The 63,025-nt window shown below is 35.5% G+C and overlaps 6 protein-coding genes across 6 annotated transcripts; 1 reads left to right on the forward strand and 5 right to left on the reverse strand.

Moving 5' to 3' along the window:
- Positions 1 to 2,420: 2,420 nt before the first annotated feature.
- Positions 2,421 to 6,945, reverse strand: LOC116011865 (ubiquitin carboxyl-terminal hydrolase 27). Its single transcript, XM_031251278.1, has 10 exons — positions 6,541 to 6,945; positions 6,289 to 6,406; positions 5,359 to 5,459; positions 5,047 to 5,280; positions 4,518 to 4,586; positions 4,302 to 4,430; positions 4,007 to 4,144; positions 3,797 to 3,859; positions 3,331 to 3,561; positions 2,421 to 2,780 (listed from the first exon to the last, which is right to left on the reverse strand). Exons 1-10 carry the CDS (start codon positions 6,799 to 6,801, stop codon positions 2,493 to 2,495), a joined length of 1,632 nt encoding a protein of 543 aa, XP_031107138.1. The 5' UTR covers positions 6,802 to 6,945; the 3' UTR covers positions 2,421 to 2,492.
- Positions 6,946 to 9,828: 2,883 nt separating this feature from the next.
- Positions 9,829 to 13,908, reverse strand: LOC116012894. The gene has a single exon (XM_031252565.1). It carries the CDS (start codon positions 13,906 to 13,908, stop codon positions 9,829 to 9,831), a length of 4,080 nt encoding a protein of 1,359 aa, XP_031108425.1.
- Positions 13,909 to 16,842: 2,934 nt separating this feature from the next.
- On the forward strand, positions 16,843 to 22,095 carry LOC116013575 (26S proteasome non-ATPase regulatory subunit 12 homolog A-like). The gene is made up of 12 exons (XM_031253406.1): positions 16,843 to 17,020; positions 17,122 to 17,316; positions 17,868 to 17,975; positions 18,081 to 18,185; positions 18,294 to 18,350; positions 18,447 to 18,643; positions 19,702 to 19,801; positions 19,949 to 20,061; positions 20,191 to 20,344; positions 20,513 to 20,590; positions 21,454 to 21,692; positions 21,781 to 22,095. The coding sequence occupies exons 1-11, from the start codon at positions 17,018 to 17,020 to the stop codon at positions 21,670 to 21,672; spliced, it is 1,329 nt and encodes a 442-aa protein (XP_031109266.1). The 5' UTR covers positions 16,843 to 17,017; the 3' UTR covers positions 21,673 to 21,692; positions 21,781 to 22,095.
- A 1,322-nt stretch (positions 22,096 to 23,417) lies between these two features.
- On the reverse strand, positions 23,418 to 25,237 carry LOC116012575 (ethylene-responsive transcription factor ABR1-like). The gene is made up of 2 exons (XM_031252147.1): positions 24,844 to 25,237; positions 23,418 to 24,279 (listed from the first exon to the last, which is right to left on the reverse strand). The coding sequence occupies exons 1-2, from the start codon at positions 25,163 to 25,165 to the stop codon at positions 23,732 to 23,734; spliced, it is 870 nt and encodes a 289-aa protein (XP_031108007.1). The 5' UTR covers positions 25,166 to 25,237; the 3' UTR covers positions 23,418 to 23,731.
- Positions 25,238 to 37,008: 11,771 nt separating this feature from the next.
- LOC116012895 lies at positions 37,009 to 53,812 on the reverse strand. The gene is made up of 4 exons (XM_031252566.1): positions 53,234 to 53,812; positions 51,116 to 53,080; positions 38,570 to 38,595; positions 37,009 to 37,423 (listed from the first exon to the last, which is right to left on the reverse strand). Exons 1-4 carry the CDS (start codon positions 53,810 to 53,812, stop codon positions 37,009 to 37,011), a joined length of 2,985 nt encoding a protein of 994 aa, XP_031108426.1.
- A 1,257-nt stretch (positions 53,813 to 55,069) lies between these two features.
- On the reverse strand, positions 55,070 to 60,600 carry LOC116011824 (ribonucleoside-diphosphate reductase large subunit-like). The gene is made up of 17 exons (XM_031251241.1): positions 60,072 to 60,600; positions 59,276 to 59,337; positions 59,094 to 59,181; positions 58,384 to 58,647; positions 57,980 to 58,220; positions 57,812 to 57,888; positions 57,478 to 57,648; positions 57,300 to 57,392; positions 57,067 to 57,216; positions 56,888 to 56,974; positions 56,631 to 56,795; positions 56,422 to 56,541; positions 56,139 to 56,341; positions 55,901 to 56,050; positions 55,674 to 55,821; positions 55,469 to 55,552; positions 55,070 to 55,376 (listed from the first exon to the last, which is right to left on the reverse strand). Exons 1-17 carry the CDS (start codon positions 60,297 to 60,299, stop codon positions 55,281 to 55,283), a joined length of 2,427 nt encoding a protein of 808 aa, XP_031107101.1. The 5' UTR covers positions 60,300 to 60,600; the 3' UTR covers positions 55,070 to 55,280.
- Positions 60,601 to 63,025: the final 2,425 nt, after the last annotated feature.

A 63,025-nucleotide genomic window follows, 5' to 3' on the forward strand; every position in this document is an offset into this window, starting at 1 on the left:
AAAATTTGTGTGTGCAGACTTCAGTTAACACATTTTATACCTGCAGTTAACAATCTCTGTATTTGTAAATAAATTGAAGGAACGTAACATGGTAATTACAGACACATAATATGATAACTACAGACACATAAATTGCTAACTACAGGTACAGAACATGTTAACTGCAGACACTCTGCAGTTAATATATTATGTACCTGCAGTTAACAATTTGTGTGTTAGTAGTTACCATGTTATGTGTAAGTAATTATCATGTTATGTTCCTTCAATTTGTTTACATGTACAAAAACAATTAACTGTAGGTACAGAATGTGTCAACTGTAAGTACATAATCTAAAAGTTAATTTTGGACTAAGGTTTACAATGCAAGGTAGACTCTGATTAATGGTATAATTTGTCCTTAAAAAGGCAAAGGTCAGGCCTAGCCTATTGTAGGCTTAGCCTTAAACCCAAAAATGACTCAATCTAATTTTTCAAAGTTCGGTCCGGCTTAGCCTATTTTAATCATTATTTTATGGACCATGCATGGTTCACACATTTTCGTGAACCATAAATATAAAGTACATTTTTAATATACTAAAAATACATTATTTGTATGCATAAAATACATTATTTGAAAGTACATGATTTTATATACTATCAAATAATGTACATTTAGTATACAAATAATATACTTTTAGTATATTAAAAATGTATATTACATTCATGGTCCACATAATTATGTGGATCATGATCTACACAATAATTTGCCAGCCTATTTCCATTCCTACTTCCATGAATAAATATCAAAATATGTATAAAACAAAAATTACATCGAGTAATGTTATATTCAGTTAAAATGTTAGATATTTCATAATGTTATTATGGTAAAATTATATGTCAAGAATTAAATTTGATAGTTGCATCAAAGTTGTAGAGTATATCTGGTATTAACTCTTTACAATAATGAATGATTCGATATTCTACAACATGGTACGTACCGTGCATGCAATGACTTTTCATGCACAGCTGGAGGGGAAAATTGATGGTGACTCTAAAACCAAGTGACCCCATTGTTTCCCCACAAGCTCCTATGAACATTACATTGCAGATCTCAACCCAAGACCATATGATTGAAGCTTCATTAAATATTCGTTTCTAATTCCTCTTCCTAGCCTATGAATATAGATGCTTAATCAGGTTTCTGTTATTTCCCCCTTGATAACTATGCTTATAAATACACATTTATGAACAACAAATACTAATTAAGAATGAAAATAACAGAAACCTGATTAAGCGTGTGTGTGTGTATATATATATATATATATATATATATATATATATATATATATATATATATATATGCATGGAAGGGTTCAGTTGCAGTTATATTTTCCCGTACGGTTGTGCGGTACTCACCTTAAGGCTTAAGCATTAAAACGGCGCACCTTAAGTACACAAACCACGCACCCTAAGCTAAAAGCATAAATTGCGCACCTAAAATTTTTAAATGGTACACCTTCAATTGAAAATACATTGCACACCTTACGTACACAAACCACACACCTTAAGTGCATAAGTCACGCATCTTAACCACACAAACCACGCACCTAAGATTTTAAAATGACACACTAAGTTTCAACAACCCACGCACGTTAAGCATACATATCACGCACCTTAAGAAGGAAAACAACAACGTATTACGTACCTTAAGATAATTAAGGTAAATCACGCATCTTAAGCTTTAGGTTGACGTACCTTAAGCTTTATGTTGACGTACCTTAAGCTTTAAGACTCACTCACCTTAAGCATACAAATCACACACCGATGGAAAATCACGTACCTTAAAAAAAAACTTACACACCTAAATCCACCGCACAACCACACGGGAAACATCCCACCGCACAATAACTTAATTCTATATATATATATATATATATAACAATTACGATATGAATAGGCATGATGTGTTAGAAATGTTGGAATAGGTAAGATAGCTATATTTACTCTACTCTAAAAAGTTGTAGTATTGAGAAGTAGATTTCAGCATTTATTCTGCCCTTTCAAAAGCTTTTCTTTATGCGCACGTATGTATGTATGTATATATATATATATATATATATATATATATATATATATAAATATATGCTCGGAACGGGAAGATGATGTCGCAACTCGAACCGCACCGTCGCATGAGGCATATTCTGGCAACTTTTCCGGCTGAATGTGTAGGTTGCACCCATATATGTTTTGTGAAATTTTGAGTTGTATTCTGCACTTAGGCGAAGCGTTGGATCTCGACATACAGGATGCCTAGGCGTCGCCTGGACATTGCCTTGATAACAATTTTTATAAGGGGAGCATGATATATTTGAGGGAGGGACGTCTTAAAAAGAATTGTTGCTATTAAGAAACAAACAAACAAACAAACAAACAAACAAAAAAAGTTAAAAAATACAATTCTCTTTCTATGATTGGTTGGGAATTAAAATATAATTCATGCAAGTTAATAAGTTTCAGAATTCAGACACTTTTTCATAGAACAACAAGCTTGCCTCAGCATCAAGAACATCATTCTCAGATACATTATGAACTTCAGAGTCAGAGATGCAATACCACTGCTCATGAGCAGATCCCTGCTGTCCAGAAGGATCATCATCACTATTAATGTTGGCAGCAACTCTTCTATAAACCATGTAATGCCCGCTTCCAACTCTCCCGAAGTGCTGCACCACTGAAACTAGGCGGTATGTATGTTTTTGTGTGTGTTCAGACGACAAATGAGAAGACGAGGAAGATACACCCTGCACCAGAGAGAAGGAATGAAGTTGTGTGAGATTCAAACCGCAGACAAAAATATGCTGACACAGATGGACTCATATATGCATCAGTCCTTCAAATCTTTTTGGTTTTACGAGAACCATTTTGGTCTCTAATTTTATTTTACAACTACTCATTTTATCACATCTATCTTAATATTACAACACCCGCCTATTGCCCATACTCCTGAAGCATGAATCAGTTTAAATAATCCATCTCAAATAACACAATATCTTCTTCTTCTTCTTCTTCTTCCTATTTTCTTTTTCATCCTTAATAGATACTCTTGCTTGTTTCTTGTATCCTATATCCACTCAAGTCACATTCCATATCTTCAATTTTACTTGTCAATTCAGCCCACATATAAAACTTCATCCCATTCTAGTTGGGCTATGCTATTACAATTTTACTCCTAAATATCTTCAAACTAGTTTAAACCCTAAGCGTAAATTAAACTCTTATAACAAGAAAATAATAGAGAAAACAGCATAATAGTTCCCTTTCAGATCAAGCGAGGGCAAGAGGTCAACCAACCTCATCATGAGGATGTGAAGGCATGTTAAATGATGTTGTGTCCAAAGAACTTTGAGTATCGAGCAGACAAGGATTTGGTACACGATTTAAGTAATTGGAATAAGGGAAAGGTTGCTGATCTTGTTGTTGTTTCATTAGCCCAATCTGCAGTTCTCTTTCCCATTTCTTTGTTCCCACTTGAGTCTTCGTAAATGGAGACATATCCAAGATCAATGGAAAAGATATATGGCCCTATAAGGAAAATACTCTCAATGTAAAAAACAAACAAGCTTAAAATGCAACTTCCAGCAAAGAAACATTCTTAGTTTAAAATAAATTCTCATTCATTGGATGTACACAAGACTTTGGTAATAATTGAAACTTAAACATTTAAAATCAAGTAAGCCATTAAGATTCTTTTTATCTCTCCCCCCACCCTGGCATATCATCATGCTAACTTTTGGCTTAAATGCCAGGCACAAAATACCTGAAGTTTGTCCAGTTCTCCAAAAACATTAACTGAAGCGCGTTGTAGATGGATGCATAAGATCTGCAACTTAGACACCATTCATATGAACCGAAGTAGAAAATCCATCAAGGTAATAATGAAATACATGTGATTGATTAAGTAATGAGCATGTGCCTTTAGCACCTTGCCACCTTGCTTACATAAAGCAATTTGCCATAGTGTTTATACCTGCGGACTATGTGCAATACTAAATTGCTTGAAAGTATGTGAGAATTGATTTGACCATGGCAATGCTCTGAGGCAAGACAGCTCTTTGCAATCGCATGAATCTTGCTCCGGGCAGAGCTTTAGTTTTTCAATAACAGTCTGCAAATGTGTAACCATGATAAATTGACCAATAAAATTTACTAAAACCAAAGCCTTCAAATCTTCAATCATCTTTTTATTTATTTAAAAACAGGCCAGTGCATTGACAATTTCAAAATTTTTTATTTTGATAGAGTAAACGCCATAGAAACATTACCTGATCTTGACACATTGCAGATACATACTTTATTGCAGCAATATGCCAACAGCGGTTACAGCAGTAATTTTCAACTTGTTCTGCAACAAAGAACTGCTTTAGACAATCCTCCACAGAGCATCTACCCACCTAAATTTGTTCACATAAGCCTCAAACAAGTAAGGAACTAAATAGTGAATCCATAAAATTTATGAAGAGGAGAGTTTTCTAACATACAATTCTCCCATCACCATTGACAACCGGCAAAAGGTGCAAGCTTTGAAACAACTGAAAATCCAAAGAGATCTGAGAAACAAACTGAACTTGAATTAGCTTTCACTGAAAAAAAGAAGTTACAAATCTAACAGTACTATTTTGGAGCCAAGTCATAAAGTACGTAGATTACAGCTTTTGCACAATGTAGAATCAAGGACTGAAAACTCTTATAACCCTCCCAGGAAAGCAAAAAGTAAGAACAATGAAATGAAAATGGTAGTCATAGAAACCCCATTAACTGAATAATCCCTTTTCTAGTATTTTTTAACATGTTTAATCCAATGCATCAGCCAGTGTCTTTCTAGACCTTTTACTTCCTTTCTTTCTTTATTTTATTTCTTTATTTTATAGTATCCTTCTAGACTACTTTTAAGCAAAATTATACTTCATGTTTCATTTTGTACATAGCAAACACTCTCTTACATAATGAGAAAGAACCAGTAGTGAAACATTCAGATAAGTACAAATATCATTTCAAGTACCATTCAACCTGAAAAGAGCAGCTTTGGCACATTAAACTGCTACAAAGAATTCCATCAAAAGGCCCTATAAAATATTCTCTCCATCTTTTGAATTCACTTTTTTCGGTCATTTTCTTTAAAGCCAGAACCCTACAATTAGGAAGCGCAGTCACGTCTGCTAAAGAGCTGCATTCGTGGACATAAGACTCTGACAACTCTTCCCTTAAAGATGATAGGAGATGCGATAATGCTTCTTCTGCATCCTATAAGCCAATTTATAAGTTAGAGAGAACATAATTTACTATGGTTGTTCAATGATAATGACAAAAAAAAAATTTTACCTGTTGGCTTGTCAAATTGAAATTTGGAATATAGTCATTCATAGCATGCATAAGTTTTCGTGGACTTAATACAGTTCTTCCATGTTGAAGAGTGCAGAGTTCTGAGAGATAGTAGTCAATTAATATAGATATGGAAATGAAATACTGATACACTATCACATTCAAGTAATCATTATGCTACAAAATAACCCAAGAAACATCATTGACATGATCTCATCCTGTAATCATTTTATTTTTGAAAGGCATCCCTGAAATCATTATGTCACAAAACCCACAGGAAATGGTGGGAATATATATATATATACACACACACACACACACACACACACACATATATATATATATAACTGGGATTAAATATAAGCATCCACAATGATAAAATAATACAGATTGAAGCAGTGCATTTGTGATGAAGACAAAGGAAATATGCAGGGTCCCTTTATCATTTCATTTCTCCATCCTTATGTTCCAAAATCAAATTTTCTCCCTCACTTGAGAACTGAAAGCACAAACTTCGTCTCAATCCAAAATAATACCGCATCCTTTAAAAAAATTATGATTTGAGACACAAACTTAAGATAACACTAACAATCATAATACATAAATCAATCTTTCATTAGCTTCTGTCTAATTTCTTAAATCAAAACATGTTATACATCTAATTAATAAAAGAACCCACATGTCGAATATCTTTTACTAAGCACAAAATAAATAGAAAATTGGATGAGAGATTCTTGGTGATCTACAGAGCATTAATATCATACTTCAACTCGATATTATAGAGTATTATTTTTAATTCCGTGTAATTATTATTAGTAACTGGGCTAATGTGTAAGCTGTTTTTCTATCTTTTTTATCAACCCTATTTTTATTACTGTACAATGGGCAAATGGCTAACACAATTCCAATATTTCCTATTTCCATACTTACCTTCCAACAACCAAAACAAAGCATCAGCAAAAGACAAGTTTCCAACACTGCCTTCCATCGGTGATTCCCCAACTGTTCTCTCGAGAAAAGTCCGAAAACTCTTGCAGCTAGCTAATGCCTAATTCATAAAATTTTGGGGAGGGAAAATAGAGCATTCACGGTTCATCAGAAGGCAGAAGTAGCATATTCAATAATTTAGAACAAATAAATAATTAAATAAAACCAAAGCAGTAGTAACAATTACACGTCTACCTGGAGAACTACGTTCAGAAAACAATTGTTTCCAAGGTTTTGCAACCCTGGTACTACCCAAGAATCCTCGGAAAGACTACTTGAGCTCGATGACCATTGCAAACTGAGGAAGTTGATGAATTTGCCATCTTTAACGGCATAGACCAATCCAAGGACACCCAGTACAGTGGCGGCAACCGAGACTTGAAGCCCGGAGGCTGAACGCGGTAGAAGCTTCAACCCATATCTGAATTTGTGAGCGACTACACCGTGAATTTTCATTTTGGTAAACCTTTAAGTCTACTTTCCTATCTTTTTTTTTCCTATCCTTTAAGTCTACTTTCCTCTCCAATGCAGAAATTGCGTAGCCGAAGGCAAGGCAAGCCTAGGGGACGAGTGGTTTAGTGAGGGTTGTTTGTTTATAGGTGCATCACCTTCTGTATAAGAATGGCAGAAATGCCACAAGGGTTGGTAGGAACTAGGAACATTTGTTTAATTTTTATTCTTTGTACTACAAGATAACATACAAACAAAGTGAATTAATACGTTCTCGATTATATAGTGATTTTACTTAATTTGGTATGAAATGACTTTTTGTATTCTATTTAGTCCTTAATTTTAATGGTTTTACAGGCTTTAGTACTCTGTTATGAATTTAGTTTGTTGGCCGTTAATAACAAGTTACCGTAATTTCATTTCTCTTTTATTTTTTTATCAGATTAATTATTAATTATCTTTCCTTTTTTTTCTATTTAAAGGAAGCTAATTCATTAAAACATCAAACGTTTACAACAAAGTTCCATTACAATGATAAGGCATATCTTAAAGTCAGGCATAGAAAAATTTTTTCTAGCAATGCTACAAGAAATTTGAATCTCTGATTGTGTAACAAACTGGAAGCTAAGGTCATTGAAAGAACTTAAAGCTTCTTTAATATCATATGTGGTCAGGCTAGCTATAGACAAGACTAAATCTAAGTGAAACGCACACTACCTGGGCATCTATCTCTCTATTGTTGTCCATTAACAATATTCCTATCCGATAACACACACCCAGCCTCAAATCCGTGTGAAATTTGACTGGTTTATCAAATGGCAGCCTACCAATAGTCCACTAACCATAGCCACAAACCACTTTCTCCAAAACAAAGATACAAATAATATACATATATATATATATATATATATATATATATATATATAGGATCGCGTTCAAATGCGTACTGGCCACCCAGGAGAGAAATGCGGACGAATCACAGCACGCCACGTGTCCGGAATGTAGTTGCACCTAACGTTATAACTAGGTGCACGTCATGTTATAACTAGGTGCATAAATGTTAACAAGGTAAATTACTTGCACCTGCAAGTGAAAATAGGTGCACACGTGCAAGTAAAATGTATTACAAGTGCAAGTAAATTGTACAATGAGCATCAATACTAAGTACACCTAATGTTATAACTAGGTGCACCTAATGTTATAACTAGGTGAACATAGGTTGCAACCAGGTGCATGAATGTTAACAAAGTAAATTACTTGCACAAGTGCAAGTAAAATGTATTGTAGATGCAAGTAAAATGTATTACAGGTGCAAGTGAATTGTACAGTGAGCATCAATACTAAGTGCACCTAATGTTATAACTAGGTGCAACCTATGTTATAACTAGGTGCACCTAGGTTGCACCCAGGTACATGAATATTAATAAGGTAAATTACTTGCATTTGTAAGTGAAAGTATTTGCGAAAATAGGTGCATGAATATTAATAAGGTAAATTATTTGCACTTGTAAATGAAAATAGGTGCACCAAAGTTCTAGTTATTTACGAAAATGCCACCGCGTCATTTTTTTAAAATTACATCTGATTCGTTGATCTGGACACATGGACGGTTGTGAAGCGTTCTCATTTCTTATCTGGGCGGCAGTTCGCATGGGAGTGCATCCCTCTATATATATATATATATATATATATATATATATATATGTATGTATGTATGTATGTATGTATAATAACTTTTTTTACTAGGGGATTCAAGCTTCTACAACTCTACCTGGATTTGATGGCAAACTCGGAAAAAAAAGGGGAAAAACAAGTGCAATGAAAATGAAAGAAACAAGATAAAAGGGGAAAAGAGAAGCAAGGGAAACCTGAGCACGCCTGGAGAGAGAGCAATCGGAGTATGAAACAGGGTGACCAAGTACACTGCCTGTAACACCCTCAAAAACGGCCTTTTTTTCACCAATTAATAAGTAATTCTTAAAACAAAATTTAGAACACTGAAACTTTTCAAAATCTTGTTGAGAGTATTACCGCTACACTTAGGCAACCACAATACCTAAGTGTTGAGGCTAACTTAAATAAAACTAAAACAAAAGAGAATTACAATCCTCAACGTAGCCTTTAACAACATAAAACATATTAAAGTCCTGAATATTCATAACATTTATTTCTAAATCTTCCAAAGCATCACATTCTATCGCTCTCATAGCAGCGTACTTCACCATATGTCTCCTAGTACTCAAACAAACAACAATAACAACAACAAGGAGAAAGGGGTTAGCATAACATGCTAAGTAAGGGACTGCTTGCCCCGAAAATAATAATTTTTAGAAAAATAAATTTACTTCACTTTACCCCTTTCTTTCAAAACTCAGTTGCATTGCACTTTTGATTCAGAAAAACAAGTTATAGATAATCATATCAAAAATCATATGGAACTTTTCACAATATCATCACTTATCAAATTTTCTTATAAACTTTGTTTTTGTGCCACACTTGCACATCACAAAATACATATGGAAGCACATCAATCACACATAAAAGGGACAGGGTCCTTTATTCTTAGGCCCTAGTGAACGGTGCTTCCCACACATCCAAACACTCCACACATTTTCCATTTCTAATAGAAACTGGACTCTAACCTTAAGTGTGCACACCCCCGAATGAAGATTCCAAGCCTCAACGGGAAGTTACCAGCCCTAGTAGCCAGGATAAGGTTTCTACTGACTACTTCTGAAATTAGGATACACAGACCCGCCTCAACAGAACACACCATAATGTCCTAGTACTCGAGGATTGTTCCTTACGGACACTCCTCAACATTAATTAAATTTCAACCACACATTCACAATTTTCACAAATTTCACCTAGCATCCATAACTTGAAAATCATTTTGATTGAAAAATTTTTCTTTTGCTCATAAATAAATTGCAAGGCAATATTTTTGTTAATCCTCAATTCTCAATCTCACAAAAATGAAATTTTTGAAAAGGTCCTTTTTTTTTTTTTTTGAAAACCAAAAGACCAAATGCATTAGAATAAGTGTTCAATACAAGTGGGAATAGAATCAAACCAACTAGAAAAACCAGCTTGGAAACGAGCCACCCGAGCTAATGCGTGGGCACACTTGTTCGCTGATCGAGAAAGAAACTGAAAAGACACCACTTCAAAGTGTCGTTGAAAGAGCCGGCATTCATTTGAAACACAACCCGCATAAGAACGATCCGGCAAAGTACCATTGATCAGATTACAGACATTCTGACAATCTGAGAAGACCTTTATTTTCAGCATACCCCTGTCCTTGACCCAAGAAAGAGCCTCCTTGATCGCAAGAGCCTCAGCTAAGTGTGGATCGTTTAAGCACCTAATGGGACCATTTTTAGCAGCCACAAAATTCCCATGTGTATTCTTGATCACCACACCAAAATAGCCTCGCTCAATGTCTGGGAACACTGCTGCATCCACAAACACATTTAGTACATCTTCATTATTTGTGATTGCATGTGCATGGGAGAGTGCATCAGTTACAAAAAAATTTTCTCTAATCAAATTGTCCCTCCATTCATTAAACATGCGAGTTTCTCTAATCAAATTGTCCCTCCATTCATTAAACATGCGAGTAGCATAATACCTTACATTGTTCGTGGACCACACACGCTGGTTCCAAACTACCTCATTCCTCTCTTTCCAAATACTCCAGCACAAAGCAGCCCAACGACAAACAATCTCTTCACTGTCGTAAGACAATCGGTTCAGCATCCAAGTATCAAATGGCTCGTCAGCAGCAGGAAGAAAATCAACCGGAAAGTCATTCCACAACCCAACAACCTGCGAACAATCACAAAACAAATGCTTAATCGATTCAGGCTGCTGATTACACAATGGGCAATGAAAATCAACCTCAACCCGTCGACTTACAAGCGCTGTCAATGTGGGTAGAACCAACTGAGTACATCGCCATAGGAAATTCTTAATATGTGGAGGAACCTTCAATCCCCATATAGCATTCCAGCCCCTAGAAACCACAGGGCCATTCCCAGTCTGATTCGAGAGGATCTTGTAGCCTCCTTTCACCGAGTATATCCCTCGCAGCTCCCCTCTCCAACACCACTGATCGGCAAAGTCTAACGCTAGAGGGATTTTCAAAATAAGTTCCACATCTCGGGCCACAAAGAATGCATTCAGACGTTCTAAATCCCAGTCTTTGGCGACTGGATTAATCAGCGAAGAAACCGTCATATCTGAACTCACAATCTGTCTCGGCGAAGTAATGTAAGGGTGCGTAATATCGGGAAGCCATGGATGATCCCAGACTCTGGTTGTTCGACCATCACCTATTCGCTTATAACATCCCTGACGAAGGATATCCTGACCATTCAATATTGATCTCCAACAATAACTTGGATTAGCGCCAATATTTGCTCCAAGGAAATCTCCGCGAGGATAGTATCTGGCTCTAAAAATCAGCGCTACCAGCGAGGAAGGATTTGACACTAAACGCCATCCCTGTTTAGCTAGAAGAGCCACGTTAAATCTGTTAAGATTGCGGAAACCCATTCCTCCAAATGTTTTGAGTTCACATAACCTATCCCAGGCCATCCACCTTATACCACCTCCATTGCCTCTACCTGACTCCCACCAGTACTGGTTCATAATCCGTTCCAAATGAGTACAGAAAGTAGCCGGCAAGTAGTATAGGCTCATCGTGTATGTTGGAAGCGCTTGAGCCACACTCTTAATTAAAATCTCCTTCCCCGCTCGTGAGAGAATTTTCTTTCTCCAACCACTCAATCTATGACGCAACTTAGCTTCAATATAAGAAAAAACTTCCTTCTTATTGCGTCCTACACCCATCGGCAGCCCCAGATAAGAACCAATAGAAGCAGCTTGAGCAACGGTAAAGACTCCTGCCACTGCTACTCTATTAACCTCAATCGTATTTCGACTAAAAATGATACATGACTTCCCGAAATTAACAGACTGGCCTGACATACGCTCATAGTCAATAAGACATTCCTTAATTGCTTCAGCTTCCTGGGTAGTAGCTTTAAAGAACAAGAGGCTGTCATCCGCGAAGAATAAATGAGAGATTCCCGGCGCTCCCCTTGCCACCACACAAGGTGACACCCGATTGCGACGTACAGCCGTGGAAATCAAGTGGGAGAGGCCTTCTGCACATAATATAAATAGATAGGGGGATATCGGGTCACCTTGTCGCAGACCTCGAGTTGGCATAATAAAATCAGTGAGACCACCATTCACACCCACTCTATATCGCACCGATGTAACACACATCATTATAATCTTAATCCATCGATCATCAAAGCCTAATCGAACCATCATTTCTTTCAAAAAGCCCCATTCCATCTTGTCATAGGCTTTCGCCATATCAAGCTTGAGTGCAGACCACCCGGTATTGCCTTCCCTCTTTCGATTCAAGTAGTGGATTACTTCCGAGGCAATAAGAACATTATCGGTGATTAACCGGCCTGGAATGAACGCACTTTGGTTTTCGGAGATAACACCTTCAAGCAAAACCTTTAAACGGTTGGCCAACAACTTTGATAGGATTTTATAAGAAACATTGCAAAGCGCAATTGGCCGTAAATCACCCATAGAAATCGGAATTGCCTTTTTAGGAACCAAAGTGATGAAAGCATCGTTCATACCCAAAGGGAGCTCACCAGCGTGAATACAATCAGTAATAAAATGAACCACATCCTCTCCAATCTCACCCCAAAAATGTTGATAAAAGGCTGGGCTGAAGCCATCAGGTCCGGGGGATTTGTCTGGTGCCATAGAGAACAACGCTTCTTTTACCTCTTCAGTAGTAAAAGGTTGAAGCAGCTTCAGATTATCCTCAGCAGTCACCTTCGATGTGAGATTATCTAAAGACCTCATCTCACCTGTACCTCTTGAAGTGAATATATCCGAAAAATACTCCACTGCCAAGGAGAGTAAACCATCTCCTTCGACCCACTGCCCATGCATGTTACGCAGTTTGGATATGGCATTCTTCCTTTTCCTCGTTGTAGCATATGAATGGAAAAATTTAGTATTCATATCTCCATGCAAGAGCCAATGCTGTTTTGCTCTTTGCCGCCAATAAATATTCTGCTGGTCATTAAGATGATGTAGCCTACTATCCAGCTCCCGAAATTCAGCCATATTAGCTTCACTTCGACAGCCCCGTAGCCTATTTAAACGGGCATGAATCATCTCAATCTCTTTAGACAGTTGGCTCCCATAGTTTCCTCCCCACTTCTTTAAGGATTCTCCACACAGCTCGAGCCGACTTGGAAAACATTCCCCAACCGACCCATTCCAAGCACCAAGTACCACATCCTTGCACCCTACTTCTTTTAACCACGCATTTTCGAACATAAACTTGCGTCTACTCCTCGCCACTTTCGGACCTTCTATTTCGACAAGGATGGCAGTATGATCAGAAGTAATCACATCCAAGTTACGCACAGAAGCTTGATTATGAAATGCACACCAGTCAGCTCCCGCCACTGCACGGTCTAGTCTTTCCTCTACCCAACTTCTCGTACCTCTACCTCTTTCCCACGTAAATTGTCTCCCCCTCATTCCCAAATCAAACAAACCACAATCCTCCAAAGCTCGATTAAATCCTTCAATCAGAGCGGTAGGATGAGCATGCAATCCTCGTTTCTCACCAGGAGATGAAATATCATTGAAATCGCCGGTTACTAACCAAGGAAGGTCAGACTTAGCATGAAGAGAACGAAGAAGATCCCATGACTGTTGTCGTCTATTCCTTTCCGGGAAACCATAAAAGCAGGTCAGCCGCCAAATATTACTACCCGGTAACCGAACTTTAACATCAATATGATTTGTGGAATAACTGATTAACTGCGTTGTATCTCTATCCCGCCACAACAATGCCAAACCTCCCCCAACACCCCCGCCATCCACATAAAACAGGCCATCAAAATTTAACTTAACCCTTAAACTTTCAGCATGATCACGACGAACTTTAGTTTCCATGAGAAAAATAAACATAGGCTTTGTCCTGGCTTCCAATGCCAAGATTTCACGAACTGTACGCGGATCGCCTAACCCACGACAGTTCCAACACAGGGTACTCATTGGGATGGGCGAGACTGGGCCAAACCAGCTCCCGCCAACAACAAGTTTTTTGGGCTGTCGTTTTCAACATCCATAGCAACCTCCAACCCCGACTTTTCACTCTCCCCCAATGCAGCTCATTTACGTTTTAGCTCAAAAATGGAAATAGGATCGTCGGAATCATTCACGCACGTGGTAGAGGACTTACCAATGCCTTCATCAAAATTGCCCATATTTGACGTAAACTTTCCATGCAAACCACCAGGATTATTTCCATAAATCTGAATGGTAGGGGAATCAGACGAAATATTTTGAGGATTCTTTCCTTTTAAGTCATTGGTAGCAGCCGCACCCGGAGCAACCCATAACCGCCGTTCAGCCGTGGTTTCTGGAGCTACCCACTTCTGCCCTACCACCGGAGTGTTCCTCCGACCACCAGCCCTCAACTCCGGTCCAAAGGGCTTATCAGCACTTACGTCCCAACCATGTACCCTCTTGGGACACAGACGATCACCGTGACCGATTATACCACAAATAAAGCAAAAGGTCGGCAACCTTTCATACCGGAACTCAATTTTCACCCACTCACCGGAATCCCGCCGCAGCTTCATACCTTTTTTTAGAGGTTTCTCCACTTCAACCTCCACTCTTATTCTAAAGAACACTCTCATGGAACCATCAAAATTACGCTCGTCCATATATATTACCTTTCCCAAGAAACCTCCCACCGCAGATAACACTGCTTCAGAACGGAGACCAACTGGTAAACCGTGGACTTGAACCCAAAAGTGAACATGATCCAACGGGGCTGATTCTGGATCCTCACCATGAGCCAATCTCTTAAGAATCAAAAGATTCTGCTCATACGTCCAAGGCCCTTCCTCAATGATTCGAGAGATATCACTCTCGTGAAAAAACCGGAACAGAAACCGTCGTGAGGGCAGTTCCTTCATATTCAATCCCATTCCTGGTTGCCAAACACTAGCCATAGTGTCTCTGAAGAACAAAGGTTTGACAGGTTTGTTAGACACGATACGGCCAACAGCATAAAACTCCTCCTCATGAAAAGGCTCGACGGAGACATTCCCGATCTGTCGGACCCCCTCCTCATCGTCCAGATCGGCCAGGGTCAGAGTTGCCAGGGCATTCATCGTACTCTTAGAAGCCATCTTACAGAAGAACAGCGAAACGCAAGGAGCTACTCTCAAAAGAGAAGAGGGAAAAACTCGCGAAGGTAGCGAGAGGAAAATATCACCCAATCAATGACAAAGGTCCTTTAATCACATTTGATCAAAAATCATTCATCAAAAATCTCACACTTGGGTTCAAATATTTAGGAGTTAATACTAGCCAAGGTCCCTCGAGTATAGTGGTTCCGCCATCTATGGTCCTAAACTTTCAAATCGACCCTCCGTCATCCTTATTCTTTCGAATTTGACCTGTCCTAGTCCTTCCGTTAATTTTCTCTGTATGAGCTGTGAAATGTGAGGACAAATAAGACATTTTACATTTTGCTCTCTAGATGGGGACACGTGTAATTAAAACCTCACGTCACCTGCAAAGAACTTCTGATATCACCTGCTCATTCTTCTGATGTCGCCGGCAAAAAGGTGATTTTCCCTCTTCCTCAGAAAGAGCCAACTAGGTTTGCTTCTCGAGATCAAGATTGTCTTCTATTAACACACCTTCCCATTCAAATATAGCAGCTAACCATCCGCAACCCATTCTCTCATGCCGAAGCAATGGATTATGAGGTGCTGGGTTATCGACCCTATTCTCTTGTGGCCATATCCCTAGCTTCCGATCCACATCTGTCTCAATCTATTAACCATTATCCAGAGGCGTTTGCTCTTTCTCCCGAAACGAATACGCCTTTTTTGCCACCCCCATCGCCTGACTTCTCACCGACAAACCACCATCCTATCAGTATGTAACCTCTCCCAGCAAACAAGGTTTTGACCAAGAAACTCCGAAGATGGCATGCAGCATACATCAAATGTCCTCCTTCTGTTTGGACCATCCTTGCATTTAAACCCTCTATAAACTGGAAGGTGCCTCAAAAGAGAAGTAGCAGCAATTGATTCCACAATCTTCATAGAATATTGCTCACAATACCCAAATCTTTGAGCTTTATAGACCTAATTTATGCTAGAAAACACTCTGATCTATTGGTTGAATCCCTTGCTTCAACTAAAATACAGATAGTTCAACAGGAAGATAAAAGCTAAACAGTAAAGAAAATAAACCCAACAAATTTCAAAAAATTTCTAACTAATTGAAGGAATTAGAATATGATATCTGTGGGCTTATAAATAAGAATCGTATTCTAGGAAATTATTATTCTGTGTTCTACTTCTGTATTTACCCAGAGAGAGATGGGAAACATGGGAGACCAGAAAGAAGCAGAGATCGGAAGGTTTATAGAGCAGAGGAGATGGCCGCAGGTGTCGTTTTAGGGGAAAACCGGTGGTGCCGGCGACATGAGATTTAAATACACGTGTCCCCATCTTGAGAGCAAAATGTAAAATGTCTTATTTGCCCTCACATTTCACGGCTCAAACGGAGAAAATTAACGGGAGGACTAGGGCAGGTCAAATTCGAAAGAATGAGGATGACGAAGGGTCGATTTGAAAGTTTAGGACCATATATGGCGGAACCACTATATTCGAGGGACCTTCGCTGATATTAACTCAATATTTAGTATACCTCAAATAATTCGTCGAAAACATTTGATCAGAAGCTATTCTGTGTATTCTAGACAAGGATTCTGTGTATTCTATACAATAAATTCCTTGAAGTCATTCGCGTGCGTCCGCAGCCAGTAACATCAAAACGAAGTCGTTTTGGACTAGGGTATGTGGACCCTGGTCCACAATATAACGATTGATTTCCATCCTACATATACATGTCCAATCTAGAATACATAGAGCCATTAACCAAAAGAATTTGAAAGAGAATAGGGAAAGGCAAGAAAAAAAAAACGAAAAAGAAAAAGGAAAGAGGTTTACCAGCTGCTCAAGTCATTCGATAAAACCCTCATAATCAAATCGCAGCTCTCTCTCTTCTATATAATTAGGGTTCCAGACCTCAATCAGATTTCCTGGAATTGAATTCAATATACAAATCTGCGATGGTTAGATTTGCCGTTCTTCGTCTTTAATTTGGATTTTTTTTATTATGAAATTTGTTTTTTTCAGATCTTGAATTTCGCGAATGGAATTCTCTCTGGTCCAGGAAGGAGACGGGAAATTGGAGGCACAGATAGAGGCGCTGCTGAATGTCGAGAAGCAGATGAGGCAAGCCGGCGATGTGGCCGGCACCCGGAAGGCCGTTAGCGAAATTCTGCAGCTCTGCTTCGAAGCGCGCGCCTGGAAGACCATCAATGATCAGATTGTTCTCTTGTCCAAGCGTCGTGGTCAACTCAAGCAGGTTAAAATGTTTTTCTGAATACATGTGGTCAGCTGTAGTATTTTTTGGTACATGATTCAGCCAGAAAATAGCTAGTTTTTAACTTATGTATGAGTTGTTGAATTCAAGAATTTTATCATTCAAGCATCAGTGTATTTGTGAATAAATTATGAGAGTGAATAGATCCTCTTCTTTTCCGAGTGGGTGTTCATCTTAATCCTCACATCCCTTCAAAATCCAGTTTGTATCTGCATTACCATTGGCACTAGGGCACCTCTCTTTCTAGTTTCATTTTTGTAAAATTAAAATGAATGGAATAGTTCTTCAAATATGGTACACTGTGCATGCTTTGTGTGTTTGCTTGAGACACAGAGAAACCCAGATAAGTGCCTTTTAATTATAAACCTTTCAATTCATGACTTCATGTGATTGTAACCGGAAAACTGTTTTGCTATGGTGAAATTTTCAGTTTTTCATTGTTAATATAGGTGTTTATGATCTTTCTTGCGAGCCTTTTCTTCTTGTTAGGCTAACTAGTCACCAAGTAATAGGAGTTTTTTGATCCTTTGCAGGCTGTACAAGCCATGGTTCGACAAGCAATGGAATACATTGACCAGACTCCTGATCTGGAAACTAAGATTGAACTTATCAAAACTCTTAACAGTGTGTCTGCTGGGAAGGTTAACATTTTTTCATGTCATTCTAGTTTGAAGGCATTATCTGTTCTTTCTTTTCACCCTTTTTGTATTGTTTCTAAGATTTTGAACCTTGGTATTACATGGCAGATATATGTTGAGATAGAGAGGGCTCGCTTGATTAAGAAACTTGCAAAAATAAAAGAAGAGCAGGGACTCATAGCTGAAGCTGCTGATTTGATGCAAGAAATTGCGGTAACTGATGCAATTTATTTATTTACAGAAATATTTTATTTTAACCAATGTAAGCACACTCTAGGTATTATTTGTCATAGAAACTGGTTAACCATGTTTGGGTTACAGGTTGAAACATTTGGAGCAATGGCGAAAACTGAAAAAATTGCTTTCATTCTTGAACAAGTAAGTGACCTCTTTCCTTATCTTATTGCCTGGGACCTGTTTTGTATAGAGACCTTGTATAAAAATATTTTAAATATATATATTTTTTATTTACAGGTGCGTCTATGTTTAGACCGCCAAGATTACGTACGGGCACAGATTCTCTCACGAAAGATCAATCCTAGAGTTTTTGAGGCTGATACTTCGAAAGAAAAGAAAAAACCGAAAGAAGGTGAAGCTGTAGTGGAAGAGCCTCCTGCAGATATTCCATCGCTGTTGGAGTTGAAGCGGATCTACTATGAACTAATGATTCGGTATGTGAGATTCTTTCTTACCCTTGTATCTCCTTATGGTTTTTCCTTATCTATTTGGTCATAACTCATAATTCTCTCTAAAAGTCTTGTCAAACATTTGCATGAGCTTTTTGTGTATTCCTTGCTTCATTTGCTAATCTTACACTAGGGAAGTCCTTGTGAATAACTTATCAATTTATGATTCATTATGCTTGTTATGGGCTTGGGATTTCAACCTTTTTTATGCTATCTATCTTTTCAACCGCCATGGATCAGATACATTTGATATACTTACAGAAGTAATTTCCATCTCTTCCCAGTATTTTCATTATTTTAATTACAAAATTTAAGAAGGAAGAGATTTTTTTAACAGTGTATGGTTACCTAGAGATATGCATGCTCATATGGATTTCATGAATTGAATGTAAACCTGACATGAAGGTTGTCTATATGAACTAAACATATAAGCTTGGCTTGGCTTTCTAGTTGCTAGAGTTATGAGATTGATGCTGATTAGGTGTCTGAAGTCTGATTGCTACTTAGTCCAAACACCCCACAACTCTTATTATTTCTTGAAGTTTAAAGGCACAATTATATGAATGACTTAGATACTTTTTCTAATTGATTTTTTTGGTATTGGATTTTTAGCACTTGCAAACATAATTGTTGTACTCGACACTAAAAGTTATATTTGGCCACTTCTTAGTTCAACACTTAATAGATCCACCTTCTCATGCTTCTGTAGTTCTGTGTTTAAATAAAATCAAAGGACAGTTCCTCTGGTCTCCCCTCTAGTTTGATGAAATTCAGTGGAGCCCCTCGAGTTTTCTAAATTTCATAAAATTTTCCTCGTATATCTCACTTTACTCTCATATTGAATTACTTTAAATGTGAAATTCATGATTAAATGTCCATTACTCTTTTGCAAAGTTTATTCTATTGAGGGTTTTTTTAATAAATAAATAAAATGAAACTGTCTACCGGAGGGAATGCCAACATCTGTAAAGCTTGGATCAATTTCCATCTGAGCATTTTTCTACTTATTTATCTGTATTAATCTATTTCTTGACCTAATGTAGGTATTACTCACATAGCAATGATTATCTTGAAATTTGCCGGTGTTACAAGGCAATATATGAGATACCTTCTGTAAAAGAAGACCCAGAAAAATGGATACCAGTAAGCTGTCTTCTAAATTAGCCTATATATTATTTCACTTGTTCTTTAAATGTGTTATTTTTATGTACATATACCTCTATGTGCAGTATTTCTTATGGTTCCTAATAATCAAAAAACATTTTCTTATATGATATCTGTTCAATGCAGGTGCTAAGGAAAATATGCTGGTACCTGGTTCTGTCTCCACATGATCCTATGCAATCAAGCCTTCATAACGCTACCTTGGAGGATAAGAACCTTTCAGAAATCCCTCATTTCAAGTTTGTTCTTTTCTCATATCCTCCATAAAAATTTGTGCTTTTCTTTCTCCATACACTTTAAAAGAGATACTTTTGGTCAACTAAAGTACATAAATATACTTATGAAACCCACTTGCCTTCTTGTTTTAGGGTGCTATTGAAAAGATTAATTACCATGGAGGTTATTCAGTGGACAGTTTTGTGGAAAACGTTCAAGGATGAGTTCGATAATGAAACAAATATGCTTGGTGGCTCCTTAGGTGACAAGGCAGCCGAAGATCTTCGATTGAGAGTGATTGAACATGTAATCATGATATCTTCATTTTCATTTTTAATTCTTGTCATGTAGTCGCCTTAGTGGCATTGATACCAAAGATCAGATGTGTCCATGACATGTTATTATATGTTATAGTTCCTTGTTTGCTTTTTAAATGAAGTTGTAGTAACTTGTTTCCTTGAGTTTACCTTGCAGAACATCCTTGTCGTGTCAAAGTATTATTCACGAATAACCTTGAACAGACTATCAAATTTGCTTTGTCTTACTATTCAGGTATGCTGTCTAAACTTATACTATATTACAGTCATGATTTCTCAATTTGTTGTCATTCTACAGTAATGAGTAAGAGATTTTTAGCTATAAAAGTTTGTGCTGGAGATCTGGACTAAGCTCAAGTCTTTGTTCTTACAAGGCTAGGAGCCTGAAAGAATAAAGTAAAGAATTGAGTCTATAGATAACTATTGAAGATCAGATGTGCTTCAGTTCATTACCAGATTAATATCAGTAAACTTCAAATTGGGATGCGTAAAATTTGCCCATAAATGCCTTGTATATGCTATCAGTAAATAAGGGATGATAGAGAACAAAATGATTTACTACTCAATACTTAGAATGGTCTTTACTTTACTGTATTAAGTTATTCATGAATATAATCTCCATTTTTATATTATATCAATAATAATAATAATAAATAAGTGTGGGAATTACCCTTTCCACAAAGTACAAGAATTACAATAGAGTTGAGGCATTGGATTGTCATCTTTGTGGGTGTCTCCTTTGAAGTTCTTTTAGCTTTATGTAACCATGTTTGATAAACTTCTGTGGTCATTAGGCTGTTTCTTTAATAATGTTCCTTACAAATGCCAGTGGCATATAATGGAGCCTTCTGGATTTGGCTTGATGCTGGGAAAGCTATGTTTTATGCGGTTGTAGTTGCCTTTTTAGTGAAGAATCCTGGTGTCCTTGCATGGGTGTCATCTCATCACTATGTGTGACAGATATTCTGAATGACTATTTTACTACATATATGCAATTCTGTATTATTCTCTATTTTCTGAACTTTCTTTGTCCTTGCTTTGTTTTGTGTCTGATGGGGTTTGTGGTTTATGTGGGCACTAATATTTATTTAACATCAGGAAGCAGAAAAGCATCTATCAGAAATGGTTGTATCCAAAGCACTGGTTGCAAAGATCGACAGGCCAATGGGTATTGTCTGCTTCCAACCAGCAAAAGACAGTAATGATATTTTAAATTCATGGGCGTCAAACTTGGAGAAACTACTTGACCTTGTAGAGAAGAGTTGTCACCAGATCCACAAAGAAATGATGGTCCATAAAGCTGCTCTAAAAGCTTGAGATAATACCAGTAACTTCAGGTGATTTGTGTATCCGATGCTTTCGTCATTCATTATTATATTATATTAGTTACACGAGGAAATTGAAATAAAGTTTTGGTGATTGCAGGACTGCTCTTATGACCCATTTTGAGGAGCATTGGCAGAACCTGGAAGCGGACATTACTGCTGTTATATTGCTGCTTGCATCTTAAGACTTGTGACATTTGCACGGTTTCTGCCAAGTGCTTTTTATGTACTTCTTGTATGCCTTTGGTGATTGAATTGATTGTGATCAACAAGATTTTAGATTTGGTGACATCACATACTTGCTTACATTACATGCCATGCCATCTACTTATTGATTAGGGCACAAACTCTCTTAGTTTATTTCAAAATGCGACACTACTTTTAATTGCTTACTTTGATTCCATTCCTCGCTCAATTGTGGATATTGCATTAAACCATTTCCTGTTAAACTGGTTTTCAGAGTGACTCGTCTTCTCCAATGGTTGATGCTAATTGAAAGCTTCAATACTAGTTTCCTATTTCACGGAGAAAGTAAAATTGTTTGTTTTAAAATTTAAGTCTTCCGATTATAGTGTTAATTTTTAGTTTCTGATTATAACTATGTGCTTATACTGCAATTAGTAGTCTTGCAAGATGACATAACACTTCAAATATTGTTTTTTTTTTATTTTTTAATAAAACTTCACAATTTTAAAAATAAACTGTCAGGTGAATTGCACGTCTAAACAGAATATAGGGTTCACTCTCAGAGATGATTTAAGTACACTAGGTAGTTAAATGATGATTTAAGTATGTATTTTTGTAGTATGAACATGAGTAGTCTTCAAATTCCTAATCATGGTGTGAATTTGGTGATTTCATACTCTACCTTAAAGTGTGGGATGAGCTACATCATATTACGTCAGTGTTACTTGGTTGCACTATTGCTTTTTCTGCTTCTGATTCCCATCACTCTCGCCCGTGCTGTTGCTATTTCTCTTGCTTTAATCCGGCAAAATGTTCCTATGTTTGGATCTGTCGCCACGCTACTAATTTAGTTTCCATAATTGGATGTAAGATCATAGTATTTAAGAAGTGTATGGTCTTGTAATAGTTAGTAGACAATTTTGGCTTATTTGATCGCTATTAGTTGTTTGACGTGGTTAAACAATCAATATAAGTGTTTGTTTAATTAGTTTTTTGTAATAGTTTATTGTTTCAAAACACTAGAATTTTAAAAGCTTCTCAAAGCAATTTTTTGATTAGTTTTTAAAAAGAAAATTATTTTGCATGTAATCAGTTATCAAATATTTAGCAAGCAACCCGTATGTCTTGTTATATCTTATTAAGGGGTACTTAGCAAATGACTGATAGTTGATTGGATTAGTTGGTTTAACTAGCTAATAGTATTAACTGAATAGCTGGTTGTAAATTTTTGTTGTTAAATTAAGTGTTTACTTTTAGTTGATTGTATCTAAAATGACTTATAAGGACATAAACATATTATGCTAATTTATTAACTCTTAAAATTATTTTTACACTAATAATAATATAATAATAATTATTATTATTATTACAAATATGAGTAAAATAAAAAAGAAAGAAAAACATTATTATTTTTGTTACGGAAACAAAAAGAAAAAAAAGAGCAAGACAGATGGGTAATAACAGATGACAAAGAGTAAAATGATAATTTCATTATTGAGACCAAAACTCTAATATTCTTAGCTTTTCAAATAAAAATCAAAGACAAAGATATTTTCGAATTGGTGACCTTCCATTTAGGAGAACCACAATTATGTCGCTTGATTACAAGTTTTTTTTTTTACTATACTTTATGTTTTTTTAAATAGCCAAATAGTGAGAAGAAAATAGCCAAACACTGAAAAATTGAAATGAATGTATAATAAATTCAATCATAAATGTATAATTAGCTTAACAACGTAACCATTTGTGTAGAAGCAAAATAGAGTCTGTCCTTCCAGACGTGGCTGCATCTCATTTTCTTCCAAAAATACAATCACGGATTATATTGCAATATCTATCGAAAAAAAAAAAGGATTGGAGAATCCTTATCCAGATGAAGAAGGGTGGTGATAAGCAGAATCTGAGCAAGAAGTACTCTGAGTGCCAACCGGAGGCTGAGGCTGATAATGAGCATAAGGCATGGAAGATGAAGACGACGACGAAGATGAAGATGATAACATTAATTGTTGTAGAAAACTTTGAGGGTGGTTGATGAAATGGTTGTGAGTTTGAAGGGGCTGGGAAGATGAAGAAGGAATAGTAGGATTTTGTAGGGGGTTGGGAATGGGGGGCAAGAGGAGCCTCACGTTTTCTGGGAAATTAAGTTTGGCTTTGCTGCCGCGGAATCTGAGGGCGGCTTCGTCGTAGGCTCTGGCTGCGGCCTCGGCGGTGTCGAAGGTGCCCAACCACACTCTCGTCGCTCTGAATGGATCTCTGATTTCCGCCGCCCATTTCCCCCACGGCCTCTGCCTCACTCCTCTGTATCTTCTTCTTTCCCCCGCATTATTATCTCCTCTCCCTGTGCTATTAGCAGGTGGAGTATATACAAAGGATGCAGCTTCACTTGATCTTATTATTGCACTAGACTCCCCACCTGTTAATAAAGAAATATATATGAGTTTAATTATAATTATATTGGTGCTGGGCTGAGCGGGAGAAATAGTTAGAAAGTTATTGAATAAAAACTGAATATTAAAAAAAATATGTGACAGTATAAAGAAATAAAATACAAATACATTGATTAATAATTTATTATCGAAATGGTCCCTCGACTATTACGAAATTATCAATTTAGTACTCGATAATTTTTCGTGTCCAATTAAGTCTCTCGACTTTGAAAAATTTAATCAATTTGGTCCTTCATTTATTTTGCCGTTAAATCGGGACCAAATTGATAATTTTGCTATAGTCAAGGGACCATTTCAGTGAAAAATTAATTACCAATTTGCTCCCTTAACTATAGCAAAATTATCAATTTGGTCCCAATTTAACGGTAAAATAAACGGAGGACCAAATTGGTTAAATTTTTCAAAGTCGAGGGACTTAATAAGGCACGAAAAATTGTCGATGACCAAATTAGTAATTTTGCAATAGTCGAGGGACTATTTCGGTAATAAACTCCATTGATTAATTATTTGGATAATGAAGAATAGCGTACCTGAATATCCTCCTGCAGCGCTAGCAGTATTAGCAATGGAAAAATTGTGATATGAGCTGCAAACTGTATCAACTGATGATGATTCCAAAAACTGGCGATGCTCCTCCGGTTCCCAATTCTCTCCGGCGGTCGGGTGAGGACGGCGGCCGGCCACCACGTCCGTCAAAGCTGAAACCATTACAGACATCTCGTGTTCCCTGTCAAGCCCGGAAAACATGGGCGAAACTAACGATTCCAACCTCATAACATCATCATGATCTTCACTACCTCTACTACCCCCCCTCGTTCTCTCTCTTGGATTCGCCACTTTTCCGATACACATGTAATACCATTAACGATCAGAGATAGGCGTTGAATGAATACACCTTCAATTCCATCATATATATATATATTCAACTAACGGAGTTGACAATTAAGGTAGTGATAGTAATAATGTTTCTTGGATGGGTAAATTAATATGAAATGGGAAAACAAAAGTAGTTAAAAATGAAAAGAATAGCATAAAGAAACGAGCGCCGCCAAATAAAGAGGCGGTCGTATCTGCCGTTTATGCTTCAATTCGTCCACTTCCTCATCCTCAAGAAATGAATATTCCAAAAATGAATAAAATAATAATACACCCTTCAACTATAAGTCAGAGTGCAATTGAACAAAAGAGTTAAACACTTTTTTGGTTCAGTCTAACAGGAAAGCTACCTAATTATTCTTTTTAATATTTACTCTATCTAAATTAAAAATATACTATAAAAAAATTAGAATATATTTTTTAGATTTAATTAATTTTTTAAATTTCTTTTAAAAACTTACCTATTACATAGAGATAACTTGTTAACTAACTTAATTACATAAAAATGAAAAATTAAAGTGTAATTAAAATTTATTTTTTGTTTATAAAATTAATTGCACTTTGACTTATAATTAAAGTGCTCCTTAACCCTAAAATAATTAGTTTGCCAATGTTTCAAGAAAAAAAAAAAAATTAGTTTGCCGAATCCGCCACTAGACAAGCTGGACCCAGCTTAAAAAATGAAATTACAAAAATGGGCGTTAGTTTGAGGTCAACATTAAGTAATGTGAATTCACATTACCGGAATCATTTGAACCGCCTTTTTGTTTGTCGGCGGTGAGATCGATGCCGACGTCCAGAATTGGCATATTCATATAATTAACGCGCTTACTTGCAAATTTTTATGAAGTTATTATTGTCCATGTCTTTAATAATCTTAAGTCTTAAGGCTACTTTAGGGCGGTTAAGGAACCGAACATAAACGAATGGAGGTTGTTCGTGTTTGTTTGTTAAGGTTTTGGAAATTTTGTTCGTGTTTGTTTGTTAAGGTTTTTGAAATCTTATTCGTGTTCGTTTGTTAAGTGTCTATTAGTGTTTATTAACGTTCGTGAACGTGTTCGTGTACATTCATGAAGAGGTTCTTGAACACTTAATTATCAAACACTTACAAATGTTCATGAACACAATTCGTTCGTGAACAAGACATAATCTACATTCACGAACAATATAATAACCAAACAAGCAACGCAACTATATATGTTTGTGAACATGTTCGCAAACATTATTAAACAAACACTTAACGAGCTTGTTCGCGAACATTACTAAACGAACATAAATGAGCTTGTTCGCGAACATTACTAAGCAAACACAAACGAGCTTGCTCACGATCTCTTAGCAAACGAGCTTATCACTGTTTAGACTCTGTTCGTTTATTAACCGAGCTCTAAATTTTGTTTGTTAATATTCGTTTACCTTAATAAACGAACATAAACCAACACTTACAGAATATGAACATGGGTAGTTTGTCGAAAGCTCTGTTCGCTAACACCCCTAGTTATAATAAGATCCTCCAAAAAACTAGAATGTATTGACTTAATGATGTTGTAAATTTCTACAAAAATGTAGTAATTATTTACTATTATTAAATAAAATTATATAATTTTTTAAATTATAATTTTATAATTTTATTTACATTTGGACATTGCAATTTCATTATTAATTTTAACTAGTATTTTTACCCGTGCAATGCATGGAATGAATTTGTTATAATATATTAAGAATATTTAGATCGATATATAATTATATAAATTATAATTATAACATCAAATATTATATAGTGCAATTGAAGATATGTTTTGGATCAATTATGTTTTTTGATGTTATTCTTGTTTGAATTCGAGCAAATAATTGCTAAATTAATAGCTAATATGTAGCTGTACGCATGCAGTGTTGGAACTTTAGTGATTTTATATATCATTGTTTAGGATTTTTATAAATTGGGCAAATATGCTCGTTCTCTAGTAACTCAATTATAGGAATCAATTGCTATTCTAATTCATATGTATGGAAGATATACCTTTGTGTAGATATATAGCAATTTTGTCATCTTGGAAAAAGAAATATAATATCACCAGTTGTATTTGCACATTATTGAAAACCTCTTTGTAGACGACATTGATTGGTAGTAGCAATACAATCTTGTCCATCATCGTCTAGAACTAACACTTTCAGGCCATAAGGATAGGTGACTCGAGAGAAATCCACATACAATTGACTATGATTAAAGATTGATTTTTTCAGCAATAACCCAACGTGAGTTAGTGTTCGGCCCTAGCTTTTGTTGATATTCATGGCATATGCAAGCATCAACGGGAATTGTTTATGTTGAAACTTGAATGGCAATCTCGTATCATAAGAAGTGAGAGACATTCGGGGGATAAGAACTTTGGTTCCTTCATGTGTCTCATTAACTATTCTTGCTTCAACAATGTGATTTGCCAATCTTGTGATGATGAGTCGCGTATTGTTATAAAGACCAAGAGAATGGTGTATTTTCCACAATAACATAACGGTGCACCAACCTTTAATGTCAATGAATGATTAAGAGAATCCTACAATCTCAAACTATTTAAGAATTTAGGAGTGTGTACTTTTGATAGATTTTCATCGTCTGATTCTGCCTTACACAAAGAGTTACAACTTACATATGTTCGTCCTTTTGCAATATTCATGTCGCACATGTACTGATTAATTTGATCAACAACATCTAAAGTCAGCGAGCGGATCACTCAACCTTCTAGCTGCGACTCGTCAATCGTGCCATATCTTGAGCTTGAAATTTTTAAAAACCACTTTCAAAGTAATCAAAATATTGAGTCATAACAGTATTGACATTGAAATTTTAATTTTATGATCTACATGTATATATTCTGTGATTTTTTCAATAAAATTAGTTTTGATAGTCAAACTGCAAAATATATTGATCTTACCAATTACTAAATTTCAAAATTCTTCAGATTCACAAGTATATATAAGTAAAACTCACATCTAAAGCCTAATTTTTTTTGTCAATATTTCATACATATAAAGCAAGTCTCTGACTATTTTGAGAAGTTAGTAACCTTGAGTCTAACATACCATATATCTAAACTGTTAATCCAAACTTCACTCCAGATTACAAAATTGAGTGTATGGCTTTTTGTGATCATGCACATCCAAACTGTTGAAATGCGATGTCCATAACCATTGATTGGACAGACCACTAATGGTTCGTAATTCATCAAAGTATCTATTTCTTATGATATTATGATTTATAACATATAAGAATCAACAAATAAACTATAGTATGAGTCTTCCTTACACGCAACAAATATCACAAAAATTCAATGTTTAAAATAAGTGTATAAATGCAATATGTATATAATTTGTATTGCATTATATATCATTAATTTAATTACTTGTTGGTCAGTTATTGCAAGATCTTGAGGTACACTTATATTTTGATATTCAGTAAGTATAACTATATTAGGGAAAAATTCACCTAGGGGTAGTAATGGAATAAGCACATGAATTTTTGTTGGTTAACCGTAGAGCGTTGATATTCTCTGGACAAATAACAACGCATCAACCAGAGCCTTAAAGAGTTTTTCCTTGTCCTGGGGATATGTCGAATGCAGAGACGAAAATAGACTCCATTACTAACCAATAAGGAGAAATATGAGAAATAGTAGAGAAGAATAGAAAATATTCAATGGTAGAATTGTTATTTGCTTTTGAGAGTATTTATAGTGCAATTTTAATAGTCAAATAATAGTCTGTATTTTATTCAAAATTATGAATTACCAATTCTTTGCCCCTCCCCCCCCCTCCCTCCTTTCACAATCTTATTTATATTCATATCCATTATCCATTACATTAATTAGTAATTTTTCTGAACATTATGGCTGCTTGAATTCTGGATCCTTGTTATTACTATTACTATTACTATTATTATAGTTATTATTATTGTTGTTGTTGTTATTGTTATTGTTATTGTTATTGTTATATATTGTTATAATTTCAATGTCTTAACAAACTAACCACCTGAGTTGGTTCCACGGAGTTCGGGCACGTCTAGTTGCCTAGTAAGGTGGGTAATGAAGCTAAGACAATTTGACATCTATTTCAAGTGAAGTTAAACGATCAAAGGACAAGTATGGGCATACTTCATTGTAGAGTGCACATCCAAGGAGGCAACAAAATAGGCTCGAACTAAGGAAGAGAAGTGGTGGACCCTCTCAACCCATGGATCCTCTAATGCAAAAGGATGTGGACGTGGGGTCATCTAGATAATCCCAAAAGGCTTTCAAGTGTACTGCATCTTTTGATTCCACTTCAAGCTCTACAACAACGGGTTGAATAAGAAACTTTCATTAGGAGGAAAAAATAGAGCCAGACAAGTTATCGTACTATCGATGTACTCAAGCAGATTTTAGCCTTGAAGAAATAGGATAAGTTGAATCCTCCATAATAAATAATTATTAGATGTAAGCTTTGGTGATACAAAGTGGTGGGCAGACTGCAACGTGTTTAGAGTAACTGTCCAAGCGGGCGTTAAATCGCTTACTATACAGCTGGAATAAGCGAGTCTTGCCATAAGGGGGTGTTGCATAAAATCTATGGATAACTAGACGTTTGATACCATATGAGAACACCAAGTCTGTATATTATTATATTCACACCCATATGTACATGACTACATAACAATATATATAAACCTATAAATACAGTACTAGTAGAGGTATAACACTAATACAATAGTTAGAATGTAGAGTCCTAATAGAAGTTAGTCATAAATTTGTTTGCCAAAGTTTAGAAAGAATCAATCGATCTCCTTGGTAACCTTGTGATTCCGCACTTGGCTTGTCCTTCAAGGGTAAAAAAAAAAAAAAAAGCGCTCTGCACATCAACACATCATTGGCCTCCATTAACATCATCACATCTTGATAATACAAGATATGTCCTTGCAAATCCCCTACCCCGTCAAACCTATTTACACTAGGAGTTTTGAAATTGGCTGGTAAGGGTTCCTACATAATCCTCCTTGTGAAAGGGGGTTTGATTGTGGTTTTGAGTAGCATGGATAACTTACAGATAAGTAATATTTTGGCATAGTTTTACACATTAATTAAATCTTCAATTGATTGAAAATTTTAATGAGCTTAGGGTAGATTGTGCTCCTAATTGATCGATTTTGGCTTGTAGATAAAAAGGAAGGGGCAAGTGTAGGAATGAGCACGAAAGTAGCATTTTCAAGGTAAAAAGTAGCTATTTGCAACAAATAACAAAGTCACAAGGACATGACATAGTTGGAAGACCAAAAGAACAAGTTTAAAAGAAGCTAGAAAGAAGTGTCACAATGGAACTTACGACCGTGTGTCTAGGCGTGATGATGCTAGGTAGTTTTCTAAACGTTGGTCCTCAATCATAGGAGGCTAGAAGAGTTGGTGCGTTAGAAGAAGAAGTGTGGCAGTGAAACTAACATGATACCCCAGGACACAATAATTAGATATGAATAATATAATTTTAAAAATAAGGTGGTGGTAATAATAATTGTATGTAAAAATAAAATAATAATATTATAATACAAGACAATTAAATTAGAACCCTAGTTAATAGCAACAAATTATAAATTAATTAACTTCTCTTGATCTATTGTTTTATATACTCTAGTAGTAAAGTTAGATTTTAAAAGGCTTATATGTCAAGTTTCATTTGGACAATAATATATTTTATTTAAATTCTAAAACTAAAATAATTAGTTATTTTTGAGTGACAAGAGAAACATGCAGCCACTCCCCGATTATGTGCATTGGGTAAACCCTGTCTTATATGACCCTAGTCAACAAAGCATCACAAAGAGGTAAACCAATTTAGGTTATCCATAACTGACCGTCTCAAACTAAGAAAGTCAATATGCCACTCTCACTAGGAGTCGGACTTAAACCTTTTGATTACTAAGCGAATAGCCTAACCAACTTGTGGGGAACATTGGGATAAATATTTAATTATTTTATTTTTTAAACATATGACTTAAAATCTTATCACTGTTTTTTTTTTTTTTTTGAGGACTACTGACTATGTTACAATGTAGTATCTGTCCATAGCTACTTTCTCAACCTAATGAAGCACAAAGAGTCAATCTTATCACTGTTATTATAAATAAGTTTTAAAATATTTATGCGCCAATATTTTATTGGTAAATACTAAGTCTTTTAATTTTTAAAAGTAAAATATTTAGTTATTTTATTTTGTAAACATATGACTTAAAATCTTAGCATCAGTATCATAAATCATATATATTTTAATAATTCTCCAAAAAGTTAATTATAAATAGATAAAACCACACCATTATAATGAAAATAATTTACATTTATAAATAATTAATATTATTCAACATAATTTATATATATATTTTTTTGAGAATAAAAGATTACTGCATTAAATCACGACTAAGAATGTCAACAAGAAAAGATGGAGGAATGTCTAGCCATTCCCCGCAACCTGACTCGGAAAAGGCCTCCCTAGCAACAGCGTGGGTGGCACAATTCGTAGATCGCTTTACAAAAAAGAACTCAACATCATCAATCTCATGTGCTAAAGCTCTAATATCATCAAGTAATACACCAAACGCAGAATAAAATGATGGGGCTTTTAAAGCATGGAAAACAATCTGGGAATCCATTTCAACATCCACACTTCCCATGCCCGTATTCTTGAGCCAGCTGAAAGCTTCCTGAAGGCTTAGAGCCTCAGCTCCTTAACCATATAAGACCCCGGCTTACACACGCTCTTCGCAGCAAGTATTAGAGTGTAATGCACACAAGGAGGAACCGCAGTGAACATAGCTAAAAGATATACAAAGGGTATTCTTGTACTTACTCATTCCTGGAGTTAGTTGTAACCACCGAGTGTATATATGTTCACCATCTTTGTATCTGTTACTTTGTAACTTCCAGCTCAATAGCTCATCAATGAGAAATCCGTTTCCCTTTTCCCTTTCGCACTGCATGTAGAACTGCTCATCATGATATCAGAGCACAGGTGCACATCCTACGCCGTCGCTGTCCCCGGTGTTGGAGACACCAATCCTGGAACGCGCACCGCCACACCGATTACGCCGATCAACCGATCTCCGATCCGCAGCAATCTAGAGTTGATTCCGCAGAGGAATCCTTCTAGCCATAGAGGAATTTCAATACTGATGAACTGGAGAATCCTCTCTTCCTCAGTTCAAGTGACAATCCACAAATGATTCTAGTAAGTCCGCCATTAACAGGAAGCTCGAACTACGGCACTTGGGCGATCTCTATGCGAATTGCCTTAGAGGTCAAGAACTAGTGGTCCTTGATCGATGGAACCACGGCATCACCTGAACAAGATCAACCGCAATTCGCCGCATAGAGGCGATGTAACTTGACAGTTTGTGCCTGGATTTTCAAATCGCTTCATCCGTCTATTGTCCAGAGTGTAATACATTTCACCAAGGCGAAAGATATATGGGAAGACCTGCGGAGGAGGTTCTCTCAGCAAGATGCTCAGCGTATCTCAATATTACAAAATGAGATATACAACCTGAGACAGAACGCGATGTCTGTCAATGAGTACTACACTAGAAGCCGAACTATGTGGGAGGAAATGAACATTCTGAGGCCGCCTCCCACCTGCAAGTGCAATCCGAGATGTTCTTGTGATCTCATCGATCAAATCTTGAAGGAGAGAGACACAGATCAGGTAATTAGATTTCTGCAAGGTCTGAATGATAATTACAATAACCTGAAGTCGAATGTGTTAGTTATGGATCCGATACCGGAAGTCTACAAGGTTTTCGTAATGGGAGAAAAGCTTGAGAGACAGATTAGTCTAACTAACTTGAATTTGAGCAACCTGGACATTAATCACTCCAATGCTGCTATCCAAGATTCTATGAATGATGATAGTGTATCTGCTACAATAAACAACTACACTGTAAGACGCTCTAATCCTGGGAGAGCTAAGTGTACTTACTGCGGATTGTCTGGTCACACGGTGGATAAGTGCTATAAGAAGCACGGTTATCCCCCCGGATGGGTGTCGGGATATAAATCGAGAGGAAAGCAGCAAGTCACAGCAGCTACAGGCTTGAACAATGATCTGGGAATCACAACTGATCAATTACAGAAGCTGTTATCTCTTGTTCAGACTCAATCTGCTCGGAGTCAATCCCCTGCATCCTCCACTTCTGGAACATTAGCAGCAGTAGCATTGATTCCTAAATTTGATGAACAACATGTTAATGATGAAGGCAAGTCTCCCTTAACTATTGTCAATTCCCTTTCATTATGCTTTTCAACATGGATCCTCGATTCGGGAGCTACGAATCACATTATATGTTCTATGGATTTCTTTTCTAATTGCCATGAGTTTGATGAAATTAAAGTGAACTTACCTACTGGCCAATGTGTTGATGTCAAGCATGTAGGAGATGTTGAACTGAACAGCAAATTGTGTTTGAAAGAAGCTTTACACACCCCTTCTTTTAAGTTCAATATTATTTCTGTAAGTAAGTTGCTTCAAGATACAGATTACAAATTGATATTCACATCTGGACAATGCTTGATTCAGGGGGATCTTGGGCAGACAGCTGGTATAGCTAAGGAAGAAAGAGGATTGTACCTCATCACAGAATCACCGAAACTACCTCACACACTTTATGCTATGCCCTGCACTTCTGTGGAGACTTAGCATCAAAGATTAGGGCATTTCCCCACTAATAAGTTGCACTTGTTCAAAGATATTAGTGTTTCTAATTCAAAAAGTTTGATTTGTGATGTATGCCATTTAGCAAGACATAAACGCTCTCCTTTTCCTCTAAGTGTTACTTGTTCAAAAGCTATTTTCGATCTTGTTCATATTGATATATGTGGGCCGTTTCCAGTGTGTTCATTAAAGGGAGAATACTATTTCTTAACTCTTGTTGACGATTACTCAAGATTTACATGAGTACATTTGATGAAAAATAAAAGTGAAACAAGGCAGTTTATATAGTGTTTTCATGCTCATGTGCTTACTCAGTTTGGGATCTTGATCAAAACTTTTCGCAGTGATAATGGGGCTGAATTCAATATGAGTAATTTCTTCTCAGAAAATGGTATAATCCATCAACGGTCATGCGTTAACACGCCTCAGCAGAACGCCATAGTCGAAAGAAAGCACCAACATATCTTAAATGTTGCTCGTGCTCTCAGATTCCAAGCCCATCTCTCATTGGAATTTTGGGGACACTGTGTAATGCACTCAGTATATATCATAAACAGGCTACCCTCTCCGGTAATCGAGTGTTCTAGCCCTTATCAACGGTTATATGGAGAAGTACTTTATATTACTAACCTCAAGGTTTTCGGTTGTCTGTGCTACGCAGCCACTCTCTCTAGCAACAGGCATAAAATGGCTCCCCGTGGTCGAAAGTGTCTGTTTATTGGCATTCCTGCTGGTATGAAAGGTTACATGATGTATGACTTACATGACGGCTCTATATTTGTGTCCAGGGACGTCACATTCCATGAAGAACAGTTTCCTATGGCAGTAGAAAATTCTCAATCCCAAACACAGCAGGCTCCTCCTCTCCCAAATATTCCTATACACCCTGAGTCGGAAACCTATGAACAACAACACCAAACACTGGAACAGCCACGGCATGATGAACAGACAATAAATGAGCAGCAATGGTCTGATCATGAGCAATCACATTATAATGGCACTCCCATAGCAGACTTGGCTGTACCACATCAAGTTCAGATCAGTGAGCCCACATCTATATCACAACATAGTGATAATGACCAAGAAGTCACTTTAGAGCAACCAAGCAGCACCTCCCCTGCTCAGCCCAGACGATCTAACAGACCCCGGCGCATTCCTTCCAAACTACAAGATTACTACTGTTATTCAGCTATAATCAAAGGTTCTTCTCCTCACTTCCTATCAAAAGTAATCTCCTATGATAGCCTCTCTCAACCTCACATGTTATTTTCTATGGCTGTTACTGCTGCTGATGAGCCAAAGTCATACAATCAAGCTATGAAACATGATTGTTGGAAGGAGGCAATGTCTGTTGAGATCCGGGCTCTACAAGATAACAGAACTTGGATGATTACTGATCTGCCACCCAGGAAGATACCGATAGGGTGCAAATGGGTATACAAGGTGAAACTTAAAGTCGATGGTTCCGTGGAACGTTACAAAGCAAGGCTGGTGGCTAAGGGGTACACGCAGCAGCTTGGAGTTGATTATATAGAAACATTCTCACCAGTTGCGAGAATAAACACCATACGAACCTTCCTTGCTACAGCCACTTCCCGGGCATGGCACATTCATCAACTAGACATCAACAACGCATTCCTACACGGTGATTTAAACGAAGAAGTGTATATGGTCCTACCGCCTGGTTTTCAGGGAGAAAAGCCGGGGTAGGTATACAAACTTCTAAGATCCCTATATGGCCTCAAGCAAGCCAGTCGCCAATGGAACGCGAAATTGAGTTCAACCCTCATTGATAAAGGTTTTGAACAGTCCAAATCGGACCCTTCTCTATTTACAAAAGGTTGTGATACATCATTTATTGCTGTTCTTGTATACATCGATGATATTCTTGTCACAAGCCCCAATCTACAACTTATACAAGACTTGAAAACATTTCTTGATACCACTTTTAAAATCAAGGATCTGGGCACCTTGGGATATTTCTTAGGGATTGAGGCTCATATGACTGAAACTGGTTTGAATCTCTACCAGCGCAAGTATGCTCTGGATATTCTGAATGAGGCTGGGTTTATTACCTGCAAACCCGTGAACACACCTATGGTCTCAGGTCATTAGTTGAGCAAAGGAGGTGGAACCATCCTCCCAGATGTTTGCAGCTACAGACGCTTGATAGAGAGACTTCTGTATCTAACGGCAACAAGGCCTGATATCTCGTTTGCTGTTTAGCAATTGAGCCAATACATCGATGCCCCGACGGATGAGCATCTCACTGCGGCACACAGGGTGCTCCGGTATATAAAGAAAGCCCCTGGCCAGGGTCTATTTTATCCAAAGAATACTAACATACAACTCAATGTATTCTTCGATTCGGACTGGGCAGCATGTATAGAAACACGTAGATCAGTCACTGGATTTTGTGTTTTTCTTGGCTCATCCCTCATTTCGTGGAGGTCGAAGAAGTAGGTGACAGTATCTCGGTCGTCATCCGAAGCGGAATATCAAGCTCTTGCCGCAACTGTTTGTGAAGTCCAATGGATCACATCTCTGCTGAAAGACTTGCAGATACATCTACACAAACCAGCGGCCTTGTTCTGTGACAATAAATCCGCTATTGCTATAGCCGAAAATCATGTTTTCCACGAGAGAACGAAGCATATTGACATCGATTGCCATATTGTTCGTGAGAAGGTCACGCAAGGTCTCATCAAGCTATTAGCAGTTTCCTCATCCACACAGGTCGCGGACGGCTTCACCAAAGCTCTCCCAACTTCAATGTTTCAGACGTTCATCTCTAAATTGGGCATCCAAGACATGCATGCTCCAATTTACGGGGGGGGGGGGGGGGTATTAGAGTGTAATGCACACAAGGAGGAACCGCAGTGAACATAGCTAAAAGATATACAAAGGGTATTCTTGTACTTACTCATTCCTGGAGTTAGTTGTAACCACCGAGTGTATATATGTTCACTATCTTTTTATCTGTTACTTTGTAACTTCCAGCTCAATAGCTCATCAATGAGAAATCAGTTTCCCTTTTCCCTTTCGCACTGCATGTAGAACTGCTCATCAGCAAGAAACCTCCCTTCATCATCACGTAAAACCTACCCAAGACCCATCACGTTTGTCTCCGCCCTAACAGCCACGTCAGTGTTCAATTTGATACGACCTACCGCTGGCTTAGTCCATTGTGTTCGGTGTGAAGCTGCAGCAGCCTCACAGTGGTTTGCATTTGCCGAACTCCAATTCTCCAACAGCGCAAGTCCTCTCCGGATGGCTACATGTACATTGAAAGTAATCCCCTTCCACACCCTTTCGTTCCTACTGCTCCATAGCGACCAACACACCATAACAAACTTTGTGAGCATATCATCATTCAAAGCAGTAAGGACATTAAAGAACCACTCACTAATATTTTGAACTGCAGTACCCGTAGGAATCGGCAGTTCTACCAGAGACCACACACGCTGTGCTTCACTGCAATGAGCAAACATATGTATGGCAGATTCATTCTCCTCCCTGCACATGTGACATATTAATGAGCATGAAACGTGCTTCACTAACAAAGCATCCCTGGTTGGAAGATACGAAGATGCTAATTGCCAACAGAAAATCTTCACCTTCGGGGGAATATGTAGACTCCAAATTCTGCGCCAAGGCCGACTGTCCGCCACCACCATTGATAAATATTTATAGCAACTTTTAACATAATTTATATATTTATTAGTGAAATTTGTCATTCACTTTATAAATTAATATAGTATTAAATCACACCATTATAATGAAAATAGTTTACATTTATAAATTAATACTATTCAACATGTTAGGAATGTATAATTTGTAAAGATTTTGATGAGCAAAAATTGTATTTTGAAAATTATTAGAATTCCCAATTTTATCCTGTGTCTAGAATCTTATTTAGCTTATATAGCAAGGAAGTGAAGGCCAAAGCATTCAAGCAAAAATAAACTTGGAACATTTACCAAGTGTTGGTAAACATTTTTGGAAGGAAGTGATACACGGAAAACTACCTTATTAAGTATATTTGAAGCAAGGAATGTATCAAAGGTTCAAGTAGGGAAGGTGACAGGATACTTGCTTGGAAAAGGAGTCAAGATACACAGTTTGAATCCTATTGACAACAATTTTTACAAGGCATCTCGAAGGAACTATAATTTGGCTAAGAGCTTAAGTGTAGAATGAGCTCTAACACTAGCTCTGGTATGGAATGAGCTCTAACGCCATCTCTAGTGTGCAATGGATAACAAGAGGCTCTAACACCATCTCTAGAGTGGATAACAAGAGAGGCTCTAACACCATCTCTAGAGTGGATAACAAGAGCGCTCTATAAGAGTCTAGGTAGTCTAAAAAAGATAAAATGATTGGTTCACAAAAAATTGTTTATACTCAGGCAAGAACCAATAAATTGAAGAAATTATTTATGCTCAAGAATAGGTAGTCTAAAATGGATAAAATGATTGGTTCACGAAAATTGTTTATGCTCAAGCAAGAACCAATTGGTTCACTAAAAATTGTTTATACTCAAGCAAGAACCAACAAATTGAAGAAATTATTTATGCTCAAGAAAGAATCGACAGATTAAAGGTTTTTGGAAGATCAACTTGATTCATCAGATCAAGAATGCAGCAAAAGTCAAGCTTTCACATTGGCAGATATTTCAAATTTGGAGGCTGCAAATAACAAAGAAAATCAAGTCAGATAATGGAAAGCTTTTAGGACAAAAGTATGTTTCAAAACGAGGAGTAACAGAATAAATTTTCAAATTTATTTGACAAAATGCAAAAGGCCATCAATTGTTGCAGATCAAGTTGGCAAATCTTATCAGATCAATCTCAAGGAAAAAATGGACGATCAAGATCTAGAGATGATCAATGGGCAAATAGCTTAAACAACTATAAATACCCATGAAGACTTGAAGAACAATGTAAACGTGAAAAAGAAAAGTGATAAGCAAGTATTGAGCTATAAATCTTCAAGTCTGAGAGAGAATTAATTTATCTTTTTGTAACACTATATCTCTACTTAGTCTAGAAAGAGAACAAAGTAACAAGGGAGCTTGTGAAAACCCTAGGGAGTGTAGCTTTGTGCGAGACACTCATTGGTGTAGGAGTATAGCTTTGTGCGAAATACTCGATCATGCAGGAGTGTCGCTTTGTGCAGGACACTTGAGAAGTGCTGAGTTTGTCAACTAGCACTTGTTGTTCACTATTATATCTGGGTGATTGAAGATAATGAATTCACTCCTTGGAGTGAAAGGAGAAGTGTGAATTAGGAGAATTATTCACTTATATCTCTAAACTGACGCTATCTGGGTTTGCTATCCCTCACGTCTGCATGCAAGCAAATTTTTGTGCACATCATACTTGAGCTATTCCAAGCATATCTTACATATTCCATGTGTTAAACTCTTCACAAAGCACTTCATCTTTAAGCATAACAATTTACGTACTTAAATTCTGTTGTGCACCCTAAGTCTGATTGTTTTTAATCTTGTTACTTAGAGTTTTGAAATTACGAAATGTTATTAATTTGAAATTGTTTGAAAAGTTTATTCATCCTTCTAGACTTTTTACCACCCAATCAGGACCAACACAACAAATTTATATATTTATTAGTTGGATTTATCATTCATTTTATAAATTAATATAGTTTATGAACAATCTTATATTTTATTTGAACCACTATTATATGATCTAATATTTTATTTCACCAAAATATAAACTTTAAAGTTTATAAATTTTAAATTAAATATTTAACACTTCTCCCAAAAAAAAAAGCATAATCAAATTAAATTAATTATGTTCGTTGGTAATGTCACTTTTGAGTTTTGAAGCACGTACTGTGGACACAACTATGTTAATAATTAATGTATTATTATTATTTAATTTATATTATTTTTATTTTTTATTTAAAAAAAATAGAAGTACTTCAGCATAACCTGAGAACGAAACTAATTTTAGTTTATTAGTGTGAAAGTAGATTATTATATTGATTAACCTTAATATCTTGTGTAGTTAGTAAGTGATTTGTACCTCATCAATTTGGTGGGGCAGTTTTAATTAGTTATTCACCAATTATCAATTGGTAGTATTGTATTTATCATATATAGCAAATTTTGACAATAGTAGTGTTTATCGATCATAACTCCGAGCTAGCGCGCTGTGTTGGAATTTGAACAAATAAAACATCCATCAATAATGAATTTCATATTCATTTCCATTAAATTAAATGTTCTTTTAATTTAATTATTGATTAAATGAGTGTCACAACTAACAAATTAAAATGAATATTAATATTAAATAATCTATTTGTAAATACATTAATAAAAAGCATAATTGAGCGGGCAGCTGGGAACATTTGAAAAATGCATGTAGGATTCTAGACCATAATTGAACGAGGATTATCATCATAGGATAAAATGTCGTATACTAAAGCTGATTAGCTTTGTTAATTAAATAATTAGCAGAGGGTCAAAGAAATTAAGATTCTTAATTAATTACCCAATTAAGTTGACGTAAACTCCATTTGCGCAACCAACCAACCACCAAGGATTGTACGAGGTGGACTCTGACTCTCTGCAATATAATACTCCGTATATACAATTTAGATTCTGTCGTTAAACGGCAGTAGTTAGGCCAGGGAAATAAGAAGTCCATCTCTGAAATAACCAATTAATTAATTAATTAATTGTAATGATGGAATTTAATCCGTGGTCCAAAGTCGACTTGCTTGTATTGTTGAACTTTTGATTTTGCATGCATTGATCAAATGTGTTTACCAACCCACAAAAAAAAAAAAAAAAAAAAAGAGAGAAAAGAAAAGAAAAAGAATCTGGTGGAAGACCATATAGAGATAGGGAAGGATAAAGAAGGATGATCTTAATATGAAACCAAGAGAGTTTAAATAGCTCTGCATGCAACAGCAAAATCAATCTCTACGCTAACAACTTGTAGACTAATTAAAAACAATACAACTACAACAAAAATAGTCTACACACTAAATAGGTACAATAATCTGCCGTACACTACTCCTTTACATGCCCCGCAAGATGGTGGTTTTGTCGGAGACATCCAACTTGGAGCGAAAACTTTCAAAAGACCGACGAGGCAACGATTTGGTAAACACATCGGCAATTTCATCTTGCATGCGAATATAGCGAATTGACAAAGCCCCATTACTAACAAGATCACGTAAAAAAAAAAAAGTTTACCTTCTTGTGGCCCTTTAACAGTTAGGGTCATGAGGATTATAAGGGATTGATTTCATTATGGTCCTTTATCGATTAGGGTTATGATACAAGTTTCACTGAAAACACACATTTGAGTAGCGGCTACGAGATTCTAGCAAATCAAAATACACCTTAAGAAAATGAATATTCTAATTAAAGAATCGAAATTTTTTTACCACTTTTGCTAAATTTCTTGAAGAGTTAAAAGATATGATGCATGTTTTATTCAAAATATATCTTTTGTATAGTTATTGTGGATTTTCTGTAAATTAAAGTATAACCTTAAAAGAAAATGAATATTCTAAAGAATTGAAAATGTCTTTGCCACTTTCGCTAAATTTCTTGAAGAGTTAAGATACGTTCTTAGGAGAGTGTATTCAATCATGACTTTTATAGACTTTTAAATACTTCTAAAATGATACCAAATAGATTTTAATGAGAGAAAATATTATTTTTAGTCCTTCTACCATAATAAATGTATCAATAATTTTGGTCCTTAACTATTAAAATTTTTAAGTTAGGTGCATAAATATTCAATTTATATCACATTTGGTACTTGACTATTAACATTTTAAAATTAGGTTCATTACTATTCAATTTATATCACATTTGGTCCTGCTGTTAAATTGTTTTTGGTCAAATTTCCGACCAAGTCACCGATAACCAGATAATTTATTTAATTTTTATTTTAAAATAATAATTTTTAAATTTAAAAAACATAAAATAAAAGAAAAAATAAATATAAAAAAGACAGTCACCCCCACCCTCCTCCTTCGTCCCCGGAGACGAAGGATGAGGGGGGTGGCCAGCGTTCTCTTCCACCGTTCCTGTAGAGACAAAGGAGGACGGGGAGGGGGGGGGGCAATGAAAAGGGGGTGGCCGGCGTTCTTTTATTTTTTATTTTTAAGTTTTTTAATTTAAAAATTATTAAACAATTTTTAAAATAAAAATTAAATAAATTAGCCGGTCACCGATGACTTGGCCAAAAATTTAACGGCAGAACCAAATGTTATACAAATTGAATAGTCATGCACCTAATTTGAAAATGCTAATAGTCAAGGACTAAATGTGATACAAATTGAATAGTCATGCACCTAATTTGAAAATTTTAATAGTCAATGACCAAAATTGATACATGTATTATAGTCGAGGGACTAAAAATGATATTTTTTTCTTTTAATAAACTTTTATTGACTTTCACAGAGTCGTTCACAACTTTTTAAAACTTTGTAAGACTCTATAAAACTCTATATAAAAAGCTTTTATAAACTTTTATCTATTTTTTTTATTTTAAAAAGTCTACAAAGTCATTGAAATTCTAAATTAAATACATCCTTACAAAAGTCATTAAAATTTTTTGAATACTACATGACTTCTAAACACTCTTTAAAAGTCTTAATCGAATATCACCCTACTTTAAATTCTTTAAAAATCTTGATTCAATACCTCCTGCCTTTTAAAGACTCCCTAAAAGTTTGAATTGAATACCACCAAACTTTTAAAGTTTCTGTTAGGAACCCTCTGTATTGAGATTTTGATGATACCAAAGTTAAGAGTTTAGACACTCAAATTCACTCAGTCATGTATAGAACGAGCACATGGACGAATCATTGTAACATTTTAGGATTCGTGCTCTCTAGCTTGTTGTACTTACACTATGACTGTCCAAATGACTAAGGACGAGAAGTGAAGTCTAAAAATAACCTGAAGACATAAGACTTTGAAGGAAATTTGAAGGCCGAAGACATGAAGATTGGTAAACAAGACCAAGAAGTATGAAGTGGCCGAATCATGGAAGGGTTCATCTCTTGATGACTATCAAGGTCGAATGATAAAGAAAGATCATTCGAGGAGTTATTGGGCGAATGATAAAGTTAATCATTTGTTATTGAGCATTAAGGCACGAATTATATTCATGACTCGTGAGGGCAAGCCAGAAAACATTCTCTGTGCGAAAAACAGTCCAAAACCTTAATTAACATTGTGGGCGATAAACCTTAAGACAAATAAAGTCCTAGGAACATATCCCAAGATCAATGCATTCATTTAAAACTATGTCCTTTTGTGTAAGACTAAACAACAAACTGTCTGCACAAAGTATGGCTCAAACGGCTATAAATACTAACACCCACATAGGCTCAATAACCAGCGGTTATTACACAATGGACAAAAGGTGTTTGGATTTTTGTCTTCTTCCCTTCAACGGGACAAACCTTCACACCTATAAATACCCCCTCTCAATCAGAAGGTGGTGTTGGTCCATATTTTGAGATATTTGCAAGCTATCAAGTTCTAAAGCTTCAAGTGATCCAAGTGTGATAAAGAGAGAAAAAGCTTCAAAGTTTTATCTAGTATTAAACAAAAATCTTGTGCTGCTTCACTGCCGATTCAAGCAAATTCAAGCCAAGATTTCAAGTTGGAGGAAAGAAGAATCAAATATTCATCAACCAACTCTACTTGGAGAAAGTAGAACGAGGCGGAGTAGACTTGTGAAGTTGAAAACGTGTGTTGTCCGGCTTTGTGAGCTGAGCAAGGAAGCATACAGGAAGGATCTTTGTACTAAAGGAGATATTAGTGCAACCCTTCACAAGTTGTGATGAATAGTGGAGTGGACTTCATTAATAGCCAAACCATTATAAAAATCTCTCACTCTCTCTCTTTCTATTATCCTCTTTATTTACGCTCTTTAAATATCGCATTGCATCTCATTGACCATGCCTAAACAATTCTAAACTACTTTCAAATCGTGCAAAGTTATTATAAAGTTTAAATCTCATTTTTCCGCTGCAAAATCACTCTAACCAATTAAGTAATATCTTTAAAGATAACTACTAGGGTCGAAACTTTTTGAAAAATCCTAGTGAGTCTATTCTTCCCTCTAGACTCACTTAGCTACTCATCGGGACTAACAGTTTCAAAAAACCTTTAAAAGTCTATGAATGTCATGATTGAATACATTCCTTATTTATGTATAATTAACAATATGTTTGGGTGTGGAGAATAAAGTAATATATTTTACAATAAACTTATACAATTATTTGTTTTAACTTTTTATTCTTAGGAATACTATTTCTAGAAATTAGATATTTCTTTTACACGTGAATAGTCATTTTCAAAGTCCACTATATTAGCTCTACTTTCTAATTCTCACAAATAATAATAATAATAATAATATTATTATTATTATTATAATTATTGTTATTGTTATTGTTATTGTTATTGTTATTATTATTATTACTACTACTTATTATTACTACTACTACTATGCATGCATGCATGAATAAGCTAAACTATTATTTTTTGTCTATTAGTCAACCTAATTATTTATTCTTCAATTCATTTAATTTTAAATATTTTTAAAGTATGCCTTCTCGTTTGATATCATTTTTCGATATATGAAAGGAGAGAGACAATGTAAGGTGAAGTAGGCATATAGCATTGATGGATGAGAATACAATCGACTGAAATGACGTACTCCAGTCCATGATTAGATGTCGCTTTATATGGGCGGAGAAGGGGTTTTACCAAGTCTTCCTCACTTGGTATTTTTGTTGTGGTGTGACGGATTGGATTGTGATGCACGTAATTGGTGGGATTCAAAGTCAACACTTTGACCACAAAACTGATATTTATATAGTGTTTGGGTGCCAAAAGATCGAAATAAAAAAGCACATGTGTGTATTTCCGCAAATTATATGGTGGACCATGGTCCACAATGCATTGTGGACCGTGGTCATAGCTGATACTGTAATTGTGTTGAACGGATATTACAGTTGTGTTGAAAAGATACTACAGTTGTGTTGAAAGGAAACTGCAGTTGCGCGGAACAGAGGTCACTTCATCCGTCTGTAAATGCAGTTGTGTTGAACTGATACTGCAGTTGTGTTTCGCGGATGAAGTGGCCTCTGTTCCGCGCAACTGCAGTTTCCTTTCAACACAATTGCAGTATCCGTTCAACACAATTGCAGTATCAATTCAACACAACTGCAGTATCAGCCATGACTCATGGTCCACAATGCATTGTGGACCATGATCCACAGTATAACAACGACTCATGGTCCACAGTATAACAACTGGTGTATGTCGCCCTACTCAGCATATAATAAAGTCTTTTATGGGTTAACTGTATAGAGAAATGACTATATGTTAATAATGCTTTTTATAAACAAAATGGATTAATCAAATTTTTTTTTTGGTAAGGGATTAATCAAATTTAGTCAATGATTTTTATAAACAATATGAATTAATCACATTTATTCATCTGAATTTATTTTGTTGAGAGATAACGAAAAACGAAAGATAAAATATAGTGATAATTTTATAAATATTATAAACTTTTTAAAGTTGAGTATATTTTTTCTTTAATTTCCAGCCACTGATTAACTTAGATGAATTGATGGGATTAATTTTATTTTTTCGAAAGAAGCATTCTTCTCACTTTAAACTTTACAATATATATATATATATATATATATATATATATATATATATATATAAAATAATCACAGCGTACATAAATCACAAGAAAAACATGAATTGACTGTAACCTAACTAAACAGACAAAACAAAACAAAATAAAAAGAAAAACCCAAAAACAAAACAAAACAAAAAAAAAAAAATCTCCATAATAACCGCCTTTGACTTTTATGGATGTTAACGTTTAGCCACTAATTTTTCTTTGGAATACTCTAAGGGTGTGTTTGGTTGGAGGGTTTAGGCATAAGGTATGGGTATCAAAGTGATTGTTAGTGTTTGGTTTATAGGTTTTGTGAATGCTACTATGGGTTTGGAATACCCCATTAATGGCAAAACCCATACCCTTATTAGATAAGGGTTTCATCTCCCTTCATCATTTCTTCCCCAACTATTAATAATCATTCCCATTCCACCCAACTACCAAACATGCTAAATAATTTCACCAAAACCCATTACCTTTACCAAGTATTTGATATTCATTCCGATTCCGATTCCCATGTGCGAACCAAACGCACCCTAAATCCTTTAAAAAAGTGAAGCTAAGGGTGTGTTTGGTAACGCGTAAAATGGTTTTCGAAAAATATTTTTCGAGTTTTTAGTGTTTGGCAACGTCCGGAAAATGTAGCCAACGGAAAATATTTTTCATTGACCAAGGAAAATCAATTCATTTTTCTGGAAAATGACTTACGAAAAAAATCTCCGCAAGTCATTTTTTGGAATCAGCAAAATGACTGTTTCGCATGTTCTCGGCCAAATTCAAGTCATATCACCCATGACCATAGACCTCCTAGGGAAACCGTCAGAAAACTCGCCGGCGGAAACAATACAGGTTTCCGCCGGAAACCTGGGTTAGGCACTTACTTTTTTTTTTTTTAATTCTATTTTTTAATCAATAACATTATTTTAATATTATTATAATTTTTTATATTTTAAATAAAGTAATTATAATATTTAATTATACAATTCTACCCAAGACAGTTCTTCATAATACATCCAAACACTAGAAATTAAACTATTTTCCAGAAGTCATTTTACTGCTCTCTAAACGGACCCTAAATATTGGCTTTGAGTATATTATAAAATTTCAAATATAATTAATAATGATCAAATATTATTTTTTTGTATTATTATTAGAACTTTAATAGGTATTTTCCTAAGAAATATAAATATATAATGTTGTACCCAAGTAATTTTTGTTTTTTTTTTGAAAATTAATAACATTAAAATTAAATCTTCTTAATTAAACTCCATGCTGGAAGCTCATTCTTGTAAGCATTATTTTCATAAAACTGTACTCTCAAGCTAAGCTATCACAAGTAAAATAAAAGCATGTTTATTTAAGATAGATCGCATAAATTAAATAGAGATAAAGTACAAATAATCCATTGAACTATTTGAGAAATAACAATTAAGTCATCGAACTCAAATAAACTCCAAATAAGTCGTTGAACTCCAAAAAAAAAAAAAAGAAAAAAAAAAAAGAAAGAAAGAAAGAAGAACAAATAAGCCATTGAACTCGAAGCAAAAGAGCACTTAACACTTTTAACATGTTAACTCCAGGTTTTTGCTTACTGGATTGCCAAAATTGTTGTTATTATTATTATTATTATTATTATTATTATTATTATTATTATCCACTTGGATAGTATTATATTTTAAACTAATTATAATCAAAATAGTTTTGTCTTGCCAATATTTGACTTATTTATTTTACTATTATTTTTTCACTGAATTTCTATTTAAATAATAATAAATAAATAAATAAATTATATTTAGAAAAGACAACTACTTTGATTATAATTAATAAAAAAATGTAAATAAAATAAATATTTGGCAATCCAATCAATAAAAACATGGAGTTAACCGCTTAAAAATGTTAATTGCTCTTTTTGTCGAGTTCAATGACTTATTTGAGATTATTTGAGTTTGATAGCTTAATTATTGTTTCTCAAATAGTTCAATGGCTTATTTGTACTTTATCACAATTAAATATATCGTTTAGCTCAAACTTTAGTATCAAGTCATATATAATTTTGATTATTAAATCCAACATTATATTTTTGTTAATTTCATGGAACTTTTTGTTTTCCCTTTAATGGAAAAATTTCTTATTTATAAATAATGGAAACCCCTGAGCAGGGTACCCAGTCGGGAGAGTCTTTCAGTATCTGGAGCCCGTAGACTGATTTTCTTTTTTCAGTACACGAACTCCCGGGTAGCTCACATGACTTGCCTAAGTCCAAGTTTGTTAATTTAATTTTTTCCCTCTTTCATTTCCAAGGCTTATTAATTTTGTATAAATACAAGTATGTATAATTACTCTGTCCGATTATTCTTATATTTTTACTTCACTATTTCTTTAATTTTATGATTGTATTGGCCCGTCAAACTATTTTGCGACCGTAAAACCAATCATAATAAATGCGTTGTTTTTATGAAGAGGTGTTATGGAGTGTATCACATATATGCAGTAGACTTTTGGGTCTTACAAGGAATGGTTCAAATCGTCTAGACAGCAGTCGGCGGGGCGGGGCGGCGGGCAAGTGTCAAGTCTGCTACATTCTTACAACCGACTGCGTATAGTAGTGGTCATGAAATGAATAAATAAATAAGAAAATTATGAGCCAGCCAAATTACTGTACAATCCATATTTTTTATAAAAAAAAAAAAGAAGTCAAGTTCATTAGAATGTTGATGATGTTTGACCATTTTAAATAATAAATTAATTGTAAAAGTTGTCACCGGCAACTAACCATAATCTCGTCAACGCTAAACAAATCCAAACCATACCAAAAGGATTATTAAAATTCTCCGTAACAAATAAACTCAGGCTTACTACATCTCCTCAAAAATCAAAATCATTAAATTATGGAATCTGCACGTGGCTTTGCTGTATTACGTTGAACATTTTACATTTACTGTTTTTTGGGTTCATGTGGCCCGTTGAAATCCTATGCAATTGTAAATTGTTATACCATCACCAATGTCCACTTTATCTAAAATTTAATATATTATATATTTTTAATTAATAAATAATTTATTTTCAGTTGATAAATTATATACATATTATAATTAACATATTATATATTTGTATTTAACATATTATATACTTGTAGTTAATAAATTATATATATATATATATATATATATATATATATATATATATATATATATATATAATATTAATTGTAATAGGTACATAATTTATTAACTGGAGGTACATAATATATTAACAGCAAGAATATAATACATTAATTGTAATATATATATATATATATATATATATATATATATATATATATATATATATATATATTTTGAATGAATACATATTCTGTTATTTACATGTACATAATCTATTAACTGAATGTATATAATATATTAATAGAATATATAAAATCTGAATGTCATTTTAGACTAAGGGTCTGTTTGGAAAGCAGGAAAATGACTTCTGGAAAATGAGTCATTTTTTGGAAAATAGTTTCATTTCCAGTGTTTGAAAGTATTATGGAAAACTGTCTTTGTGTGTTTGGTTTATTTTCTGGAAAATGGATAGAATCGTATAATTAAACATTGTAATTGTTTTATTTAAAATACAAAAAATTATAATAGTTATTAAAATAATGGTATTTAATAAAAAAAATAGAATTTATTAAAAAAAAATGTAACAAAGGTTTCCGGCGGTTTCCTCACCTCCTTGGTCCATGGTCATGGGTGATATGGCTTGGTTTTGGTCGAAAACATGCGAAACAGCTATTCTGGCGATTCCGTAAAATGACTTACGGAAAAAAATTCCGTAAGTCATTTTCCGAAAAAATGAACTGATTTTTCTTGGTCAACGGAAAACATTTTCCGGACGTTGCCAAACACAGAAAACTCGGAAAACATTTTCCGGAAGCCATTTTACGGGTTACCAAACACACCCTAAGATTCACATACCACAATACAAGATAAATACATTGCATAATTTGCCAATCATGTGTCGCTACAGGCTAAGGCAAATTATTGTGTGGACCATGAATGCAATATACATTTTTAATATACTAAAAGTACATTATTTGATAATATATAAAAATCATGTAATTTTAAATAATGTACTTTGTGTATACAAACACAAAGTAACATACTTTTAATATATTAAAAATGTACTTTTATTTATGGTGCACACAAATGTATGGATCATAGTCCATGCAATAATGATTTACATGCTAAGCTCTGGGCTTATCCGATTCAATCCAGGTCCAGTTAATTTGAGTCTTCAAAGAAGTATTTTCTTCTCTTTTCTCAATGGTTTGTAGGAGGCCCACAGAGGCATGCCAGGGCAAATTTTAGCGTGAGTTCTACTATGTATATTTTAAAATTCTATTTTTGATGTGGTAAATAAAGATAAGCACATAATATGTTAACTGTAGGTACATATTATGTTGTTAACATATTATGTATTTTCAATTTATTTACATACACAACTGAAAGCACATAATATGTTAATGACAAACACATAATTTTTAGACCAGGATTCATAAATGACGGTATACAATTGGCATGGCAGTCCTCATTAACATTACAGCTGCCAAGGAATTAAAGTTATATGCAAAAATATAATTGAGTCATTTAATTTGAAAGATTGTAATTGACTCATTACAATCAAATCAAATTGATTAGTTTTACCGGTTACTTGACTAGGTGATTTTTTTTAATTCTATATTATTTTTTATATTAATTTTTACTATTTTCTTCATTTTCGGTACTAGAGATGAATAAAAGTATACCTCTGGCTATAAGCATTAAAAATTTAAATGACGTTGTTCAGTTGTTATGCCATGAATCCGGGTCCATCTTGGTCTATGTTCACAATTTTAAAACTCTATGTTCACAATTTTAAAACTCTATGTTTATAATTTTTAAGCTCTATGTTCACAATTCCAGAAATCTATATTTAATGGTATAACGCAATTTTTGAATTTATATCACAAAATTGTGAATATAGAATTCAAAAATTATGAATATTGAGTAATGTAATTTTGTATATTAAGATGGACTCGGGTCCATAGCATAATTTGTCGATGTTGTTGGGTTGTGGTGGATATTTAATTATTAAATTAATTACTTTAATTGAGTTAATTGGACTAATATTTATTTAATTGGTAATCAAATGACCCAATAAATCATTAATTGGTCTAATTACTTAATTAAATGTAATTAGATGTTGGATTGTTCAACCCAAGATGGTGAAATATTTAATTGAGTTGGATCAGGCCGGTTGCATTAATTAGGCTGCATAATTAGCGGGTTTAACTTGATCCCGACCCATCAAAATTATATGTGGATTATATATTTTTTTTTGAAAACCAAATAGTGGTAGATTAAAATAATGCCGAAATGGAGTCTGGCGGGATAGAATCCCAATACAAAGAGTCAGCCTGTAAATAGGCCGAAGCAGCAAGCGTGTGTGCACCTAGATTAGAAGACCTAGGTACATAACTAACTGAGCAATGAGTAAAAGACGACATTAAAGCCCTAGTGGCATTAATTGAAAAAGCAACATAAGAATAAAGGGCAACGTTGTTCGAACATAACAGTTGTTTGAGATTATAGCAATCAGTGTAGACATCCACGGAAGCCAGACCACGATCTTTGAGCCAAGATAAAACCTCCTTGCATGCGAGTGACTCGGTCATGAGTGGTGAGAAACAAGCGGGGAGATGACCATTGAAGGTTGCTAGGAAACCCCCATCTGACGAGACAAGGATTGCTCCTACCGTGGCTTTCCTTGCGGCTGAGTTGAAGCTGGCGTCGAAGTAGCACTTGGGCGGTAATCCGTTTGCATGTGGCAGCGTATGTGCAGCAGCAACAGGCAAAGGAGCAACGTTGAGATGAACTGGAGTCGATGGTGAATGAGGAGCCGCCAGGTGCGTTTGTCGCCAAGTCGTCACCGACCGCCAGACAGCCTTCGGCCGCGGCAAACACCCCTCCCAAACGGCCGAGTTGCGAGCCCTCCAAACATAATATAAAACTGCCGCTGCCACCAAGATTTGTTCGTCCGTTAGCACACACAAAGCATTAGAAAACCACATTGGAAAATCATTCCCATTCACACTATTAGCATGCAAAGAAGATTCATGCCATACTAGTCTTGAAAAGTCACATAAAATCAATGAATGCATAATACTTTCATGCTCAAGACCACACATTGGACATGCCGGGTCCACCTCAACTCTCTTTAAAATCAGATTGGTGGTGGTAGGGAGAACATTTGAGAGGGCCTTCCAAAGAAACGTTTTCCACTTTGCAGGGGATTTGATTTTCCAGAGATGTGACCATTTATCAAAGTCTCCTGGCGAGCTCTCAAAGTTTCCAATAGTATTTCTATAGCCCTGTTTGACCGTATAGGTACCTCCTGGGTCCCCAACCCAAAACCATGAGTCCTCATAATCCAGGCTAACCGGAACTTTCAAAATGCGTTCGACATCAGTGGGGCTAAAAATATCACAGAGGATGGAGTGATCCCAAGTTCCAGTATCTGGGTCAACCAGACCTGAAACCAGAGAGCCATCTAATTCGTGGGGCATGTTAGTCTGAATCATAGGGTTAGGACCATCAGGTAACCAGGGATGACCCCATATTAAAGTAGATCTTCCATCTCCAATTCTCTTTCTTACTCCACTGCAAATTAACTCATGGGCTCCCATAATACTTCTCCAGCAATAACTTGGGCAACTACCCAACTTTGCATCAATAAACGAGGTCTTAGGGAAGTACCTAGCTTTATAAATTCTTGTCACCAGAGAGTCTGGCCTTGTAAGGAAGCGCCAGGCCTGCTTACACAGCATTGCTAGATTAAAAGCCCTTAGATCCTTAAAACCCAAACCTCTGTAATTCTTTGGAATGCATAGACGGTCCCAGGCTTTCCAATGAATACCCCGTTCACTGCCCGAACTCCACCAGTACCGATTCATGGCCCGCTCAATAGACTGACAGACCCCATCTGGGAGCAAGAAGACACTCATGGAGAAAGTAGGCATTGATTGGGCCACACTTTTGAGTAGAATTTCTTTACCAGCTTGTGAGATTAACCTCTTGTTCCACGAACCAAGCCTCTGCTTGATTTTATCCTCAATGTAGGAGAAAACAGCCCTCCTATTTCTCCCTATAAAAGATGGCAAGCCCAAATATTTGCCAAAGTTGGGCGCCTGAGTAACCCCCAACACTGATGCCACATCTTCCCTGCAAACTTCAGAGGTATTCCTACTAAAGCATACACTTGATTTATGGTAGTTCACCGCTTGACCAGACATACTCTCATAGATATTAAGAGAATTTCTAATGACTTCCGCCTCATGGATAGTAGCTTTGAAAAACGGAAGACTATCATCTGCAAAAAACAGATGTGAAACCGGCGGTGCACCTCTGGCAACCCTGCACCCATGAAAATCTCTTCGGGATTGGGCCTGCTGCAGCAAGAAAGAAAGTCCTTCTGCACAAATGATAAACAAATATGGCGAGAGGGGGTCACCCTATCTAATCCCACGAGTGGGAATGACTTGACCAATGTTTTCCCCATTCACTAGAAAATTGTAGGATACAGTGGTGACACATAACATTACCAACTGAACCCACCTTTCAGAAAAACCCAATGCTACCAGCATTTTGCGGAGAAACGTCCACTCCATACGATCATAAGCTTTCGCCATGTCAAGCTTGAGGGCAGCCCACCCAACCATACCAGTCTGCTTCCTGTTGAGATAGTGACCCAACTTCGCAGCAATCAGAATATTATCACTAATCAAACGATTAGGGATAAAAGCGCTCTGGGATTCCGAAATCACATCTCCTAAAAGAGGTTTCATTCTGTTTGCCACCATCTTGGCCATAATTTTATATACCACATTGCACAAAGCAATTAGTCGAAGATCATACACCATCTCTGGAGACTTCTTTTTAGGAATCAACACCACATTAGTGTCATTGAGACACTCAGGGAAAGAACACTCATTAAGACACTTGAGGACAAAAGTGGTTACATCATCCCCTACCACATCCCAGAAGTGTTGATAAAAACCTGGGTTCATACCATCCGCGCCTGGAGCTTTATCAGGAAACATTGAAAATAGGGCTGATTTCACCTCCTCCCCCTCAAAGGGTCTAAGGAGTTCAACATTTTGACTATGTGTAACAGGTGGCATAATAGGGGCAGTGAAAGAGTCCACAGGAAAAGAGGAAGTATTATTTGTGGATTATATAATTTTGAAGAAATTTGGATAAGTTAGTATTATTTGAAATTTGATGAAATCAAAAATCTGGACATGATGGTGTCCCGATACATTCCTTATATTTAATTCAAATAATTAAATTAAATATAGTAATTATCCAAAGTGATAGGGTTTGTTAGATTTTATCTACATTCACCACTATAAATAATGGTTCATTTTAGAAGAAAGGGATCTCTCAAGATCTGCATACCGAAACTCTACTAGAATCTTACCGAAACTCTACTAGAATCTCGCCAGAGGTATGTCCGCGTATGTCCGCATATCGTATAATATCTGCGCTGGAACACGTCATTTGAGTTCATTTGAGTACCCGGTAACACGTCATTTGAGTACCCGGTAACATGTCATTTGAGTACCGGAAACCCTTCCTTGAAGATCAAGTTGGATATAAGCCTTTCATTGAAGAACATGCTACTTAACTCCGGAGAACTTTCGGCAACTCGGCACATTTCCAATTCATTGAAGAACAAGCTACTTAACTCCGAAGACCTTTTAGCAACTCGGCACATTTCTAATTCGACACACTTTTAATACGGCACACTTCCAATTCGGCATATTTCGAATTCGCTGAGGAACACACCATTTGAATATCGAAAGTCCTTTCTTGAAGATCAAGCTACATTTTTTTTTTTTTTTGAAAATATCAAGCTACATATAAGCCCTTCATTGAAAAACAAGTTACTTAACTTCAGAAACCATTCAACAACTCAACACACTTCTAATTCATCATACTTCCAATCTACATAATTCTATTAGAGAATCAGAAGACTTCTTATATCTAGAGATTGTACACTTTCTCGTTTGATACATACTTCATTGTAATCAACACTTTGAATTTTGAAATATATACAATTCTATAATTTTTGCGTTTACACTGACTCTTTGTCCCTAACATAAAGATGAACGGAATACATTTTAATATTTATTTTTTGTTTGATTTCTGGAAAATAATACCAACTTGACCTTTTTAATGAATGATAATAATTTTAAATGTCACCTCAACAAATTTACCCTTATACCAATAAAATTGATCTAATTACATGAATTGACTTGTTCGAATAATTGTACTTCTTTTAGTGGCTATTTACTCCATTAAGGATGCTCTTACACAATATTCCACTCATGCAATTTAATATTAGTATATGAAAGGCAATAAGAACACTTTTTCAATAAAAATAAAATTTATACGGAGTAACATTTAAAACACAATATATGTACCTTAATTAACACATAAAAACATATGTTGAAGATATCCTCAAAAAAAAAAAAAACATATGTTGAAGAAGTAAAAGTAACAGATTTCACAATCACATTAACAGCAAAAACTAACATAACCTAATTCTGTACAAATATTTAGGTGGAGCCCGTATGGATTGCCTGTCTAACTTCCGCATGACATGCACTCTTCACGGTTTGTTAAAGAACACACCATCTGTGCCATTTTCGTTTCATCATCCACGCCTGCTTTCGACTTTTCCTGCAATTATCCATATTAATTAAATGCAGCAAGGATTTATAAACCAATAAATATTGCTCATTATGTCGAATATTGTATTATACTATGACTACCTTGATGATGGAAGTATCAACAGTAAACTTGATGGCATCAGCTGCTGCTCGTGTTCTTAGATAGTACATTCCAGTTTTTAAACCCTGCATATTATGTCCAGGTTCAGGTTCAGGTTCATCCATGAATCAAGATCGGAGCAGTATAAAGGCACAATGATATTTTGATGAGCAAAACCAATATCTAGATGAATGATGAGATACATACCCTAGACCAAGCATAAAAGTGGAGAGAAGTAAGCTTTCCGAAATTGGGTTGGTCCATATGGACGTTAAGGCTTTGACTCTGGTCTATATAGCATCCACGATCAACAGCCATATCAACCAAAGTTCGTTGCTTGATCTCCCAAACAGTCCTGACATCACTAAATTTTATTAGTATGTATTTGGGGGTGGGGGGGATGTCGTATGAAAAGAGACAATGTGAACCCATACTTGTATATTCGTTTAAGCTCATCTGGAATCTCAGCAATTTTCTGCACAGATCCATCCTCATATATAATCTGGTTCTTAAGAGCAGGGGACCAAAGCCCCATCTCGGTTAGGTCATGAAGAAGATGCTTGTTCACCACAACAAATTCACCACTGTAAGAAAATTAACTCAGAAATTATTCGTAATCAGGTTCAGGTAGCAGCAAAGCAAAATCAACTAAAATGTGAACCAGCAGCTAACCTTAGAACTCTACGGCTATATATGTTAGATGTGTATGGCTCAAAACATTCATTATTTCCAAGAATTTGGCTAGTTGAAGCAGTGGGCATTGGGGCTAAAAGAAGAGAATTTCTCACTCCATTCTTTTCTATCATTGTTCGGAGAGCATCCCAATCCCACCGTGCAGAAGGGGTCACTCCCCACATATCTGGTTGGAGGATACCCTGAACAATAAAAGTAGCCACTTGAGTTTTATATCTTAGGATTTAAGCAACAAGCCAATATGTTTTATGCAAATACATACCTTGCTCACAGGACTTCCCTCATAAGTCTCATAAGGGCTTTCCTTTGCAGCCAGTTCAGAAGAACTTTTCAGAGCATGGTAGTATATCGTCTCAAATATTTCTTTGTTTAGTTGCTGAGCCTGTATACAAAATTTGAGAGCAACCAATTTGAAACTGTACATCAAGAAAATACTCAAAATAGAGAACTGTTACATGAAAGTAGCTTTACCTCTGGTGAATCAAAAGCCATGCCAAGCAATATGAACAAGTCTGCAAGACCTTGGATGCCAATTCCAATAGGCCTATGCCTTAAATTAGACCTTTTTGCAGTTTCAACAGGATAATAATTAATGTCAATTATTTTGTTCAGGTTTGAAGTAACTACTGCAGTAACCTGTTACACGAAGAAAAATAAACACATTACACCAAACCCACAGGATAATGTCTCAAAAATACATTAGGAAATTGCTTGATGTAACATCAGACCTCAGCCAGTTTGTCAAAGTCAAAGTATCGATTTTTAGAACCTCTACTACCAACAAGCTTAGATGGTTGAGATTCATTTGGTACCCCCTGCACATAGCAGAATGATAAAGCCAAGCATTATTTTTTAAGCAAAAACAGTACTCCATAATAAACATGCATAACCATGCCATTGCAATTACCTTCTCCTTTACAAATCGTGGCAAAGCAATCGAAGCCAGATTGCAGACAGCAGTTTCATCTGGACTTGTGTACTCAATAATCTCAGTACACAGGTTAGAAGATTTAATAGTACCAAGGTTCTGTTGATTGCTTTTTCTATTGCAAGAGTCCTACAATAATGAAGGAAAAAAAAAAAGAGTAAGGATAACTGAAGCAATACCACATATGAACACTTATAGCACATACAACTCACTTTATATAGCATGTAAGGAGTCCCTGTTTCTATCTGGGACTTCAAAATTTCAAACCACAAATTTTGTGCCAGTACAACTTTCTTGGCCTTGCCCTGAGTAAAAGAAAAAAACTGATAAGAAGCAAGTACCAAGAAGAAACTATCCAGTCTGCTGTGTACTTGAACAATGCAACAGTACCTCTGTTTCATATTGCGTATAGAGTTTGTTGAATTCTTCACCCCAGCAATCTGCCAATCCAGGGGCCTCATTTGGACAAAACAATGACCATTGCCCATTGCTTTGTACTCTCTCCATAAATAGATCAGGTACCCAGAGAGCATAGAAAAGATCCCGGGCTCGATGCTCTTCCTGAAAATGGTATATCACCTTGTATCATCAATTATTGAGTAACCAAAAGCTTTTACAAGGAGTCAACAATGTTGTGCAAGATAATCATAATATAGGTCAAACCATAATATTTCATGTCTAACTAACTACTATACAGGCAAGAATATTATGAATCCAGCAATACCTTTCCATGGTTTTTTCTTAAATCTAGAAACTCAAAGATATCTGCATGCCATGGCTCAAGATAAACAGCAAAAGCACCTGTATGGAGCAAAGAGCAGCATGAGAAAAAGCAATATAAGGTACTACCACAGCTCAAACCTGTGAAATAGAACAGAACCTGATCACATACCTTTTCTTTTGCCACCCCCCTGGTCAACATATCGTGCAGTATCATTGAACACACGTAGCATAGGAACAATTCCATTGGATGTCCCATTTGTTCCACGAATATAACTCCCAGTAGCACGGATATTGTGCACAGAAACACCAATTCCTCCTGCTGATTTGCTAATTACAGCACACTCCTTGAGAGTATCATATATGCCATCAATGCTATCCTCTTTCATGCAGATAAGAAAGCAGCTACTTAACTGTAAGCAAAACAAGAGAACAATGTGAGGATTAAGAAATATTCCATTAATATAACTACAAAGAATAACAGGTGTGATCATCATTAATAAAAACACGATAGCAGTGTAATACAAAAGCAAAGAAACAGTGGTTGTAACATAGCAAAATGACTAGTCAACCTACTTGAGGTCTTGGAGTTCCACCATTAAAAAGAGTTGGGGATGCATGTGTGAACCATCTTTGAGACATTAAATGGTACGTCTTGATGGCAGATTCAATATCATCCTTGTGGATCCCAACAGCAACTCTCATCAACATATGCTGTGGCCTCTCAACAACTTTGCCTTGAACCTTTAAGAGGTAAGATCTCTCAAGTGTTTTGAAACCAAAGTAATCATAGTCAAAGTCTCGGTCATATATGATCTCACTGTCCAGACAAGAAGCATTCTGAGAGACAAATAAGAGAGAAAACTAGTCAGCCATGGCTTAGGGTGTGAAGGCAAAAGACTCCTTGACAAATATGTGCTCAGTTTATGGCAGTACTACTGTCTGATCAACTAGGCTAAGCAAAACTAAAATTTAAAGTTTTTTCTTTTAAGAAGGAATAGAGCTTGAGAGAAGGAATAAAGAAAGTTTTACATGAAGTTAACTTTTCAACAGTTTAATTGATTTGATAGTGTAGTGATGCAGTCAAACTAACAACATAATGAATTACCATTGCATTACAGCATATTTTATATCAGCAGTATCTATCATATTAAATGAACCAGCATATTTTGATGAGAAAAAGGACCAAGAAGCAAACAAAATACAGGCTTAGAAACCCTAGAATCCTTCTACATAAAAACTAATAAATCAAAGGATGCAAATTAATTATGAAAAAGTAATAATACCTTCATGATTATCTCATAAACATCATCAGCAATGAGAGGTGCTTTTAGTCCAGATCTCTCATTGACATGGTAATACATGTCTTTGACACTGCAACCACCAAATAGATTTTAAAGTAATCTTGTCAGTTTCAAGAGTCATTAATTAGCACTGACAGCAAACAAAATATAAGCAAAGCTCTTACGTCTCAGAAAATGACTTCTTGGTATTTTTATGGAGATTAGAAACAGCAATCCGTGCCGCCAACTGCAATAAACAGACAATTCAATAACTGCTGGCAATTTGTACTCCATATTAAAGAAAACCTTAATATACAGCTCACAAACTATAAAGATTGCACAACCACAATCAAGTGTAGCTCATTAGGTAATTAAGCATCATTTCTACAGAGGATTAAACAAGGCCCATAGATTGTAAAAGGAATAGGATGCATAGCACAATTACAGTGGAGAATGGATAATAAAAGTAAATAAATAACAGAAAATCTCCCACCAGAATTTAAAACTTCGGCAATACATAATTATGCCAGCAACAAGAAGATGAGAATTTAATGACCAAAAATTTTTTCCAAAATTCAACAAGCACAGACCCAATCAACAGATCTACACTAAATACCATTCATTTCATTAAAACAAAATGGCTGGGTGATGAATAAAATTACAGGGAAGAAACAAAATGAACAAAAAGATACATGTGTGTATATTGAAACTAAAAGCAAAAGAAAGCCACACATTACACAACTAACTTTGGCATATAACTCACCAAACCTGTAATTCAAATTTTAAAAATAAAAAGAAATAATATAATCAAATAAAGCTAATAACATTAAGAAAATAATTCCACAGCCCAAAAAAAGGTGCTGTAATAGTACCCAAACAAATGGGTAGAATCAAAACAGACCATTATACTTTGACCAAATTTGACCCAGAAACCGTTTTCCAACCAAAATAAAGTGATAACTGCAAAAGACAGAAACTTACAGATGCATAGTCAGGGTGGTTAGCAGTCATGGCTGCTGCAGTCTCGGCGGCCAATTCATCTAGTTGGCTCGTGGTAACACCCTTATAGACACCGGCACATACTTTCTGGGAAACAAGTACCGGGTCACAATGCTCAGGACTGAGCCCGTAGCTAAGCTTCTTAAGCCTAGCGGTGATCTTGTCGAAGTGCACCGCCTCCTGGCGCCCATCTCTCTTCACGACGTACATTGTCTCTTTGCTGGGAAATTTTATCGAACAGCTGTCAGACAACTGGATAGCCTTCTTGAAATGAGCAGGATCCGAGTGCGTGTTTATGAATTATAAATAGGAGGATGTGATTTCGGGTTTGGTATTAGGGTTTTGATTTTTGAATTTTCCCTCTTTTGGAGTTTGGAGGAGCGTTTAATGGCCGCATGCTTGAATTTTCCCGCCAGAGAACGAGCTTGGACTTGTTTGGCGGGTGATAAGATAAGAAAGAGTAGAGGGGAAGCTAGAAGTGGACCCACTGCCTCTTTTTTTGTTTTACTTTTTATCTGTGTACCAATGTAGATTGAAGAGTAGAGGAGAAGCTAGAGCCTGGAAGTAGGACCCAGTGGCCGGCGCTGGCAAAAATATCCTACTCAATTAGGCCCCTTTGATTCGCGAAAGATATTTGAAGAGAAATAGAAGTGAAATTTTATGAAAAATTAATTACTAAGAAGATGAATTTCATTGTTTGGTTGTTGAAAAAGAAGTTATTGAGAATACAAATTTCATTGTTTGGTTGACTTTTTGATGATAAGGAATAATAAGTATAAAGACATATATGTTCCTAAATAATAATAATAATAATAATTTATAAATTAAAATATTATAATATATAAAATATAGTATTATAGTTACATATGTTATTATATTATTGTTATAATATTACGGAGTATTATAAATATAAATTATAAATTGTGAGAAGAATTAAGAGAAAAAAAAAACAAATAAACAAGTCATCATATGACAGTCCCTCAAACTGATACTATTGTTACAGAATATTAGCTGCAATGTTGAGATAAGAATAAGAAAAAAAATAAATAAATAAATAAACAAGTTCATCATATGCCAACCCAGTTGCCCAGGGGTAAATTTATCTTAAAATCTGACTTCTCTTCCCAGTTACAACGGAAAAAAGAAATCACACCTCTCACCACAGATTTTGTTTTCCAGGAAGACGAGGAATTGCACTTCCATTGGAAAACAACTTCCAATGAACCAAACCCGGGAAAATTACTATTTCCATGATTTCTAGGAAAATGTTTTCCTTGAAAAGAACTTTCCTGTCAACCAAACATGCCCTTAGGATTGTGCAATATCTGGCACAACCTAACTAACCCATTCGACCCGAAACCCGCGTGTAGTTTGGAGTGGATATTCAAATCTGAAGGAGAAAATTGAACCGCGGTCCTTTATGTGTTGAACAATATAAAATCGAATTGCGTTTGGCAAATATTCATCTGACTCGTTCAAAAACTCAAAATTATATATATATATATATATATATATGTATGTATGTATGTATGTATGTATGTATGTATGTATGTATGTATGTATGTATGTATGTATGTATGTAAATAAGGGAGGGTTCCTATGAGATCACGTATTTAGGTGAGATTGTAAGATCAAATCATAACCATCAATCTAATAAATTTTAATGGTTATGATTGTTTAAGAATTCAAGTTTTAATTGACTTAAAATAAGGAAAAGGGTGAAATAGTAAAATAATTTTGAATCTTTAAATAGATTTAATTAGATTAAATATCATGTCCTTATTTATAGGAGATTTTTCAATGGAATGAATGCAAATAATATCATTTGTAATCGTAGCTAGTTATCATTAACCAACAGCACGCTAACAAATGCATACACCATGCAGTCAATACTACAACCATAGCAAATTAATCCTAACATAACAGGCGTGTGCAAACACAAGAAGCACCGCATGCACCAATCGTCAATCCTCACCCCAACACAATATATGACGTTTTATGCACACAATATTAGTATTGACCACAGTTCGGTTCGGTTCCGGTTCCAGTTCGAAACCGTTTATTTGGTTTTGTTGCTTTTTGGAAGTTCAAAGGACAGAAGTCAGAACTCAGCAAAGCATACGTGTGGTGTACAACGTACTGGTGTATGGTTGTGTTTTTATAATTTTATTTAGTATTAATTAATAATTAATTATATTTATAGTATATATATGATATAATATATATATATATATATAATTATATATCATATATAATATATAATATATATATATAATATATAATATCTATAATATATAATAATATGAAATATATAAAATATATCTCACGGTTTCAAATCGGAACCGGAACCTTAGAGTTCCGGTATGTACAGACTGTTTCAGTTCTAGTTCGGTAAGCACAATGCACGGTTCGGTTCGAACCATCCGATTCGAATTGAACCGTGGTCATACCTACACAGTATAAAGAGGTAACACCAAGTTGCTCCCTTATACGTGAGGTTGTGGGTTCGAGCCTCAATGGAGGCAATATTGACGCTTTGTGCTTCAATAAGTTGAGAAAGTAATGAACAAATATTGCATTGTAATAGAGTTAGTAGTATTAAAAAAAGGATTAATATTTGATGCACCGCCGATGTATAGATGCTATACAACGGCGGTGAATGAGAAGATGACACATCATTAAAAAAAATCAATATTGATCAAGCCCTTTTTTGCAAAATATTTAAGACTTATTTTATTAGGAAACTCTTTATTTTTAATTAACAAAATATATCTACTTTCCTATACATATTTATTACTTAATTATTTTCTATCTAATCTCTTAAATATTTTTATTAGATACATTATTAATTAAATTGACAAATGGTGATTATTTAGTTATATATATATATATATATATATATATATATATATATATATATATATATATATATATAT

This window comes from Ipomoea triloba, chromosome 3, assembly GCF_003576645.1.
Source record: "Ipomoea triloba cultivar NCNSP0323 chromosome 3, ASM357664v1".
NCBI classification, from domain to species: Eukaryota; Viridiplantae; Streptophyta; class Magnoliopsida; order Solanales; family Convolvulaceae; genus Ipomoea; species Ipomoea triloba.

Excerpts from the sequence above, each read along its gene's own strand:
- LOC116011865 (XM_031251278.1), bottom strand. The coding sequence starts at position 6,801 with ATGAAAATTCACGGTGTAGTCGCTCACAAATTCAGATATGGGTTGAAG. Across the intron at positions 6,407-6,540 it reads TTCTGAACGTAGTTCTCCAG|GCATTAGCTAGCTGCAAGAG; the intron begins GTAGACGTGTAA and ends TTTATGAATTAG. Across the intron at positions 4,145-4,301 it reads CTGCAATGTGTCAAGATCAG|ACTGTTATTGAAAAACTAAA; the intron begins GTAATGTTTCTA and ends ACACATTTGCAG.
- LOC116012894 (XM_031252565.1), bottom strand. The coding sequence starts at position 13,908 with ATGAGTACCCTGTGTTGGAACTGTCGTGGGTTAGGCGATCCGCGTACA.
- LOC116013575 (XM_031253406.1), top strand. Across the intron at positions 19,802-19,948 it reads ACCCAGAAAAATGGATACCA|GTGCTAAGGAAAATATGCTG; the intron begins GTAAGCTGTCTT and ends TGTTCAATGCAG. Across the intron at positions 20,345-20,512 it reads GATTGAGAGTGATTGAACAT|AACATCCTTGTCGTGTCAAA; the intron begins GTAATCATGATA and ends TTTACCTTGCAG.
- LOC116012575 (XM_031252147.1), bottom strand. The coding sequence starts at position 25,165 with ATGTGTATCGGAAAAGTGGCGAATCCAAGAGAGAGAACGAGGGGGGGT. Across the intron at positions 24,280-24,843 it reads CGCTGCAGGAGGATATTCAG|GTGGGGAGTCTAGTGCAATA; the intron begins GTACGCTATTCT and ends CTTTATTAACAG.
- LOC116012895 (XM_031252566.1), bottom strand. The coding sequence starts at position 53,812 with ATGCCACCTGTTACACATAGTCAAAATGTTGAACTCCTTAGACCCTTT. Across the intron at positions 53,081-53,233 it reads CTGAAAGGTGGGTTCAGTTG|CAGGCCCAATCCCGAAGAGA; the intron begins GTAATGTTATGT and ends TTCTTGCTGCAG. Across the intron at positions 37,424-38,569 it reads AATTTGAAATATCTGCCAAT|GGAGGAGAATGAATCTGCCA; the intron begins GTGAAAGCTTGA and ends TCACATGTGCAG.
- LOC116011824 (XM_031251241.1), bottom strand. The coding sequence starts at position 60,299 with ATGTACGTCGTGAAGAGAGATGGGCGCCAGGAGGCGGTGCACTTCGAC. Across the intron at positions 57,889-57,979 it reads GGGGGGTGGCAAAAGAAAAG|GTGCTTTTGCTGTTTATCTT; the intron begins GTATGTGATCAG and ends TGCTCCATACAG. Across the intron at positions 55,377-55,468 it reads TTGATACTTCCATCATCAAG|GAAAAGTCGAAAGCAGGCGT; the intron begins GTAGTCATAGTA and ends GGATAATTGCAG.